The sequence below is a fragment of the Ambystoma mexicanum genome, chromosome 1p, assembly GCF_040938575.1.
Source record: "Ambystoma mexicanum isolate Mex_15411 chromosome 1p, UKY_AmexF1_1, whole genome shotgun sequence".
Lineage (NCBI taxonomy): Eukaryota > Metazoa > Chordata > Amphibia > Caudata > Ambystomatidae > Ambystoma > Ambystoma mexicanum.
In genome coordinates this window covers 957,822,758-957,894,846 of record NC_090921.1, presented here as the reverse complement: position 1 = coordinate 957,894,846, position 72,089 = coordinate 957,822,758, and the positions used below count along the sequence as shown (strand labels likewise).

Here is a 72,089-nt window from a genome sequence, read left to right as displayed (position 1 = left end):
TTCCCCATGGCGCTCAGGTAGTGGCACCCACACATGTGAGGTACTGCTTTCGTCGGGACACGTGTGTATGAACGTGGGAAGGTAGGCCTTGTGTTTTGGCTGCGTGTTTCGGTGGGTGAGCCAAGTGAAATGTGCGGCAATTGGATTTATTGTTGCCACATTTCGGACTTTGCCGGGCTTTCTTGGTAATAAATTCTGGGCCGATTTGCGCAAGTCAGACCTCTGTGGATTCCCACGGGTGTCCTCCTTTTGGAAATGCATTGGGTTCTCTGTTTTTTTTGGTGGCTTGGTCACTCTAGGCCCAAATCTGTATGGTGTGCCCTTGTGAAAACATCATGAAATTCAGCTGTCGGAAAAGACTTGGGGTTAGCCATGTTTTAGGCTTTCCCGTTGGCACCCAGGTAGGTTACCCCACAGATGTGAGGTACCGTTTTCGTCAGGACACATGTGGGAATGCGGGAAGGTAGGCCATGTGTTGTTGGTGGCGTGTTTCGGTGGGTGAGCTGAGTGAAATGTGCGTAAATTGGGTTTTTTTCACCACATTTTGAACTTTGCCAGGCTTTCTGGGTAATACATTCTGGGCCGATTTGTACAAGTCAGACCTCTGCAGATTCCCACGGATGTCCTCTTTTCGGAAATGCATGGGGTTCCCTGTTTTCCTTGGTGGCTTGGACACCCTAGGCCCATATCTGTATGGTGTGCCCTTCTGAAAAAATCGTGAAATTCAGCTGTTGGAAAAGACTTGGGGTTAGCCGTGTTATAGGCTTTCCCGTTGGCGCCCGGGTTGGTGCGCCCACACATGTGAGGTACCGTTTTTGTCGGGACACGTGTGGGAACGCGGCAAGGTAGCCCATGTGTGGCGGCGTGTTTCGGTGGGTGAGCCGAGTGAAATGTGCGGCAATTGGATTTTTTTTGCCACATTTCAGACTTTGCCGGGCTTTCTGGGTAATAAATTCTGGGCCGATTTGCACGAGTCAGACCTCTGCGGATTCCCATAGGTGTCCTCTTTTTGGAAATACATGGGGTACCCTGTTTTCCTTGGTGGCTTGGACACCCTAGGCCCATATCTGTATGGTGCACCCTTTAGAAAAAATCCTGGAATTTAGCTGTCGGAAAAGACTTGGGGTTAGCCATGTTTTAGGCTTTCCCCATGGCGCCCAGGTAGTTGCACCCACACATGTGAGGTACCGTTTTTGTTGGGACGCATGTGGGAACACGGGAAGGTAGGCCATGTGTTGTTGGCTGCGTCTTTCAGTGGGTGAGCCGAGTGAAATGTGTGGAAATTGTTTTTTTTGCCACATTTCAGACTTTGCCGGGCTTTCTGGGTAATACATTCTGGGCCGATTTGCACAAGTCAGACCTCTGCGGATTCCCATGGGTGTCCTCTTTTCATAAATGCATGGGATTCCCTGTTTTCCTTGGTGGCTTGGACACCCTAGGCCCATATCTGTATGGTGTGCCCTTATGAAAAAATCATGAAATTCAGCGGTCAGAAAAGACTTGGGGTTACCCGTGTTTTAGGCTTTCCCCTTGGTGCCCAGGTAGGTGCACCCACACATGTGAGGTACCGTTTTCATCGGGACGCATGTGGGAACGTGGAAAGGTAGGCCATTTGTTGTTGGCAGCGTGTTTCAGTGAGTGAGCTGAGTGAAATGTGCGGAAATTGGTTTTTTTGTGCCACATTTCGGACTTTCCCAGGCTTTCTGGGTAATACATTCTGGGCCGATTTGCGCAAGTCAGGCCTCTCTGGATTCCCGCAGGTATCCTCTTTTGGGAAATGCATGGGGTTCCCTGTTTTCCTTGGTGGCTTGGTCACCCTAGGCCCATATCTCTATGGTGTGCCCTTCTGAAAAAATCATGAAATTCAGCTGTCGGAAGAGACTTGGAGTTAGCTGTGTTTTAGGCTTTCCCCTTGGCTCCCAGGTAGGTGCACCCACACATGTGAGGTACTGTTTTTGTCGGGACACATGTGGAAACGCAGGAAGGTAGGCCATGTGTTGTTGGCATTGTGTTTCGGTGGGTGAGCTGAGTGAAATGTGCGGAAATTGGGGGTTTTTCACCCCATTTCGGACTTGCCAGGCTTTCTGGGTAATAAATTCAGGGCCAATTTGCACAAGTCAGACCTCTGTGGATTCCCACGGCTGTCCTCTTTTCAGAAATGCATGGGGTTCCCTGTTTTTCTTGGTGGCTTGGACACCCTATGCCCATATCTGTATGGTGTGCCCTTCTGAAAAAATCATGAAAATCAGCTGTCAGAAAAGACTTGGGGTTAGCCGTGTTTTAGGCTTTCCCCTTGGCGCCCATGTAGGTGCACCCACACATGTGAGGTACCTTTTTCATCAGGACACATGTGGGAATACGGGAAAGTAGGCCATGTGTTGTTGGCTGCGTTTTCCTGGGGTGAGCCGAGTGAAATGTGCAGACATTGTTTTTTCACCACATTTCAGACTTTGCCAGGCTTTCTGGGTAATAAATTCTGGGCAGATTTGCACATGTCAGACCTCTGTGGTTTCCCACGGGTGTCCTCCTTTCGGAAATGCATGGGGTTCCCTGTTTTCCTTGGTGGCTTGGTCACCCTAGGCCCATATCTGTATGGTGTGCCCTGGTGAAAAAATCATGAAATTCAGCTGTCGGAAAGTACTTGGGGTTAGCCGTGTTTCAGGCTTTCTCCTTGGCGCCCAGGTAGGTGCACCCACACATCTGAGGTACCGTTTTCATCGGGACACATGTGGCAACACGGGAAGGTATGACATTTTTTGTGTTTGTGTGGTTTTCATAACATTTCAACACATTTGCTGGTGCCCTTTGTCACACAAACCTTTTATTTCCCAAATGTGCCCTACATTTAGTCGCTGCTTTAAGCACCATACACTTTTGTAACCTGCACAAGTCATCTACCCTTGAAAAGGTCCACTTGTGCTCTTTCAAAGAATGTATGCTTGCCATTCCTCACCACATTGGTTTTCCTGGTTTACACATGCTAACTACGTCTGTTCAGGCCTTAAGCATAAAACACCTGTGTACCATGGCTCAGTGTTTGGCTTGTGGTATTGCTTGTTTTTGTGAAACACTACAAAAAATGTGTGATTTCCTAACTGCAAGAGTCGGGGGAATGTATCAGAGCATTGTTTTTCTCAAAATTCATAGAAGCCATTGCCGTACCAAGCCAACCATGTCCACCATATACCTTTTTCTCTGTCATTTTCCAGCTTTTTCCCCAAACTATGGAATTTTCCCCAAACTAGTGGTTGCCTGAGCTGCGCAAATCACCCCTTCCTAAACTTGAAATTTTGTCTACTTTTCAGAAATGTATACCTTTCTGTTCTCCAATTTGGCTTTCCTACCCTTTTCTTCCATTCCGTCCACGCATGTCCAATTGGCAAAAATGGCGAAAATCACCTACATCTCACAAAACGGTCGATAACCACATCAAAATATTATTTTTTTGTTTCCACTCAATCTGTTCTTGAAATTCAGGAAATTGGGGAATTCAGCACAGCAAACCATTTGTTCCTAGCTCTTACAAGGAAAAAAGCACAGGCTTATTTGTACATCATTTTATTTGCATTTTTTGAAAAAACCTATCATTTCCCCTTTTTGGTTATTTTCTCTCACCGCCCTATAGCAACGTAGGATTCCTGGGTGGCGTTACGACCGCCTACATGTGGGAAAAAAAGGGGCCAAATTTAGCTGAGATATCTCATGTAACAAAAATGTTACAAGGCATTGAATGGCAACATACCAAAATCACCAGAAAAGGCCTTGGCACTGGGGGGAAAATCCCATGGTACTTAAAAGGGTTAATGTAGTTGCTTTTCTGAAAACCATTGTTGCATTTTCTTCGATGTGCTTCTTGATACTTGTATCAGTTTTCAAAATATTCCAGTGCTTTTTGAGGATGTTCTTAATTATCCTACCATCACTACTATAAACTGTTATGTAGTTAACTCTTGACATCGGGTCCTGTTTTCTTGGCTTGTCTTTCAATAGATATTCCCTTGTTACATTTTGTGATTTGGAGTATGCTTGATTTAGATGTCTCGGTTGGTATCCTCGTAGTAGAAATGTCATCTTTAGTTGTTGTGCGTGCTGTTCAAATTTTTCTGGTGAGCTACAGTTTCTTTTCACTCTTAAGAGCTCTCCATAGGGGCTATTTTTTATTGTATGTGTGGGATGGTTACTATCCGCATTTAGTATTCTGTTAACTGCAGTTTTCTTAGTGAAGAGGTTAGTTTGAATCTTGCCTTCTTCTACATACAGTTCCAGATCTAAAAATTCTATAGATGTCTGGCTTTTGTTTAATGTCAGCTGATATTGTACTCATTTTGGTTCAAGAAGTTGGCGTACTCCATGAGGTCTGTTACGTTGCCATCACAGATCATGAGCACTTCATCTATATATCTCCCCCAGTACACAATTTTGTTGTGCTCTGTAAATGATTTATGTGCCCAAGCATGGTTTAGCTCAAAGTGCCCCATAAATAAATTTGCATAGGATGGCACGAATTTCGCGCCCATCGGCGTTCCTTGTATTTGTTTGTAAATGATTGAGTCAAATGTGTAGATATTATTTTCTAATATTTTCTAATACGAATTTTAACATCTTCAAGATCATTTAGTTTTGTTATATATATGAGATAGATCTTGTCTTCAGGAAAAATTCTGTACATTCGATACACTTAGTGTGTTTGATACTCATATTGAGTGAGACTACTTCCAAGAAGTAGTTATCCTGCCAAGGGATTTCATCTAGTTGTTGAATTACATTTTCTGTGTCCTTTAAGTATGAAGCTAGGCCTGTTGTTAGGGGTTGCAAGTGTTTATCTATGTACTGTGAGATCCTCGCTGTGAGGGACCCTTTCCCATTGATAATTTGTCTACATTTGGGAAACAGGTCATACTCTTTATTGACTTTTGGAAGGAAATATATTATGGACATTATTAGTGTTATTGAGCCCATATATGCCACTCTTCTTCATTCAACAAACTATTGTCCAGCCATTCTTGACTCATCCTTTTCCACTGTGTCTGTAAATCCTGTAATGGATTCTTCTCCGGTATTTGGTACCAATCTTTATGGCTGAGATGTTTGAGGCCTTCGTTCACATAGTCCATTTTCGGAAACTCATCAAGCTTCACATCCTTTTTGGGTACCACCAACGAAGGCCTGTTGATGTATACCAAGGAGCATATTCCTCCCCACTTTGGTGGCAGCTTCTCATATGCCTTTGATCCGCATGCCGAGTAATTCATCAGTACTGCCATTCCTGTGCTCATTGCTGTAAGAGGTTCAATAGTCTTGCACCCTACGTTTTTACCAACTTCAACATCACCATTGTTCTGATAGCACAGGGCTGGTGTCTTCAGGGCAATTACTGGCATCGGTCCAGCTTCATTCTCCACCCATGTCAGCAACTTTTCGCTCGCATCCCATTATTTCAGACACTTGTCATTGTCTTCTTGCACCTTGTTCACTGGCGATTGTGCTAATGTTAGTGCCTTTATTCCCACCACTGATTAAGTCCCCCTGCATGGTGATTGCGTGTGCGAACGTGCGCATTGATGGTATCAGAATTCGATCGTAATACAAGCTGCTCAGCCCGGAAACAGCAGTAGATTGGGCTGCATTGTGGGCAGGCCCTGACATATCTCGAGCTCGCGAATTAACCACACACACAGCTGAGGCATTAACCTAAAGTAGAACCTGAACTGTATTGGGGTACTGAGACTGTGGAGCAAGGCTACGCACAACGTAGTGTGAAATAAGCACTCGAAGTGAGCAGGCGACCTGGCATGTATGCGCCGCCAAACACCAGCAGCCTTAACGGAGATTGGGGCTTGCACAATGTACATGATGCCAAAGATGACACGTTGCCAAGACAAAGGGAACGTGGGGTGGGAGTGCGGGCCCCTGACACGCGCAATTAAAACACTGTGGGAGAAACATGGGAGGACACAGCCCATTCCAAGCTTGATCTTGCGGACCTCCCTGTAGGGTGGCCTACTGAGGACTCCTGGTCACTAAACTGTAATATACTGGAATTCACAAAAGCTAATACATGGTGCGAAGTGAGACCACAAGATGTCGGTGAAGAGGCTGAAAGCCAGGAGTAAGCAACCCACCATGGACACTTTTGCCAAGATGCAGCAGTCCCCTCCGACCTCAGTACAAAAAACAGGGGAAGCATCAGGGGATGACGCCCCTGGAGGAGAGAACCAACAAGTCCTAGCGGCCATAACGTACCTAAGCAATAAGTGTGGCACGGCAATGGCAGATCTACGGACAGCCCTGGAGAACAAAATAGATGCCGTGGGAATTGAAGTCACTCTCCTGCGACAGGATGTCCGGGCGCTGGCGGAAAGAACTAGCGGCCTGGAAAGCGCAGTGAAGACTAACACGGACGTAAGCACGAACAATGCAGAAGAGGTCTGCGTGCTCAAACAACAAGTCACCAACCTGGAAAACAGGGTGGAGGAGGCAGAAGGACGGGCGAGACGGAACAACATCCGTGTTGTTGGCCTGCCAGAAGGCAAAGACGGCCAAGACCCCACAGACTATATTGAGAACATGATCCTGCAAGAAGTGGGAGCGGACAAACTCTCTCAGGGGTTCACGGTAGAACGAGCACACCATGCCCTAATGAGGAAACCAAGACCTGGAGCTCCTCTGCAGCCGATAATTGTGAAAATCTTGAATTATAGAGATAGGGAAAAGATCCTGGAGTATTTTCGCAAGGGCGGAACGATAGAAAGAGCATCCTCTAAGATCACGGCATACCCTGACTATACTATGCTTGTGCAAAGACAGAGATATAGTTATGTGGCGGTCAAGAGGAGATGGCGTGCAGCGGGCATCAGGTACATGCTATTGTACCCAGCGAAGTTGAAAGTTCTGCACAAAGGCAGAGCGTTGTTTTTTGACACCCCGGAGGACACAGCATCGTGGTTGGACTTATAGGGCTGCCCGGCGCCAGATGGGGAACAGGATGGCCAAGAGCACGATAAGTGAAGATATTGGCCCTCATTACAAGTCAGGTGTTAAGGGTTTAACGGCGCCGTCGGCACCGTTAACCCTTAACGCCTGATTCATACTTTAACGCCTGCTTTTTGCAGGCGTTAAAGTCCAAGGCGCTAAGCGACCTTGGTGCTAATTACGGCACCGTAATTTACGGTGCCATAATTAGCGCCTTCCCCATCCCCATTATGCCCTATGGGGCAAAAATGGGAATCGGGAACGGCAAATGGTGAATGGGGAATTACCGCCCCACTCACCTTGGAATGGGGCGGTAATTCCGCCATCCACCATGGCGGAATCCAGCATGGACCATGGTGCTAATAGCACCATGGTCCACCACCTGACTTGTAATGAGGGCCATTGTATCATGTACATTGCAAAGATGGGACGGCGGGCATCTACCATAGAGTCTTGAGTACTTCATAGATGAGGCGCAGCCTTTGAACCTTATGGCTTTGGTGGACTATAATGTGCTATATAATTGCATACATAAATATGAGAGCATTAGGCGTAGCAACCTTAATCAAATAGGAGCAGCAAGATCGCGGTTACCTACCCCGGGAATTCGTTTGTAGTAGCAGTAGGTTAGCCGATAGGGCGGCCTCACCCTGCAGAGCTTTGAGTACAGGCGGAAGCCAGAAAGAGCTAGATGCGGGGATGCCTTAGATCCAGGGATGGAGCTGGGCAACAGTTGAGGGGAGTGATGTGGGGAATGGGACAGGAGGTGGGAGGGGGAGGGAAGGGGAGTTTGTTGTTAAAGGGAGTTTAAGTTGGGGTATGAGCCTCATAGTTATGGGGAGTTTAAGTTCAAGCATGAGCCTTTGCGGAAGAACTAGAGTCAGGAATCTGTTTTGTGTGGATGGGAGGGCTGATTGGAAGGGGGAGGGGGAACTATTCACAAGCCATGGGGGATTTTAGGATAATAACGTGGAATGTTAGAGGACTTAACAGTTATTTGAAGCGGAACAAGGTCATGCTGTATTTGAAGAGGCAGAAGATAGATGTCACTCTGCACAGGAAACGCATCTGACGTGAGAGAAAGTGGAGTCAGTGGGGAGAAAATGGAGAGGGTTTGTGGCGGGTTCGTCATACTCTGCCTACGCTAGGGGAGTGCTTGTCTGGGTGGCGCCGCATGTTCCATTTAAGCTAATTGAGGAAGTGGCGGAGGCGGACGGGAGGATGGTCATAGTGAGAGGGCTGATAGAGAACAAAGAAGTATGCATTGTGAATACGTATGCCCCTAACCAAAACACGACGGCATACTTCAGAACGTTGTGCGCCGAACTTAGAGCGTGTGTGGGTAGTGCGGTGATCTGGGGCGGGGATTTTAATTGTGTAATGAATTCTAAGGTAGACAGGTTAGATGATAGGATTGACAGGCCCACCCCAGCGGCTAAAGCATTGCAGAAGCTACTAGCTGATTTTGGCTTGGTAGACGTGTGGAGAGCAAAACACCCTGATGAGAGACAATACTCGCACTACTCGGCTCCGCACCAGCTGCATACGAGGCTTGATTATGTCTTTGCAACTCCGGATGTAGTCACAGAGAGTATTTATATAGAATATAAAGTGAGAGTCCTCTCGGATCACTCGCCCCTGGTCCTCGGATGGCAATATTGCCCCCCGAGGGCGCGAATACCGACATGGCGCCTCCAGGCAGAAGCGCTCAGAGATCCAGTCTTTAGAGAGGACATAAGAGACGAGATTGTTTCCTACTTTGAGGTGAATACTGGTAGTGTGAAGTCTGCGGGTACTTTATGGGAAGCCTTTAAGGTGGTGATGCGTGGGGTTGCTATAGCTAAGTCAAAGGGATTGCAGGGTGGAGTTCTAGCTGATCTGCAAAAAGCTGAGATGAGCTGGAAAGAGTATTAGAAAGGGGCGGTGCTGATACGGAATTAGTACTCAAATTACAGCAGCAGTGTGCGGAATACTGGGATAGGCATTGTAATATCAGCTATAGAAAGTACAAGAGCGAAACCTGTCATGATGCCTACCCCCGGACTTTTAATCCAAGGTATTTAGGCCCTTACTCGATCAAAGCTATAATGAACTCAGTGGCAGTCAAGCTAGATCTACCAGCTAACATGCGGACTCACCCCGTTTTTCACGTGTCACTTTTGAAACCAGTGCAACCAGGAACCAGACTAATAAAGCCACCAGAACCAATCCAGATAGATGGGGAGCCTGAATTCGAGGTGAAGAACATTTTGGATTCTAAGATCTCAAAACCAAAACTTTTCTATCTAATTGATTGGAAGGGGTACGGGCCTCAGGAAAGGTCTTGGGAACCCAGCGACCACGTACATGCACCTCGGCTAGTAAAAAGGTTCCATCGGAAATTCCCAAACAAACCAAAACCTCCAGAGGGAACGACCTTGGGAGGGGCTTTGGGGGGGAGTGCTGTCATGATGCCTACCCCCGGAGCACCAGGCCAGGCCCAGCACCCCCGGGAGCAGGCATCATGCCCCCGGGTAAAAGCCCAGCGGCCCCTTATAGGGGCTCTTTGGACTCTGTCCTGGCGCCTTTGGCGCCAGGCTCATGTTGGACATCAGTCCTGGCACCATAGGCGCCAGGCTCATAAAGGAAAGTGTTTGGTGCACTTACCTGATGCAGACCATGCTGCATGAAGACCCAAGCCAAATGAGGCTTAGGAGGGACTATTTTACTGAAGGGACTATTTTGTTACTTGGGTGGGGCTGTGGAAGAATACTTACCTGGGACTTCTTCCAAGGCTATTTAAGCCACGCCCGGACACCCACACGTGCTTCGCATTGTTCTGCATCCCAGCAGCTGACCGCTCACCATGTCTGCTCCTGCACTTGGACTCCAGCCACGCCCGCCTCGAACCTGGAACACCTATAAGGAAAGAAGAGAAGAGAAAGGTGAAAACCAAGAACTTATTCAAACTTCTTACCTGCATCCGGAATCTTCACGCCAGCATTCTGGAAGAAAGACTTCCATTTAAAAGCATTGCGTTGCTCGCTGCAGCGCCGCGCTTCACTCACCTGTCCTCGAGACATCTCCCGGCTCCATCGCGGCTGTCAGCACCGGTCGCCACATCTCTGCACCTAGGGGAGAGAAGAAGAGACAAAAGGTGAGCAGAGGGAACACAGGAGGAAAGCCGAATTTTCAGCCATAATACTTACCGGCTTTTCTTAGTGAACCATTCCACATTTCGGGTCGGCGCCGCTTCGTTGGCAGGTACCGCACCCCAGCCCCTATGGGGAAAGGACAAAAGACATTACTGGGGAATTATAAAGACATTTAGAGGGGTCGCCCTCATCACTAACTCACCTGATTTTACCATCGGCAATTTAACCCCTCAACGCATCGCCTTCGTTCTGCATCTGAAATAAAGGACAGATCACAGGTTAGGAAGACAACATAAAAAGAGGCTCACACTTGAACTTTTGAATCTTCATACTTACGGCGTATCGCTCCGAAAAGTCAAGTGGATTTTGCCAGCGCGATTCTGAAAACCAGTGAAGTAACTGGACGAACGCGCGCCCCTGCACCAGAAGCAGGATGGAGAGTTCATCCTTCCAAACCATAAGGTGAGCTTAAACCGGGGGTTTTGGAGGAAGTCAGAGAAGACTGAAGGGGGAAAGGGGGGGGCAAGCACACTATTCTACAGAGAGTTAATCCCCTTTCTCATCTGCAGAAGGATATTCCTACGGGCCAGACAAGCAAGATTTGGGGGTCCTGTTCAATCGGTGGTCCGAGTTCTGCGCATCACGCTTGAAGAGGCTACAGCAATCCAGACTAGACCAGCGCCTCCGTGGGAGCCAGGTGAGCGTTACAGAACGCGAAGCCTTCCTACAAATTCCCACCCAGGCGCTATGGAAACTTCTGAGACTGACCAGTTGGCCCAACTACTGGGGGAATTACAGGCCGAAGTACACGCCGCTCGTCAAGAGACTAATGCTTTCAGGAGAGAAGTGATTGTAACAAAGGAAAGAGCTGATGACCTGGCTAGGCAGCTTTTGCAAGGTCAAGCTGGACAAACTCCTTTACCCGGTTCCGGGGGGAACCCCGCTCCTGTGCTTTCCAGTAACCCGGTGCAGATTAATCTACCTGGAAACATGCCGCTGGCCCCACCCGAACACTTTGCTGGGGACCCCAAACAATTCGCTGTATTCATGAATCAGTGTCGTTTGCATTTCCTATGCAGACCTGGGTCCTTCCCTAATGACCAGACCAAGGTAGCCTTTGTATTGTCATATCTCAGCGGCAGTGCTGCCGATTGGTCTGTTCCACTGGTAACTCAAGATGACCCGATTCTTCGTGATTTTCAAGGATTTCAAGCAAGCATGGAAAGGTTATTTGCTCGTCACTCCCAGGGGCAGGCTCTTGATGACGAACTTCTATCTCTGCTACAGGGCATTCAAGACCTCCTATCCTACATTGCAACCTTTAATAGACTAATTGTGGAAACTGGGTGGCCAGAGGATAAAAGTATCACGTTATTTTATCGAGGTCTACGCGGAGAACTTAAAGATGTCCTGGCCCAAGTTGTAAATCCGCCCCAAGAATGCTCAGAATATATAGACTTAGTGGTCCAATTGGATCACAGACGGCAAAACAGAAAAGCAGATCGGTCCAAGTTTGATACCCGGGTGTTGGTCAAGACCCACGCTAACCTCAAGGGGGCTGAAGCCTCTGAGCCAATGCAAATCGGAGGGGTTAAAGGACCTCTAATTCAAAAGGAACGTGAAAGAAGACGGCAGATGCAATTATGTCTTTATTGTGGGTCCTCTGGACACTTTCTACGAGATTGCCCGGCAAAGCCGCCCAAGAAGGTGGTAGGAGCCGCTGATAAAATCCATGAAAACTCTGTATCGGGAAACAACCACGCCCGACAAGCGTAGGGGTCCGCTTGCCGAGCTTGAAAACGAACTCTCAGACCTCGCATTTCATTGTGCCAATGGTCCTCGTAGATCCGGAACAGCCTAAGCGGTTGCATGCAATAAAGGCATACATCGATAGTGGGGCTATAGGAAACTATGTGGATCGTGAATTGGTCTCCAGGATTAACCTCCCTCTGCGTCCTAAAACCAGCAAAGATGTCATCACCACAGTTGATGGAACTGAAATTGCCTCTGGACCGGTAACACATTCCACAGCTGAGGTGACACTGTAGGTCCGGACGGCCATCGGGAGGCAGTTGTGTTTGATGTAACCAAGGCTCCACAGTTTCAGGTTATTCTCGGAATCCCTTGGTTAGAGACACATAATCCTCAAATTGATTGGCGAGCGAAGAGAATAACCTTCCCGAGTGTGCACAAACCTGCTACCCAGAAAATCTGAAGATCAGTCTAGCATCAGTAACCTCTGTCTCCATGCAACTACCTCCGGAATACCAAGACTTTCAGGACGCCTTCCAAAAGGAACAGGCCAACACGTTACCTCCTCACAGATCGTACGATTGCCAAATCGATCTGGTGCCCGGTGCACAACCCCCTTGTAGCAGGATTTATGCCCTTACTGAACCGGAGAATCTGCATTTGAGACAATATTTAGATCAATACCTAGCCAATGGTTTCATTCGCCCGTCAAAGTCTCCGGCATCCTCGGCTTTGTTCTTCATGCCAAAAAAAGAAGGCGACCTTAGAACTTGTATCGATTACCGCGCATTGAACCAGATAACTGTTAAAAATCGTTACCCTCTGCCTTTGATCCCTGAACTCCTTGACCAGGTGAAGGACGCTTGCGTATACACCAAGTTAGATCTCCGGGGGGCTTATCATCTGGTACGAGTAAAAGAAGGCGGCGAATGGAAAACGGCCTTCCGTACAAAATATGGACTATTCGAATACCAGGTGATGCCTTTCGGGTTGTGCAACGCGCCTGCTGCCTTCCAATTCTTCATGAACGATGTCCTTCATGAACTCATCGATGTCTGTGTTGTCGTGTATATCGATGACATTCTGGTGTACTCCTCTTCGGAATCAGATCACAGAAAACATGTCAGGGCCGTCCTAGAGAAATTGCGCCAGCACAAACTGTTTGCAAAGCTGGAAAAATGTGTTTTCCATACCAGCGAGGTTGAGTTTCTTGGATTCATCCTGACACCTAAAGGAGTCCGAATGGACTCACGGAAAGTGGATGCCATCCTCAAATGGCCATCACCTAGTTCGGTGAAAGGTGTCCAAAGCATGCTTGGTTTTGCCAATTTTTATCGCAGGTTTATCCCGGAATTTTCACGGGTGGTGCAACCCATCACTGCACTCTTGCGGAAAAATAAAAGTTTTGAATGGACCGAGGAAGCTGAACAGGCCTTTCAGGAATTGAAAGCTAAATTTACGTCTGCACCTATTTTGAAACACCCGCATCCCGATCTCCCATATATAGTCGAAACCGACGCATCCAGCTTAGCCATGGGAGCTGTCCTGTCTCAGAGAGACCCCGAAACCAACCAACTGCACCACGTAGCATTTTGGTCCAGAAAGTTCTCGCCGCCGGAGATAAATTATGCAATCCCCGATAAGGAATTATTAGCCATTAAGTCCGCCTTTAAGGCTTGGCGGCATTATCTTCTTGGCGCCAGGCATACCATCACCGTGATCACTGATCCCGGAAATTTATAATATTTAAAAACTGCCAAGTCTCAGTATTCACGACAGCTCCGATGGGCTTTGTTCTTTGCTGAGTTCGATTTTGTAATCACTTACCGTCCCGGCTGTAAGAATGGCAAAGCGGATGCGCTATCTCGAATTGGAATGGGAGAAATGGACACAAACTCAGAACCTGTGCCGATAATTCCCGAACAAAGAATTTTGGGGATAACCACTTTACAAACCCTTGAAGACATTCAAGCACGGGTAAAACAATTCCTGGACTCTTCAGCCTTGCAGGATTGGATCAAAAGGGGCTCTTACTTTTCAGTCAACGATGGCTTACCTTACTTCCAAGGACGCTTATTTTTGCCAGAAAAGGAATTGCAAGAACTGGTTATTTCCCGTCATCATGATACCCTGATGGAAGGACATCCTGGCATTGCCAAAACAGAGGAAAAAATTAAACGACAATTCTGGTGGCCTTCCTGGCGAAAGGATATTAAATCTTTTGTGATGTCCTGTGGAGTTTGCGCCCAAAATAAAGGTCAAAAAACAAAACCCGCCGGTCTTCTTCAACCCTTAGACATTCCACCAGCACCTTGGCACACCTTGTCACTAGATTTTATCACAGACCTGCCCTCTTGTAATGGATACAATACTATTCTGGTTGTGGTGGATTTACTTTCCAAGATGGCCCATTTTATTCCGTTGAAAGGATTACCTTCAGCTTTTGTTCTTGCCAAGGAATTCCTCGAAAATATCATCCGTTTGCATCGATTCCCGTCCATATTAGTCTCCGATCGGGGAAGCCAGTTTATTTCTCAACTGGCACAAATCGACGTAAGACTCCACCCACAGACCGATGATCAGACGGAGAGAACGAACCAGACCCTTGAACAATATCTACGATGTATGTTGCACCAATCGGAGGGTAATTGGAAGGATATTTTATGGGTGGCTGAATATGCATACAATAACTCGATACACTCTGGAACTGGTCAGAGCCCCTTTATACCCTATATGGACATCACCCTCGTACTTCAGACTTGGACTCACCTTTGAGCCTTGAAATGCCCGCAGTGGACCATTTGCATTCTACGATTACTCACGCCTTTAAGGATTCAACTGCAAACTTACAACATGCGAAAGGGAAATACAAAAAGAATGCGGATCTGCATCGAAGAGAGGCGCCTCCATACCAAATAGGGGATCAAGTATGGTTGGCTACCAAACACTTATCGCTCAAGGGACCTCGGACTTTTAATCCAAGGTATTTAGGCCCTTACTCGATCAAAGCTATAATGAACTCAGTGGCAGTCAAGCTAGATCTACCAGCTAACATGCGGACTCACCCCGTTTTTCACGTGTCACTTTTGAAACCAGTGCAACCAGGAACCAGACTAATAAAGCCACCAGAACCAATCCAGATAGATGGGGAGCCTGAATTCGAGGTGAAGAACATTTTGGATTCTAAGATCTCAAAACCAAAACTTTTCTATCTAATTGATTGGAAGGGGTACGGGCCTCAGGAAAGGTCTTGGGAACCCAGCGACCACGTACATGCACCTCGGCTAGTAAAAAGGTTCCATCGGAAATTCCCAAACAAACCAAAACCTCCAGAGGGAACGACCTTGGGAGGGGCTTTGGGGGGGAGTGCTGTCATGATGCCTACCCCCGGAGCACCAGGCCAGGCCCAGCACCCCCGGGAGCAGGCATCATGCCCCCGGGTAAAAGCCCAGCGGCCCCTTATAGGGGCTCTTTGGACTCTGTCCTGGCGCCTTTGGCGCCAGGCTCGTGTTGGACATCAGTCCTGGCGCCATAGGCATCAGGCTCATAAACGAAAGTGTTTGGTGCACTTACCTGATGCAGACCATGCTGCATACTCACCTGATGCAGACCATGCTGCATGAAGACCCAAGCCAAATGAGGCTTAGGAGGGACTATTTTACTGAAGGGACTATTTTGTTACTTGGGTGGGGCTGTGGAAGAATACTTACCTGCGACTTCTTCCAAGGCTATTTAAGCCACGCCCACACCCACACGTGCTTCGCGTTGTTCTGCATCCCAGCAGCTGAACGCTCACCGTGTCTGCTCCTGCACCTGGACTCCAGCCACGCCCGCCTCGAACCTGGAACACCTATAAGGAAAGAAGAGAAGAGAAAGGTGAAAACCAAGAACTTATTCAAACTTCTTACCTGCATCCGGAATCTTCACGCCAGCATTCTTGAAGAAAGACTTCCATTTAAAAGCATTGCGTTGCTCGCTGCAGCGCCGCGCTTCACTCACCTGTCCTCGAGACATCTCCCGGCTCCATCGCGGCTGTCAGCACCGGTCGCCACATCTCTGCACCTAGGGGAGAGAAGAAGAGACAAAAGGTGAGCAGAGGGAACACAGGAGGAAAGCCGAATTTTCAGCCATAATACTTACCGGCTTTTCTTAGTGAACCATTCAACATTTTGCGTCGGCGCCGCTTCGTTGGCAGGTACTGCACCCCGGCCCCTATGAGGAAAGGACAAAAGACATTACTGGGGAATTATAAAGACATTTAGAGGGGTCGCCCTCATCACTAACTCACCTGATTTTTCCATCGGCAATTTAACCCCTCAACGCATCGCCTTCGTTCTGCACCTGAAATAAAGGACAGATCACAGGAAGACAACATAAAAAGAGGCTCACACTTGAACTTTTGAATCTTCATACTTACGGCGTATCGCTCCTAAAAGTCAAGTGGATTTTGCCAGCGCCATTCTGAAAACCAGTGAAGTAACTGGACGAACGCGCGCCCCTGCACCAGAAGCAGGATGGAGAGTTCATCCTTCCAAACCATAAGGTGAGCTTAAACCGGGGGTTTTGGAGGAAGTCAGAGAAGACTGAAGGGGGAAAAGGGGGAGCAAGCACACTATTCTGCAGACAGTTAATCCCCTTTCTCATCTGCAGAAGGATATTCCTACGGGCCAGACAAGCAAGATTTGGGGGTCCTGTTCAATCGGTAGTCCGAGTTCTGCGCATCACGCTTGAAGAGGCCACAGCAACCCAGACTAGACCAGCGCCTCCATGGGAGCCAGGTGAGCGTTACAAAACCCCTAGATCCCCGATTCTGATTGTAACCAAAGAAGATGGTGAGACAGTAGATACCCAAGAAGGTGTTAATAGGGAATTTGCGGAATATTACAAGGTGCTGTATGAGGATGGAGAGGGAGGCAGCCAAGAGGAGATAAATGATACACTAGAGGATATAGGCCTGCCCAAGATAAGTGACGAAGAGAGGGAAGAGCTGGATGCACCGATTACTTTGGAGGAACTGAAAGAGGTTGTGATGCAGTTACCCACTAGCAAAACTCCAGGAGCAGACGGGTTCCCTAGTGAATTTTATAAAGTGTATGGGGAGGAAGTGCTCCCCCCATGCTAAAAATGCTTAATGAGGCGTTTGAGGTGGGACGGTTGCCGGAATCGCTCAGGGAAGCGATCATAATACCGCTCTCCAAGCCCAATAAACCAGGACACAGTTGTGGCTCCTAAAGGCCCTTGTCGATGCTGAACCAGGACAGTAAGATACTGACAGCTGTCCTGGCAAACAGAATGCGGAGAGTAATTGGCAAATTAATTCACCCAGATCAAACGGGCTATGTCCCGAGCAGGAACATAACTCACAACCATAGGAGACTCCATCGAGTGGTCGAGTGGGGGTGCAGCAGTGAAGGCGAAATGGCGATTGCGTCATTAGACGCAGTTAAAGCGTTTGACTCAGTTAAGTGGCCATGGTTGTTCGCGGCCCTACGAGGATATGGAGCAGGGCCATGTTATATAATATATATGGGCTAAGATGCTATACAGTGAGCCGTTGGCCAGAGTCCGAACAGGTTCAGTGATATCTGAGAGATGGCAGTTTAGCAAAGGTACCAGGCAGGGGTGCCCCTGGTCCCCGATGCTTTACATTTTAGCCCTGGAGCCCTTAGCAACATACCTCAGGCAACAATATGAGCCGATAGGTATTGAGGTAGGAGGGGAACGACACTTAATATCCTTGTATGCAGATGATTTGTTACTATATCTGAAATACCCGGAAGAAAAACTCCAATATGTTTTGGAGGTGTTGGAGAGGTATGCCAGGCTGTCCGGCATAGCAGTGAACCCCCAGAAATCTAGCATATTCCTGCTGGGTGGCTATGTAGGACTCCCTGTGGGAAGGTTGCCGGTGCTACAGATACCGTGGGCAGTGAGCTCCTTCCGCTACCTTGGGATAGACGTGTATCACACGGCAGAGGAGGAACATAAGTGTAATACCGAAATAGCCATTGGGAAAATTGGGAAATGCATGAGGTTTTGGGAGGAGTTGCCGTTAGCAATGATGGGATGAAGTGCCATGCTTAAGATGGTGGTTCTACCTGGGCTTTTACATTATTTTAGCAATATTCCATATATGATACCTAAGAAGTTTTTTGTTAAGCTGAACAGTATGTGCAGGGACTTCTTGTGGCATGGCACCCGAAATAGAGTGGCATTATGGAAGTTGCAGAACTTCTACGAAAAAGGTGGTATTAAACTGCCTAATTTTGAGGCTTACTATGTAGCGGCTCAACTGCAAAATGTGGCTAAGTGGCTCTCTGATGAAGAGACCCCTGAACATAGGTTGTTTGGGCGGCACTGTACTCCCTTTTACTTGCGGGAAATGATCTGGTTGGTTGGGTCAGAAATGAAAGAGCGCCCTGGAATGATGCTGTTGGGGTGGAATATGTGGCGTCGAGCTTGCCGGATGATGGGGGACCCTTTTCCATGTGCCCCGCAGATACTGTTGGTTGCACTGGCTAAGGGAGATAAGCAGCTGAGAGTAATTATTAGGACATACTGGGAATCAGTGGGACTGGTTACGTTGGGGGACATTTGGCAAGATGGGACTATTATGGATTTTGAAGGACATGGGGCACTAGAGGGATTACATATAGGCCAATATGTTACAGATCATGGAATAGTGCAGAAGATTCGAAGTATGTGGCCTGAAACTATTTTGACAGAGGGACCGGATGCTACTGTTCGGGCAATATATGATATATCGGAGGGTGGGCATGAGATCTCTAGATTGTATGAGATGTTAATGACTAAGGTTGGGAAGGAATTGGTACATTTGAGATTGGAATGGGAAACTGAGATGGGAGTCCCGATGGAAGATGGGATATGGGAACGTGCTTTGGGATATCACAAGAAGGTGTCAAGGAATGCCAGGTTCAAACAAATACAGCTATATATAATGCACAGGGCATACATGTCCCCTCTGAGGATATCAAAGTTCCCAGGCGTTGGGCGCCAGGCGTGTCCTAAGTGCAGCACAGAGAACGCCGACATGATACACATGTTTTGGTCATGCCCGGTAATTGAATGCTTCTGGGGCGAAGTGGCACAAAAGCTAGCGGGGAAGGGGGTCACGCTCGTAATAGACACGGCCAGGGCCTGCTTGCTGGGAGGGTATCCCAGATCGAGAAAACTTAAACATGTTGGGAAATTGAAAGATTTGGCATATGTACTTGCAAAACGAAGGATTGCTATGGGATGGAAGAAGTGCCATAAGCCGCAAGTAGAGGTCTGGTGGAAAGACCTACAGAAATGGGCGGAGGCTGAAACAATGGTGTGGCAAGACACTAGTAACACGAGTGGGGATGAAGAAATGGGATTCCTCATGGCATGGAAATTACTGATAGCTGAAATGTTTGGAGTGGTATCGGATCCAACAGGATCCGAGGGCAGCGAAACCCTACCACACGGAGCAGATATTGAATGCGAAGAACAAGCAGGCTCATAAAGGGGGGTGGGACTGGGAGAGCAGTGTCTAAATTTGAATGTGCTTAATTGAATTGTTATAAATTGCACTGCATGTTTGGTTTGTATTGTTGTTTGGTTTGAATAAAATAATTAAAAATTAAAAAAAAAAAATCTTTTGAACCCTACAATTAACGTACCATTGCAAACCAGCTTATAGGCTGACCCTGTTTTAGAGACCTGACAGCATCTCTATGAGGCGCCCATCTTCTGCACTACTTTATTGACCTATTATCTGAATAATCATGGTGCCCATATTACCAATATTGTCCCAGCAAAAACCTATCAGGCCCCAGATATCATTGCAGACATCTTTGCATTCGGATGAGCTGCTAACATTACCTACCAGTATCTTCATGAGGCATTCATGTTCTACATCCCTTTATTGCCTACCACCTGAGCAACCAAAGTACCCAAAAATTCAACTATTGTCCGAATACTCACCCACTAGGCCCCAGATATCGTGTCAACCACTCATGTTGTGCCAGCATTAATTTCCTAAATTGCTAATATTCCCAGATACACCCTTTCCCCCCTTTTTTAATTCTTTTTACCTTCTTTCTTTGCCATCATTAATTGCCAACACCTTTAGAAAACGTTTAGATTCAATTTGCAACACTTTGTCAGAGACCTGCAGTAGTGATATTACATGCCACGGCTATTCCTCCGCATGTTCCTTGCAAACATTATTTGCCAACAGAAACCCACGCACTGCCTTCCTTTATTACCAGCTCCTTTAGCAACTGTGGCAGCCATCAATTTGCTCAGCAACCAGTCTAAAGGCTACACTAACCATTTGAGCCACTTTTACCAGCACAACCAAGAGGCACTTGTCTTCACCTTCTGACTATCAGCACCCTTAGCTACCATGTTAAATAAATGTATCTATTTTACCATAGGCGATAAATTGCTGCCTTTCTGTTTTCGTGCTTCGGATAGAAAGACGCCTTGGTACCCAAAGCTCCTCTGTGTCTAACCCTCTCAGAATCAGCAAAGGACTTGGGTTGCCATGGGCAACATGACGGCCTATCCCAGCCGCATGTGCGCCGCATAGAGACACTACTCTCCTACGCGTGCGCATTGGATAAAACAAACAGCTCAGGAAACTTTGGAATCCCGAACCACGAGGTTGCTAAGGACGCTGCATACGCCATTCAAAGACGTACAACACCGAACGACTGACTGGCCCCCTTCAATTCAGGTAGGCAGACCTCATGGCACTACTAACCACCGGACCCCATAAGTTTGGCTCTGCATTCCATGCTGTCTCATTTACATGACGAATCACTATGAGAGCATAACACAGCTATTTTTCATGTGTTTATATTGTGGCACATAGCTGCATTTTAGAAAGAGCCCTCCACTAATTTAGTTCATTTACTTGTTCCCCCTATAGGGAGACCTTGTCTTGGCTCAAGAAGAAGGACATTCCACCAACCAATCAAAACGTGTGCGAATGCCACACTTCGTGTGCTAGAGTAGTCCCCTTTAAGAATTTTTGATTCATCTCTTGACGTAGACTGATGGTTAGGTCGCCCTACTGCCTGCCATTTTTTGACCTTATAGAAGTCTCGAGAACAGAGTGTGATTTAGCACTTTCTAGAACAAACAAAGCTCTTAATTTCAATGTTCTGTATGTCATCTTTTGTTAAAAAACAGCTATGTGTATTAAGCACCCGTACACCAATCTGTTGTTTGTATTTATATGTTGATGTACTATTATATGCACTGTTCATGAGTAATTAATCTACCATGACAAAAGAGAGAAAGAGTTGATTAGAAAATACAAAAAATATTCTTTCAAAAAATGTGTTCAAAAGAAAAAATACGATTCACTAGCCAAATAATAAATGTTGTGTGAGCTCAAAAAAAAAAAAAAAATTATTCCCACCACTTCATCTTGCCATCCATCGTTAGTGTGCACTCGTTCATACACTAATATCTGTGGTCTTTCCCAGCATCCAGGCTCTCCTCCTATCTCCTTTACTTTTGTCAATGGACATGGTAATTCCTTCAGTGTGATAGTCTTTGTCTCTCCTTTCTCTGGTCCGTCAGTTACGTACTGCAATCCTTCATTTAGCTGCCAGTAATTGTTCATCATGTCTAATGTATTTATGTAATTATCTTCATATGGGAAGGTCCCTTTGGACATCCACCTCAATGTTACTGTCTTCCCTTGGAATCTTCCTTGCGTTTGCACCATCGCAAGATTCATCAGGCACTGTGCACTTGCTGCAGGTATTTCAGTTGCTGTGAACATTCTAGAAGCACTCATTGTGTAGAGGATTAAAGAGCAGACATAACAGCTTTCCCGTGGTTTTGTTACCTACTTTGGTCATATGCTTATAGCACATGTTGTTGGATACTCGTGCCGTGTCAGTGAGATACATGTCAACTCCCTTCATGTCTGTGTCAACACTGCGCTTATCCCTCCTTACCTTATCAGCAGTGTCTTCTCTTCCACCTGACCTTTTCTCCTGCTTGGGTTGGGGAAATGTTAGTAGAGGGTACATTGATAGTGCTAATAGCCACATGCAATTGCCAAAATACAATTCCCATTAAGCCACTGGGAATTAATAAACACACCATGATAATAATGTTATTTATTCTTTCTTTCATATCCACTTACGCTGCTTGATCCTTGCAGCCTGGTGATAAAGTCTCCCGCCTGAAATTCGCGAAGGCATTAGCATATTAGTATTGTTCAGTACCCTCAAGCTCCATGAACAAAATAGTCGCTGATAGCAAAGGCAAATGCCTCCTCCTAGACCTTCCTTACTGAGGGGTCTCTCAATGTGGCCAACACTGGGGATTCACCCTTTTGAAGTTGCGGGTATGTTTGGGCCAAATATTCTACAAAGACAAGATAGTATACAGCAGGGGATCAGGCTCTGAATCGTCTGGGTCTCCTTATATAGTGCACAAACTGGTAAGAAAACGTTTCAGGGTGATGAATGGGAGGTAACATCAGGACAACACCCTATACAATTCTTACAACATTCGCATTAACCTACTTGTGCGAAAGGAAAAATAAGAAACAGTGTTTCAATCATCAATGTGTGCAATGTTTCAGGGGTCACTTCTGTTGCTTGGGATCGTTGGACCATAGGGTGGCTTTGTCTCCCTAACTCGGTGAGGTCTGCATGCACTTGTAGTTCATCAAGATCCTGAACATTGACCCTGTCAGTCACAGAAACTCTGTTGCCAGGTGAAGCCACTGCTTTGTAAGGCTTGAAGTCCTGAAGAGGATTCCAACCAGATTTTCCGAGTCTCTCTCTTTGTCCGCTACGGCTTCAACCACATGAGGGCTGGTGAACCGAGGCGCATTCCAGCGCTGAATGACATTTTTTAGGAGGACAATGTTCCCCACATTCACTAAATGTTTTGTTCACTGTTTGTTGTTGTGTCATCACATCATCACAGTCAATCTCTTTGTTGTCTTCAGGCCCTCCCTCGATCCGCTGTATCTGGCGAGATATAAAAGAAGCGCTTGAAACCAGAGAAGTAATATACTCAAACATTTCCTATCCTAACACATCTGCACTGTTCTCACAATCTTTCAATGCCCTTGTGGGAGGAGCCAGGGGAAGATGCATGTGCCGTCCGGTCACCATCTCGTGGGATGTTAAATGGTGGTCAGACCCTGGCTCATTGTGTAATTCAAACAAGGCCAATGGCAAACATGAAGCAGTTTTTCTTGGTGCTCTGCTGAGTTTTGGCTATGCACTCCTTTAGGAGTCCATTCAGGCATTCACACACCCCATGTTCTTGCAAGTGGTACTCACAGGCGAATTTTTGCTTGATGCCTAGCAAGGATGTGATGTGCTGAAACAGTTCATTGGCGAAGTGAGGGCCGTTGTCGGACTGCTTGTCCTCACACATGACCCATCTTGGGAAAAATTCCCTGACCAGAAATGTAACTGCCCTCAGGGCGTCAGCATGTGAACAGGGCCCAGCCTCTATCCACCTTGAGAATGGGCAGACAACCACTATCATGTAGCATTATCCTTGACAAACTTGGATCATATCCACGTAGTACACGTGGAGATGCAGAAATGGGCCCAAACGTCTTGGTATGGCTCCTCTCAAAACTCTCAAAGTATGTCCTGCTGTAAACCTTTGGCAGGTCAAGCAATTGCTAATGAAATCAGCAATATGTTCATTCAAATTTGGCCAAAACCACGTTTCTCCAATATGTGTAGCAATGACCTCCTTCCCTGTGTGTGTTGGATAATACAATTGTGCTAATGCCGTCTTCAGCAATGCCAGTGGCATGACCACATTCCCTCAGTTGTTCTGTCACCATAGGGCATCTGTTGGAGACATGGAGCATCCTCTCTTTATCCATAACTCCTTTTCCTCCTGGGGTGCAGCTCCCTGCAAATCCATAATCTGTGTCTCTGGTAGTGTATTGTAACCTTCCCTCATCACCATGTTCCTCACCCCTCCATGGGCCTTTGGTCTCTCCTCCAGTTCCCATATTTTCCAAAATATGCTCTGCATTTTGCCTCATGATCTGCTGCTTCATTCCCTCTTGAGTTAGGGTCTTCCCCTTTTGTGTGGGCCTGACACTTCACCAGTGCCACCTGTTTTGGATATGCAATTACTTCAATCAATTTGCCTAATAGTTGTGCATGCTGCACTGGTGTCCCATCTGCTCTCCTGAACCCCCTTCTGAGCCATCGCGCCAGTCCTGAATGTACTGTTGATGTCACGTATGCTGAGTCAGAATAAATAGTCACATACTTCTCTAGGCTGTGTTGCAGTGCTAATATGAGAGCCACTAGTTGTACTGCCTGTGCTGAATAATGGGATGGTAGCCATGCGCTCACAACCACCTCATTTGTCCCATCCTCTTTCAGTCTTACCACTGCAGTCCCATTACATCTGACTCCATCTTTTTGATCAATTGTCAGTGAACCATCAATGTACAACACGTCTCCCCACTGAAGTTCGTCCTCCTCCACCTTGCGTGTCTCACTGAACATCTCTATTTTCTTTGAGCAGTCATGTGCATAGTCTCCTGCCTTGAGAACATCTACCAAAAATAGTGCTGGGTTTACAATCTTACTATCTTCAGTCCTACATTAGATAGTATCACTTCATACCTTGAGGCTCTCTATGTAGTCAGTGTGCTCTTTGGCTTATGCAGTATTGCAAAGAGGGTGTGCTCAACGTAAAGAGTGGTGGTGCACCCCATTGTCACTGCTGATGACCTTTCCACTGTGAAGGCTGCAGCTGCCAATGATTGTTTGCATGGATAATGTCCTCTAATCACTGGGTCGAGTTTTGCACTGTAATAAGCAATTGGCTTATGGCCCATGCTTGTCTTCTGAGTCAGATCCACCTTCATCACTACACCGTCAGTGTGTGAAAACAAGAATAACTCCTTTTTGTAGTCTGGGTTCCCTAACACTGGAGCTGTACTTATAGCTTCCTTCAGTTCCTCAAAGGCCTCTGTTGTGTCTGTGGTCCATGTCTGTGTCTTTTTTCCCTTCTGTGTCTCTTTCAGAGCACTCAGTATTGGCCTTGTGTATGTGCTGTAGTCAAAGACCCATGCTCTCCAATACTGTTGCATTTCCCTCACTGTCATGGGCTGTGTTGTGATGCGTATTGTCTCTGCTCTCTTTGGGGCAATGTGTTAGCCGTCCTTAGAGATCATCTGTCCGATGTAGAGCACCTCATTCTGACAATACTGTAATTTGGCCTTTTCCACCTTGTACCCTTTGTCAGCTAACACTGTCAACATGTGCACTGAGTCCTCTCTGCACTGGTCTTCTGTCTCGCTGTCATGGGCGCTAGCATAGCTAGCACTTCCAAGTCACCTTCATATTCAATTCATGGCAAGAGGGGAAAACAGATAGGAGCACTGTGGGTGAGAGCATGGCAAGCAAGGATAGGGTTAATATCCATTTCATCCACTGGTACTTCCTACTCTCATAGAATAACATAAGACTTCCTGTTTCCACTAGTATGGATCCTTTTTGTGCCAACCTGGAACTAAGTTGAACACTCTAGTCTTCAGGCGTGGCTTGCTATAAAAGCCACGCCCAATGAGCAACCCATGCTTCGTGTGCTTTCTGTAGTTTTGAGCACACGCTTAACTGGTTCCTGAAACTTCTACAGCTTTCTTCAGCCCTTGTGACCGGCAAATCAGTCTTCTTCACTGCAATCACCTCTCCTGAAAAGAGAAGAACAGAGACCTAAACTGACAAGCGGTTTTCTACTCACATTTTTTCAGCGCCCCTCCAGAGTTTTCATTACTCCTTTTCTACTTGCGGACCGACAAGTCACTCTCGCTCATCTTCTCTGCAAGCTCATCCGGATTTTACGTCCCCGTGTGACTCCGGCAACCTGCAAAGAGGAAAAACAAAGGAAAAGCAGGTTAGGACTTAAAGACACTTTGTTGGCAAAGACCTTCATAGACAATATGTACCTGGACTCTTTCACACGCGCTAGCCCAGTGAAGCAACTGGGATTTCAAGGACATATAGCACTTACCTTATTCCGAAAAGGACTCCTTATGTGCACATTTACTATTCCCGCAGTACGAAGGTTCCAGAGAGGTAACTGGCCTTGGGACACTCTTTGGGAGCTCCAGAACTCCACTATCCAAAACAAACGGTGGAGTTTACATCGCCGAACCAGCACAGCAACCAGCATAACCAGCACCAAGTCAGCGCAACAGCCTGCTGGTCCCGCACTGTAGCACCCCTGCAGAGGCAGGACGGAGAGCCCACCATCCCAAACTAAGAGGTGAGCCCCCAGACACTATATTGCAGCGCACAGAGGGCAGAGGGGGTTCCCTGGGTTTGGGTAGCACGACTCACTAACCCGTCATTCTCCTTCCAGGATAAACTCCCAGTATTCCAGGTGAGAAGAGGGCAGGGCCAAGGTCGGCAAACTCCATCGCTCCTGCGGAGATTCAGGTGAGCGTGACACTCGCTGCAAATCAAAATGTTGTCTACATATTGCAAAACTGTGCTTTCCGTCTGTATGTTGCTTAGATCCATCTGGATCACTAAGTTAAAGAGGGATGGTGACTTGCAGTACCCTTGTGGCAAACAAGTATGTTTCCAAGTCTGGTTTTGGTACATAAAGCTGGTCAGATCTTGTGAGTCCGGGTGTAGTGGCACTGAAAATAATGCGTTCTTTAAAACAATGACAGTGAAACAGGTGGCTTCCGCTGGAATGCCACACAAAATTGTCGCTGGGTTTGCTGCTACTGGATACTCTGCTTCTACAATGTGGTTAAGAGGTCTTAAATCCTGTATAAAATGCCATGACCCCCTGTTGACCTTGTGCATGGGGTACACTGCCATGTTGCATGGAGATTATAATGGTACCATAATGCCTCTCTCAATGAGGGTGTTGATTGACTCTTAAATGCCCTCATCTGCTTCCTTGGTTAGGGGATACTGTTTTACTCTTGGCAATATTGCTCCTTCTTTCAGTTTAATCATCACTCCTCCTATGCTCTTTATGCACCCTACGTCATAAGGACTTGCAGTCCATAAGCTGTCCGGTACCCTGGCCATGTCCTCCTCCCAAAATGAGGGCGGCGACTCCAGCGCCATCACCATTCTCTGTGGCACCTCTCGGTAATGAATCTGTAACCAAAATGTTACACGCATTTCGAACACCATCTCCAATTTCAGTCTCTCTTCTCCAAATAATTCATCATCTGTCACTGTTGTCAGCCTGCACCCTTCTGCAACTGCAATCATTGCTTGCCATGCCCTCCCAGTGTCATCCATTGCATGCACTGCAATCCAATCCTCTCTTGCCAATACCACCTCTATGTCTATGGACACTATTGTTCCTTCTGGCTCATCCAATGGTGTCTCTCGCCTGAACAAATGCTCATTTGGTACTCGCCACACTTTCCCTGTGATGCCTGGCATCCATGCAATGTTGATGTCCATCCCATATTGAAAGATCTCTGGGTCCACTGGCACCCCCCCTCTGTACTGTGTGTCCGCAATATGCCTGGACGATCTGTTTTACATTCAACATGTGTATGCCTGGTTTTGAGCACACTATGCCTTTGTCTGTGAATGAGATAGTCATGTTTAGTCTGCTCATGATGTCTTGTCCGAATATTTTGACAGGTGTCTGTCGAGAGTAAAGCAAAGGTAATGATAAGTAGGGATCTCCTATAGATAGTCAGATGTTATCAGTAAAAGGAACAACTTCTCGAGCCCCAGGGAATCCTTGAGTGTTCATGGCATCGCCTGACAACGCAAATGTCCCTTCCCCGATGCATGACCTAGTCGCCCCAGTGTCAACAAGAAAGGAAAATGTTTTGTCACCTATCGCCACCCCATTCGAGGTTCCCCCGTAGGGTTGGGTGTGATCGACAGGATGGGACACATCAAGTCCGTCTGTGGGCTGTCCTATTGGGGGTATATAGATAATTTGTTTCCTGTAAAGGGGATGTTCCCCACCATGGTTACTCCTCCCAGTCGTCAAACTGGTACTGTCGCCACTGTGTCCATGTGTTCTGATGTGTCATCATCCTTTATTTGTGCGAGCTGTTGTGTGTTCCCCCTGATCTGTCGTGCTTATAAATACTGTTGTAGTGGTGCTGCCATTTGTGGTACCTGCATCTGTACCTGTGAATGTGCTGGTGCTTGTGTTTGTGCTTGTGGCATCTGCTGATATGTGCCTTGCATCTGCCCTTGTTGCTGTTGACCCTGTGCGTAATAATCTTCTTGTACCCCTTTATAATGGGGCTGCCCCTGCTCTCCCCAATTCTGTTGTGTCCCTCTAAATCGACATGCTCTCAAAATGTGTCCTAGCTGCCCGCAGGTCCAGCACTGTGGTGGTTCCCTCCCTTGTCCTCAGAGACCCCCCGAGAAAAAGTCTGCTGTTTTTTTTGCATCTGCTACCCGTATCCCCAAAACCTCCTGGAAATCCCCCTTGGTTGTGATGCATCTGTGGCTGAAGCTATGCCCACTTTGGAATTCTCCCCTACTTCAAAATCCCTGCTGTGGCCAGCCCCGCCCCATGTACTCTCCTCCCATCGGTGGTGCAAACGGTTGTGGTTCTCTCAAAAAATCGTAACGCCTACACACGCTAAAGGACGCACCATAGATTGGATCTCTGACCACAATTGCAACATAGCAATCACAGCCAACACCAGCCTCCCGTGGACAGATCATAATCTCATTCTCTTCGATATCCCCAGCACCAAGAGCAGTAGAGTGCCCACCAAAGCTACGGCTACCCTAGCTAGAAGTTCCAAAAAACTCACAGCAGCCAACATCAGCGCACTACTTAACGTGCCCTGTCTAAAGCCCCTTTTCCCATCAGACCCTAATATACTCGCGGAAATATTCAAAGATTCCATCACAAGGGCAGTGAACACTGTCGCCCCCCTAGAAAGCAAAAAAGAGAAAAAATCCTTCCACTCCAACTCGTGGTTCTCAGAGGATCTCCAATCAATGCGCACAGACAAACGCCAAGCGCTCAAAAATTGGCAACGCAATCCCTGCGACAACACAAAAGATATATTCAAATCCATAGCCAAAAAATACAAAGAGGCCATCTTCCTAGCTAAATCCGAAGCATACAACCAACGCATCACTGCAGCAAACTCTCAAACTAAAGAGCTATTCTGCATCTTTAAAGAACTAACCATACCTCCCACATGCCCAGACGAGATCGTCAAGGATGAGGCTTGGTGTACAGGCATACAAACAGCCATGCTAGAAAAAATAAACCTCCTCCAAAAAAGATATCACACCATTACAACTCCTTACCCAAGCAAAGCTCACTCACACCCATGAAACCTAATGTCAAAGCCAACAACATACCCAAGTTCACCTTCACCGAAATCTCCAATACTGAGGTCATCAACATCCTTAAACATCTCAAACCATCACTATGTAAGGGTGACGTATGCCCCCCAAAAATTATCAAAGAATGTGCGGAGCAGCTCGCACCCATCCTCACCGCATTCATCAACGCATCATTTAGGTCAGGAATAGTCCCAGACACCCTCAAAGAGGCCTGGGTGCGCCCCCTCCTAAAAAAACCTACACTTGACCCCACGAACCCCAACAACTATCGACCCATAACCACAGTCCCATTCCTTCTAAAATTACTTGACAAGGCCGCCCATATACAGATCCAACACTACCTGGAATCGAACGCAATCTTAGGTAAAAGGCAATCTGGATTCCGTAAAGGACATGGAACTGAAACCGCCCTTCTAGATTTAAAAAACGAAATCACCAACATTCTCGACATAGGCAAGCCCGCTCTCCTCCTCCTCCTCGACCTATCAGCAGCATTTGACCTGGTAGATCACAGCACACTGACCAACCATCTAACACATGCATCACACTTCTCTAAAGACGCTGCCTCATGGGTAACCTCATTCCTACAAAACAGAGCTATGAAAGTCTTCTCCAACACAGCTCATGCAGCGCCTTCCATCATCCACTGCGGGGTCCCACAAGGCTCGTGCATGACCCCAATGCTATACAATCTCTTCACCAAGCCCCTATTCGACAAGCTAGACGCTATGGGGATCACCTACACAAATTACGCTGACGACACGCAGATACTCTTGCCCATGACGGGTAACTATCATCAAGACTCCACCGCCCTTCAACTAATCTACTCCACCATACAAGCCTGGATGGCCACCAACGGCCTCTGCTTGAACAGGGACAAAACTGAAATCCTCATCTTAGGACAGAAGCCCACTCTTGCCAACCTCAACCCACTATACACTAACTTTAACATAGACAACTGCATTATCCCAGTCCTATCATCAGTCAAAACATTAGGAGTCCACATAGATGCCACCCTATCTATGGATAAACAAGTAAGCGCAATAGTCTCAGCCTCGGCATTAAGTACCAAACTCATCAACGCAATAAAACCGTTCTTAACTAAAGATAACTGCCTGCCCATAGCAAGAGCCACCATTGGAGCCAAGCTGGATTACTGAAACGCGCTCCTAGCCGGCACATCCAAGAACAACATATCAAAGCTCCAAACCACCCAAAATAATGCTCTCAGAGCAGCGCTCAGCATACCAAAAAGAGAGCACATCACTCTAGCTAGGAAAGCGGTCCATTGGCTCCCAGTCAAGGATAGGATTGCTTTCAAAATCTTAACCATAACGCATAAATGCATCAACCATACAGCACCTTCCTACCTATCCGACACCCTGTCTAGATCCCAGTCCATTAGACCTACCAGATCTACATACACCAACCGTCTCATCATACCACGCATCAATAGATCCAAGGCAGGAGGTATAGGCTTCCCCTACCTGGCACCAAAGCTTTGGAACACACTGCCCACTAACCTCAGAGCAGAAACATCCCTCCCCTCTTTCAGGAAACAACTCAAAACTGCTCTCTTCAACTAACATGCGCACCTGCACACCCTCTTGCTCTCTATTTACATGTACCTTAACCATAACCATTGCCCAATGTAACCAAGGGCACACCTGTATGTAACCAAGTACAAGAAACACTGTAACCACAACTGTATGTAACCAAGTATAAGAAACACTGTAACCAGCGCCACGATGCCTTCGGTCTGATGTGCGCTTAACAAATGCGAATAAATAAATAAAAAATAAATACTGCTGCTGTTGTGTTGGTGCTTGTAGGGTGGGGCTGGTTATAACTCGTTTGGCCTCATCTGCCTTCCTCTCTTCCACCTTTTGCTTAACCTTCTCCTGCCACAATCTACAATGGTACACTATTGTGAGCTGTATTTCTGGCCATCCCTTCGTTTCCATCCCCACCAATTTTTTCATACTCTTTTGTATTGGCTCTGGTAGTCCTTGCACTAACATGTGATAGAATATTGCTATCATTTTGTCCCAAGTCTCTCGATTTTCGAGGTGCCAAAGCTCTTGAATATCCTGAATGTACTGAACAGGATCTTCGTCTTCCCTCATTTTGCGTGACGTACTCGCCCCAATGTCTGATGTGTCTGGGTATTGTGTTCATAATGCAGCCATACTGCTGCCCTGCAGTTTACAAATAGCAACCCATCATGTGCCATGTTGTGTGTCGTCACCCTTGGGAACCCCGCCTCTTCCATATGTCATCAGCTGCATCTCCTAGTATCTGTCAGATCAGTGAACCTTGATAGGGTAAAGCGCCTGGTGACCAAAGAGGAGCTGTTGAACCCGCGTAGTGCAGTAGTTTGTTTCTTCCCACCAATGTAACACTCAGGTGTGTATAAAAACAGTCTGAGCATTCAATTGGTTGAAAGATGTTTGAAGAAGGAACCGGACACTCTAGAACCACCAATGACTGCAACTTCCTTCAAGGTGCTTGACGACTGCACAGGACAAGCTGGAACCCCACTGCTGTCAGTAGGGTAATGTGCATAACATGTCGAACATGAAAAATGACAGTAGATTGGAACTAATCAGCCTCTGGAATGATACAAGAGCTTACGTAAGACAAGGATAAACAAAAAAGCGAACAACTGGGAAAAGAACAAGAGGTGAGATTTCTTACTTGTATATCCACACGAAGAGATTCAAACGAAGAAAGCGTGATGTTGTTGATATAGACGGATCCAAAGGGAAAGTCCAAGAAGAACGTAGTCTCACACGTGCTGTGGAGTTTCTTGGGTCCAACACAAATCCCTATCCCCGCCGGCACGCGTACGCCTAGACTGTTATGCGAGTTCCCAAGTGTGCTGTAGGCAGTCTCTAGTCCAGCACCAGTTTCCTATTCGCACCGGCACGCGTACGCCTAGGGTGAAAAAATCCTTCTTCGAGACGAGAGTAGACAATCCAAACAATGAATCTGTGAGCGGTCCGGGTCAAAATCCAAGTAAGCAGGCAAGGTAAAACAGGAGACGTGAATCTGAGCCAAAAAGGAAGTCCGAGTCGTAGCAACAGGTCGAGGCAGAAGTACCGTGGGCAAGACAAGCGCAAATCCAATAAACAGGCAAAGATGTCGAGAAGGAGCAAGAACCAGGATAACGAAAACGCCACTGTTGTGTTCCGAGGAAAACGATCAGAAGCACCGAAGCAGCAAATGGGGCGGCTCTAAATTTGCGTGGCCACAATGCAGGAGTCACGTGAACGGGAAACAGGAGAAACACGTGACTGCAGACGTACTAGCGGCCAGCGTCGCCATGGCAACCCCCAATGCCTTTGAAACAAGCCTTTAAGGGAACAGAAGTGTATAGTGTTGTTCCTAGCTATTTTGACCCTCGAAAGTCTGTCGGGTAAGCGAGAAAGCCCACTAGGATTCTGTGTTCTGACAGTATCGATACTAATAGTCCCTTTATGTCACCCACTGCAAACTGTGGCCAGCTGTCAGTTTTTCCAACTCATAAATCCATTTCCATGCTCCTGCGCTCAATGATGGTAACCTGCAGTTCACATTCTCCTTGTCTGTGTGCTTCCAAGGCACATACTGATGCCTCACCCCTTCTCTCTCTTATAAAGGCATCTGTGAATATGCTGCCCTTTCTTCCGGTGTCCTTCAGTACAGTCTAATTTGTCAAGGCCCTCTCTTGTCCTCAATGTCTGTGCATATCTCTGCTGGTTCTAATCTGGGTACTTGTTTGCTTTCATCATAAGCTCTAGACAATTGTTCTCTCGAACAAGCTATCACTGTCTCCTCCCTCCTATGCCCTGGGAGATCCCTTAGTCTATTAACGTATGTGTTGGGTGTGGTGCACCTGTTGTTCGTTTGCTGTGCTAGCTCTTCTGCATTGGCCCGTCCTTCTCCTTGTCTGTCGGCCCTACATTCCCACGATGCCCACTATCTGTCCCTGTGACCGGTGCTGCACCCCCCTCTCGTCCCCACTGTGTTTGTCGGCATTGTCGAATCCTGTGTCCCTGTTGCTACAGAAGTCATCTGCAAAACTTAGTCTCCTTGATGTCAAGTCTGTTAGGTTTCCTGCTGAGATTGATGTCTACTAAATCATATTTGCTGCCTCCTGCCCAGGCCCCTAGGCCTGCTCCACTGCATCCTGCCACTCTCCTGCCTCGTGAATATTTGCTGTCTGACTCTATTTGCCTGTCCTCCTCCGTGTCCTATGTGCAAATCTGTCAACACACTATAGGTAAATCAAATATCGCGCACACACAAAAATAGTCCGTTATTCCCAAACCCACACAAAACCCAACAGCGGTCTTTGTGCTCTCCGGGCAGAGTATACCAATATTCTCTTGTGATCGAACTGCACCAATTGCGTCACCAAACGTGTGAAACGCCTCTCTCCAGGAGACTTAACCAGTCAATTCACCTTTCGCAATCTAGGCTAGCTCCCTTGCTAACCCTCACGGAAATACCAACATCTATGACCCAAGCTAAAATTCCCAGCCCACAGGAATACTTTCTTTACAGAACTTTTCTCATCCAAGCCTTGAAGTCAAATTGGCGAAACGCCTCTCCCCAGGAGACTTAACCAGTCAATTCACCTTTCGCAATCTAGGCTAGCTCCCTTGCTAACCCTCACGGAAATACCAACATCTATGACCCAAGCTAAAATTCCCAGCCCACAGGAATACTTTCTTTACAGAACTTTTCTCATCCAAGCCTTGAAGTCAAATTGGCGAATTGCAAAAGTGAATTGCAAAGTGTATTGCTGTCTCGCTGGGTCTTGCCGGGTTGCCAGAAGTTTGCGCCGGACGAATCCATCTGTCCCGCTGCATCGTGCTGGCCACGCCCTGTTGGCCTCATTGGACTGTTTTCATTGGTCTACTGGATCCGCCCATCCCGCAAGCTTTGCATCTGTGTTTAAAAACCCTGCGCATGCGCGAATGCGCGCGCAAATTGCAAAAGTGAATTGCAAAATGTATTGCTGTCTCGCTGGGTCTTGCCGGGTTGCCAGATGTTTTCGCCGGACAAATCCATCTGTCCCGCTGCATCGTGCTGGCCACGCCCTGTTGGCCTCATTGGACTGTTTTCATTGGGTAGGAGCAGTACCTATTTCGACTTTGGTCGCACTTCGAGGTCATTTATTGATTGTGGATTGTGTTAGTGACTTCCCCTTTTTTCTTTTTCTCTTGTGTTTTCCTTTTTTCTGTGTAGTCTACTGGATCCGCCCATCCCGCGAGCTTTGCATCTGTGTTTAAAAACCCTGCGCATTCGCGAATGCGCGAGCGAATTGCAAAAGTGAATTGCAAAGTGTATTGCTGTCTCGCTGGGTCTTGCCGGGTTGCCAGAAGTTTTCGCCGGACAAATCCATCTGTCCTGCTGCATCATGCTGGCCACGCCCTGTTGGCCTCATTGGACTGTTTTCATTGGGTAGGAGCAGTACCTACTTGGACTTTGGTCGCACTTCGAGGTCATTTATTGATTGTGGATTGTGTTAGTGACTTCCCCTTTTTTCTATTTCTTTTGTGTTTTCCTTTTTTCTATGTAGTCTACTGGATCCGCCCATCCCGCGAGCTTTGCATCTGTGTTTAAAAACCCTGCGCATGCGCGAATGCGCGCGCGAATTACAAAAGTGAATTGCTGTCTCGCTGTCTAGCGGGAAAGCGGGTTTGGGTTATATAGTAAGTTTATCCTTCTTTTGTTTGTGGGTTTTCCTTTGTTTACTTTTCATTATCAATATCCTCATGTCACGCCAAATCAACTCGCTGAAATCTGGTATGCCTGAGTCAGCGGTTAATATACACAATTTAGTGCCCCCTCTAACTACTAAGGTTTTATTTAGCAAGAAGCCCAAAGAACATAAAGAGAGGAAACAAGCGTCCTCACTTAATGTGGATATTCGGTCCTTTTGCACTTCAGAGGTTGCTGGCTCAGGAAAAAATACATTGCAGTCCCCATTAGCAGAGATTAACCTGCCGCTAACATTAATTACTCCGGCGACAGATCTGGCACCAGATCATCATGTTAATGTGGTAGAGGCGGCCGCTGTTTGTACAGCTGTGGCTGAAGTTCCTTTGCCAATAGATCTGGTTTCAAAAGATCCTGTGAACAACTCAGTAACATCACCAATTCACATAGAGAAGGATTTGCCTGATCGCATTACCTGTACTGCACGTGCTCAGTTGCCTCTACCAGGATTAGAGGTGGCCAACGCTACGATCGCCTTAGCGTATTCTGCAGGCGAAATAGGTACCACACAAACAACCATTCCCACCGTGGTTGATTCGAATGTTCAGCCTCCGAATGATCCCCCCCCTGTGCCTCTATGCTCCGTTGCAGCCCAGCGGACACTACGCACCGAATACACTGAATTAACAACGGTGGGCGAGTTTGGAGATGATACATTGGCGTCTATTTTGGCGTCTAGCCCCCATGAACCTGGATCACATGATGTTTTGTACATTTGTTCAAACATGGGTGATTTGATTCAACTAACTGATAACTCGCACATCCATACAAATGAGTGTATAGATCAGGAGCATAAGTCAAACTCTTTGCCATCAGTAGAGTTTAAAAATCCTGACCTATATAAATCTCTGGTACTATTTGATAAATCTCCATCATCAATTTCCAATACATCTTTTGTGGCTCCTACACCTAGACGCACCAGATTTTCAGAACCAGAACTTAGTCAGCCATATTTTATTTGTGATAGTCAGATGCCATACAAAGAAAATAGATTTTCTTTTCCTGAGGCACTGGCATTAAATAATACGCTGAGTGCTCTTTTATCTCTGGCTAAATTGTATGAATCACTCGATGAAAAGATGCGTTCCCAAAATAGTGAACTGCACATGTTACATATGCTTCTGAGAAAAGAACAGAAGGCACGCATTATGCCATCTCGGCCTAGTATCCACAAGATGATCAATCAATCCATACAGACAAATCTATGTCTAGAGTCAGATACGTTGTCACTAAATTTGATATCTAAAAAACCAGTTTCCAATACCACCTTAGATGCTAGACTTCGATATCCATCGGGCAATTCGTCTGAGACCTTAATGGATGGTCAAATTACTTTGCCCCCTCCGCAAGAAGCTTCTACTCAATCGGCTCCGCAAGAAGCCTCTACTCAATCAGCTCCTGTTATGACAATTGGGATAACTCCAAAAGTCCTGGGTGTAACATTTGCTCCAATATTTGGTAACTCTAAAATTCCATCTGTGGCTAGTTTTGGCCACTCCTTAGTGGAACCAAAACCAAAAAAGTCTCAATTATCTCGCACTACAAACACTAAGATAAAAGCGAAGAAAGTCATCAGGTTAGCAGCATCGACTAGGAAAAAACGAAAATTATGTGAAGACACTGAAACTCAGTCCAGTAGACAAGAAGCTTTAAATTATCAACCATTGGATGATCTGCTGGAAGTTGTAACATCTTCATCTATTAACCAGTTACATCACAGCACTCAGTCTCCAAGAGCGGTATCCTTGATTCAATCTGTTACTACTGAAGGTCCTCAATCATTAGCTGGCAATAAAGGGATGCCGGACGTAGACCTAGGTAGTGCTCGCATTAATCCCTCCGCAGTGGTTGATAACTCGTTAATTACAACTACCGCTATTATTCAGGATGTACGAGCTGAACTAAGAGCCTCATTTGACAAACAGATTAAAGCTAGTGAGGCTCTTGTACAGCGTTATATTACTCCACCTATTAAGAGTAAGATCAAAAAAACGAATTCCATCGACTTGCAGGAGGGGGGAAAAAACACAGACACTGAATTCTGATGAGCTACTACCAGATCTACGAGAGGAGATTCGTGCCTCCTTTGAAAGATATGCTAGAGAAAATGAAACCAGCAAGCTAGTCAATCAGGGTTTACTAAATGCATCTGAACTAAATAGCCAGATTCTTCAAAGGGGGCCACCTAACGTTGAACCTTTGTTAAAGGGACCCATGAAATTACAGAACATATCCTTACATGAACCCACAGAGGTAGGACTTAGGGGTTCCATATCCTCCACTTCAAGACAACAGAGTGAGCTTACCTCAAGATCATCCAGGCATACTTGTAATGCTAAATTTAAAAATCATTATCGCCTTCTCATAAGATGTCGTGGTCACCCTTTTCCTACATATGATTTGAATCGAGCTAGCATATTGAATATTTGTGCTGACATTCCCTCTCTTGAAGATATCACATCAGCTGTTATTAGTTTGGTAGAATTTACCAACGACCGAGATCTAACAGAAGCACCTTTATTTGTGCAGTCAAGAGTGGTATTAAACACATTGTGGCTGGTTCAAACTGCCTTTTACAACTTGGGTTTTACAGTGACACAAGATTTGCTTCATGACGATCAGGCACAAGTAAATATTGATCATTCCAAAAGTCGTACATATGGTGAAAAGATAGCCTCTAAGACAACAGGGGCGGGACCTATCCGTAATGTTTGGTCCCATGACAGTGAATATGTGGGATCATAACTATCTCGGAAGACAGATTCAGTTAGCCTTCTTTCTTGGAACACAAGAGGTCATAAACACTTTCTTAATAATGAAAACAAGGACCTCTCACAGTTTGATATATTAGTGTTTCAGGAAACATGGCTTCGTAATACTCCAACATGGGATAAATACAATATTCTTGTGGTACCAGCCGTGGAGCCAGTTAAGGGTCGTCCTATGGCGGGGCTACTTATGGCTTTCCGCAAGGATAAGAATATTGAAATTATTTGGCATAGGTCACCATCACCATGGTCAATATGTAAAACTTCACGTTGGCAGAAGTTTTTGTGCCTTGGTGAATATTTACTGGGGAAAAAACATCTATCTTCAAATGAATTCTTTGATACTCTCAGGAGGATTCTTGACCAACTTACATTGGATGTTACTATAACCAACACATTCATAATGGGGGATTTGAACTTGCATCTTTTAGCTCCCAAACGTTGGAGCCCCCTATCTGATGAATGTCGTTGGTTAACTCTAATGGCTGACCGTAACTTTTTAATGGTCAATGGTTCAATAAACGGAGATGTTCCCCCCAAACCCACTTGGCACAATTCTAACAGCTTCGCAACGTTGGATTATATCTTTGTAAATGCCAAATGCCTGAACAACATATCCATATTTTCCATTAAACCAACTTTTTTGAGTGACCGTAGATGGTTACAATTGACATATGAGTGGTCTAAAACAGAGAAACTTCCTTTAAATATGAATGTGGCTGTTTTACGGATTAACAATGGTGGTAATCGATTACATTGGTCCCAGAGGAAGTTGCACCAGTTTAGAGATGCATTGTCGGCACAATATGCTGATGATGCTGAATGTCTTAGCGGTTGTTATGTACACGTTATTCAGCGATTTGCAACCCAGAGGTCTCGTTTTAAAGGTTTTACTCAACTACATCAACATGTCTTCGACTTAGAAGTAAAACGCAAGAAAAGTGACCTAAGAAGCCATATTAAGGAATTGTTAAACAGACCTCCTGCCATCCCTGGAGCTAATCAAGATCAGATTAAACAACTAAAAAGGGCGTATAAAAACTGGATTAAAAACCAGCGTGCCACACAATACCAACATGATGGGGAGGCTATGTTGAATCAAATCATCCTCAAATCATCAGCACGCATATGGGCTCTATTAAACAATACTGGGTTGAAAAATCAACACTCATTACAGGTGAATTCCATCTCTCACGAATCTTGTAATGACTTTTATGGTACTATATATACCTCACCCTTTCCTGATCTTGATTTAACATGGGATGGCAGTGTGGCTAATCATACTGTCAATTTTGATCGTGAAGATATATTATTTCTCATATCCAAACTGAGTGTATCTAGAGCGGCTGGACCAGATGGGCTACATAATGTCATGATAAAACAGCACAAACATCTTTGGTCAGACATTCTCTTTTGTATGTTCAACCATATTATGTTCACAGGTTTGGTGCCCGCGAACTGGCAAACATCAATTATCCTTCCGATTTTCAAGAAAGGAGACAGGACCGATCCAGCATCGTATAGACCTATTGCATTGCTGGACTGCCCTGGAAACATTTTTGCCCGCTTGATTTTGGGTGAATTCAACCGCTGGTTAGATCAACTTTGCCTTCGAGACTCCTTTCAAACAGGTTTTGTCCGCGGACTAGGTACTACTATTAATTTAATTACTCTGAAAGCCATCATTCACCTGAATACTCAACGCAATCAAGCAATATATATGGCCTTTGCCGATTTGAAGGCAGCCTTTGACCTTGTTCCAAGGGAATTATTATTCAAGAAACTGATGGATCTAGGGTGCCCGTGGAACATACTTAAATGGATAATCCAGTTACACTCAAATACATCCATTTCAATTCGTCTGAATAATGAAGGCCTGCTGTCTGATCCCATACAAACCACAAGGGGATTGAAACAAGGATGCCTATTGGCGTCAGCCTTGTTTAATTTTTTCCCATTTGGATTTTGGCTCATGTATTGAGGGTTTGGTTGTTGATCCACCCAAATTACAAGGCGTAGCCATTCAGTGGCTCTTGTACGCCGATGATATGGTGTTAATGTCCAAGACGCCTACCGGCCTATGTAATATGCTAAGTGCTTTAGACACATATGCTAAACGAAATTGCATTAGTATTAATACAAAAAAAACTCAGGTAATGCAATTCGGCGGCAATAAAGGTCGGAGAGCTTGTCGTTGGCAACTACAAGGCATTAACCTACGTCTTGTAAAATCCTACATCTATTTGGGAATCTGTGTCTCTAGTAAACTGTCGGATATAACACAAGAACATCACTTACAATCGAAATTCCAGAATGCATTATCTCAACTCTGATTAATCTGGGCAAAGTATTGTAAGTTTACCATTAAACCAATGGTTATATATTACAAGCAAAAATGTGTGCCTACCATCCTACATGGATCTGAAGCTGAGATATGCTTATCATACAAATACTGAGCCAATTATGAAAGTACGTTTTGGAAAAGAGCGCTTATGCTCCCTAATTCTGAGTCTATTTCTATCATTAGACATGAATTGGGACTTATATCATTTTATGCTGCATTTAAATGGAAATTGTGCCTCTTTTATAGAAAGTGCATCATGAAAGAGAGTACCAATGGATTACTTAATATTATATCTAGTTACCTATTTTCAGCTGAGGAGCACTTTCCAAAGAAACGGCGTACTAGTGTTAAAAAAATATTGACAGGAGCGGATGTCTCTGAAGTCTTGCTTATTGAAAATCCCAACAAAGCGAAAAGTAAACTATGGGAATCAGATTGGATCAAAACCCGCGAAGTGTGTATGAAAATAATTAAATTTGGGTTGAATCCTTTTGCTTTAAAAGTACAAGGACATATGGAAAACTATTTAAGTCAATCACCATACCGTAGGCATCGTACTGACTTCTTGCATTTTAGATTGAATATCTGGCCCACCAGAGAAATTGTTAAGATGGAAGAAGACATCTGCTCAAACATGTCGATTTTGTCATCAACAGGTAGAAACAATGAGACATCTAGTGGTTGAATGCGTTACTCTTTTACCATCTAGAATAATCTTTTTTAAACATTTGATCAATAAACCTGTAGTCATGCATGATGAATTATGGACAATAGTATTCCAAGGCCATTCAAAACAAAAAAGGTATGCGCTTGTGAATTTTCTAAACGCCCTAGAAATTAAATTGCCAGAGACGGTTGTTGCCTAAACGGTTGAGTTGTGATGTACATATGTATCTTATGTTGAAGTATGATCCTTGTTCTAATTGTGCAAATTAATATGTAATATATTGATACTGTTCTTAATAATTGTATCATTTTCTTTTTTTCTTATGTATGTAATAATGATTCTAAAATTGGATGTTTAATTTATATTTTTAAACTTTGTAATGATGTTTACTTCTTTTTGTTGAAAGGTCAGGTTTTACTGATCAAAACAACAATAAATAAAAAAAAAATAATAAAAAAAAAGAAGTCAATAGTCTAGGTTATTGACCAGAACCTTTTACCTAGAAGACCGAATGTGCCCTAAACATAGAAAAGGGACTTCTACCCATGCTCCTGTCCTTACTCACTACAACAGTACTAACAATACTATGACACTTCTAAACAATACTTTAACAATACTCGACAATACTAAAAAATACTCCACAATACTCAACACCTGTCGTGATCTCTGCTTCCAAAAGGTCAGGGTTTTCCCAACTCCCTTGGAAGCAGATCCATAACCCAGGTTCCGAGTGCCAACCAGTCCCAATTGGGACCTTTTGGACCCAGTCCTGGCGCCAGTGGCACCAGGCTCATAAATATGCCCAGTCCCAGCGCTGGAAGCGCCGGGCTCATAATGCTTGGGTGGGCTTACCTGCAGCAGACCATGCTGCTTACTTGCCTGCCAGTTGAGCCTCTGATCCTCTTCTGTTTGGAACTACTTTTCCTGTTGGGTGGGGCAGGAGCCACTCCCTAGATTCATAACACTGGAACTCTTCTGGAAAGCAGGAACTCTTTTCTTACCTAGGCGTGGCTGTGGAAGGAGACACCTAAGCACTACAGGAGGCTATTTAAACCACACCCGATGGATGAATCTTGCTTTGCGTTATTCTGCATCCTCTGCAGCAGAACGCTCATCGTGTCTTCTGCATCTGATCCTGGGCCTAAGGAAAAAGGCTTACCATCCTGAATCCAGTCTTCAGCAACACCTATAAAGACAAGAAAGAACAGGTTAGCATTACGGTCTTCAGTGACAGCTCTTCACTTACCTGGTCCATCGGCTGTCACCAACGCCTTGCGCTGCATTCCGGCATCTGAAAGACAAAGGCTTACCTACTCTTCGTGCGCTCCGGAGGCCTTCGGCGCTGCATCCCGCATCTGAAAGACAAAACAAGGTGCGTTTAAAGACATTGGGGAACTTTAATACTCACGTGCCATTACTCCTTTCCACATCTAACCCAGTGGGTATTCTGGCACCCTGCAGCCGCTCCGAACTTGTACCTGCAAAATAAAAAGACAGTTAGAGCACATCGTGAAGCAGGCAACAAGCGCTTACTTACGTGCTTCCAGGCGCTTCTATTCATCACACGGGCTCCATCTTCAACTCACTTCAGCCCGTCATCCGCCATGGCCGGAACCCTGCAAAACAAGAAACATCATTACTAAAGACTTTAAAGACATTAGAATTACTCGAAACTTACCGTTCGTGCAGTAAACGACGGACAGCAGTCCTCTGAAGTCAAGAGGCCTGCTCCCCTTATCCAGTGAAGAAACTGGTTACAGCACCCTGCCCCGAGGCAGATGGAGAGCACGGCGTTCACTTATCTAAGGTGAGAGCGTTAACCTTTGGGGTTCTACAGGAGAAGAGAAAGGGAAGAAGAGAGAGACATTCAATAACCCAGTTCCTTAATCCCATATATTCTATCTGCAGACATCTTACCCTTCCAGTCAGACATACAGTGCACAGAGGTCCAGCCCAAAGAGCCAGCCGTGTGTTACACATCACCTTTGAAGATACGGTATACGCCCAGTCAAGACCGGCGCCTCTACTGGAATCAGGTGAGCGTTACAGAACGCAAAGCCTACCACAAAACTCCCGTCCAGGCGCTATGGAAACCTCGGATACCGACCAGCTAGCCCAGTTACTTGGGGAACTAAGGGCAGAAGTGCATGCAGCCCGTCAGGAAACGAACGCTCTAAGAAGGGAACTGATTATTTCCAAGGAGCGAACAGATGATCTCGCTAGACAATTGCTACAGTCACAAGCCGGACAGACTCCGTTACCCGCATCTGGGGGAAATCTTCCTTCTACATCCTCTATGAATCCAGTGCAGATCAACCTACCTGGGAATGTACCTCTGGCTCCGCCCGAACGATTTTCTGGTGACCCAAAGAGGTTTGCAGTATTTATCAATCAGTGCCGGTTGCATTTCTTATGCCGGCCAGCAGCCTTTCCAACTGATCAAGCTAAAGTAGCTTTCGTGCTTTCGTACCTTAGTGGCAATGCGGCAGACTGGTCGATCCCTCTAGTAAATCAAGATGATCCGGTCCTCCATGATTTTCAAGCTTTTCAGCTCAGTATGGAAAAACTGTTCGCAAGACATTCACAGGGGCAGGCCTTGGACAATGAGCTTCTTTCGTTGCGACAAGGTAATCAAGACCTTTTGGCTTATATTGCGTCTTTCAACAGACTGATAGTGGAAACTCAATGGCCTGAGGACAAAAGGATTACGCTGTTTTATAGAGGTCTACGTGGAGAGCTCAAAGATGTGTTAGCCCAAGTAGTGAATCCCCCACAAGATTGTTCGGACTATATAGACTTAGTCGTTCAAATAGATCACAGACTGCAGAACAGGAAGGCCGATCGTTCCAAGTTTGATGCTCGAGTATTTTCCAAACCGCCAACTCCTTCCAAAGGAGTAGACTCCGGGGAACCCATGCAAATAGGGGGTCTGAAAGGTCCTCTAACACAAAAGGAGCGGGAAAGGAGAAAACAGTTGCAATTATGCCTCTATTGCGGAAACTCAGGGCACTTTCTTCGAGACTGTCCGATGAAACCTGCCAAGAAGGCAGTAGGAGCTGCAGTTACCAAAGTTACAAACTCTGAGCAGGGAAACAACCTCGCCTGACAAGAATAGAGGTCCTCTTGCCAAGCGTGAAAACCAGTTCCGTGACCTCGCATTTCGTGATACCTATGGTCCTCATTAGCCCTGATAATCCGGATCGATTACATGCAATTGAAGCTTACGTCGACAGCGGTGCCATCGGCAATTATGTGGATCATGAAATGGTTTTGAGGATGAATCTAACTCTTTGTCCCAAGGCTGTAAAGGTCGTCATTACTACGGTGGATGGTACGGAGATAGCCTCCGGGCCAGTAACGCATACCACTCAAGAGGTGACGCTAGTAAGTCAAGATGGACACCATGAGAAGATCGTGTTCGATGTGATCAAGGCCCCTCAGTTTCAGATTATTCTAGGAATACCTTGGTTAGAGAAACACAATCCTCTGATCGATTGGCGAGCAAGAACGGTCCAGTTTCCAGAATGTGTCTCTACTTGTCACCCTCCACCTGGTGTTGCACTGGCAGCAATTTCTTCAGAGACCTCCCGAATACCTAGAATACCAAGATGTTTTCCGGAAGGATCAGGCTAACGCTCTACCTCCTCATAGGTCTTATGACTGCCAGATAGACCTGATACCTGGATCTACTCCTCCTTGTAGTAGAATTTATGCCCTCACCGAGCCTGAGAACCTTCACCTTCGACAATACCTGGATCAATACCTGGCAAATGGGTTTATTCGTCCTTCCAAGTCCCCTGCTTCTTCAGCTTTGTTCTTCGTTCCAAAAAAGGAAGGAGACCTTAGAACTTGTATAGATTACCGCTCCCTGAACCAGATCACCGTTAAGAATAGATATCCATTACCTTTGATCCCTGAACTCCTGGACCAAGTCAGAAAAGCATGCATATATACAAAGCTGGATCTTAGAGGAGCTTACCACTTGGTACGAGTAAAAGAGGGCGATGAATGGAAGACGGCCTTCCGCACCAAGTATGGACTATTTGAATATCAGGTCATGCCCTTCGGACTTTGCAATGCCCCGGCCGCCTTTCAATATTTTATGAACGATGTCCTCAGAGAGCTCATAGATGTGTGTGTTGTTGTTTACATTGACGACATCCTCGTTTATTCTTCATCGGAATCTGAACATCGGAAACACGTGAAAATGGTCCTCGAAAGATTGCGTCAACACAAACTTTTCGCTAAGTTGGAAAAATGTGTTTTCAACGTGACTGAAGTTGAATTCTTGGGATTCATATTATCACCTGGCGGAGTGCGTATGGATTCAAAGAAGGTCGATGCAGTTCTCAAATGGCCATCACCATCCTCCGTAAAAGGTGTGCAAAGCATGTTAGGCTTCGCTAACTTTTACCGCAGGTTTATCCCCGAATTCTCTCGAATAGTCCAGCCCATCACTGCCTTGTTAAAGAAAAACAAACGTTTTGAATGGTCTACCGAGGCGGAACAAGCTTTCCAGGATTTGAAGACTAAATTTATCTCTGCACCAATCTTAAAACCCCCTCGCCCCGAACTCCCCTACATCGTGGAAACTGATGCTTCAAGCCTTGCCATGGGGGCAGTTCTATCACAAAAGGACCCGGTAACCAATCAGTTGCATCCCGTGGCATTTTGGTCCCGCAAATTCTCGCCTCCTGAAATCAATTACACGATTACTGACAAGGAACTTCTGGCTATCAAGTCTGCCTTTAAGGCTTGGCGGCATTATCTGCTGGGGGCCCGACACACCGTTACTGTGATTACGGATCACCGAAACCTGCAATATTTGAAAACCGCAAAAGCCCAATCCTCTAGACAACTCCGTTGGGCATTATTCTTTGCTGAGTTTGACTTCATAATTACCTATCGACCTGGTACAAAGAACGGTAAAGCTGATGCCCTTTCTCGGATGGGAGTGGAAGAACACTTGATCAACCCTAAACCTGTACCAATCATTCCCGAACAAAGAATTCTGGGTGTAATCGCTACAGAATCCATAGAGGAAGTTAAGGATAAAGCCAGGCAACTTGTAACTCCAGCAGACATACAGAATTGGCATCTGCAGGGAAAGGACTTTGCAGTAAAGGACAACTTATTGTATTTCCAAGAACGATTATACCTACCCAGCACAGATTTACAGAAAAAAGTAATCTCTTGTTATCACGATTCTTTAATGGAAGGACATCCCGGTATGGCCAAGACCTCAGAAAAGATCAAGCGCTACTTCTGGTGGCCGTCTTGGAAAAAAGATATCAGAGACTTTATAATGTCCTGTGGAGTATGCGCCCAAAACAAGAGTCAAAAGGAAAGACCAGCAGGCCTCTTACGCCCTATTGACATCCCACCTCGCCCTTGCATACGCTTTCTATGGACTTCATCACCGATCTACCTCCATGCTCCGGATACAATACGATTCTAGTAATCGTGGACTTATTCTCCAAGATGGCGCATTTAATTCCGCTCAAAGGCTTGCCAACAGCAGCAACTCTGGCCCGAGAGTTTCTCGAAAACATCGTCCGACTGCACGGTTTTCCTTCGGTTCTAATTTCGGATCGAGGTAGTCAATTTATTTCTCATTTTTGGCGAAGTTGCTGTCGGTCGGCTCAAATTGATGTGAGACTATCGACCAGTCACCACCCTCAGACCGACGGACAAACCGAGAGGACCAATCAAACTCTGGAACAGTATTTACGCTGCATGCTGCAACAAACTGAAAAAACTTGGAAAGACATCCTTTGGATAGCCGAATATGCCTACAATAACTCTGTCCATTCGGGAACTGGGAAAACCCCGTTTTTTCTTTTGTACGGCAGTCACCCTCGAACCTCGGAGTTGGATCCCCTCCAAGATCTTGAAACACCAGCAGTAGACTACCTGCATTCTACAATCACCCAAGCCTTTAAGGAAGCTGTTTCTCACCTTCAAAGGGCTAAAGAACAATACAAGAAAGGAGCAGATCAACATCGGAAGGAAGCCCCTCAATATCAAGTAGGGGATCAAGTCTGGTAATCCACCAAATATCTACCTCTAAAAGGGCCAAGCACATTCAACCCAAGATACCTTGGTCCCTATTCCATCACTACCATAGTAAACCCAGTAGCGGTCAAGTTGGACTTGCCCCCGCACATGAAGATACATCCGGTCTTCCACGTCTCTCTATTAAAACCCGTGCAACCTCAAACCCGACTAACTAAATCTCCAAAACCTATCCTAGTTGATGGAGAACTCGAGTTTGAAGTCAAAAGCATTCTGGACTCCAAGATCTCCAAATCTAAACTATTTTACCTAATTGACTGGAAAGGCTACGGCCCCCAAGAGAGATCCTGGGAACCTGCTGAATATGTCCACGCTCCTCGCCTAATCAAAAGATTTCACCGAACATTTCCTGACAAGCCAAAACCCCCGGAGAAGCCCGGTTTGGGAGGGGCCTTGAGGCGGGGTACTGTCATGATCTCTGCTTCCAAAAGGTCAGGGTTTTCCCAACTCCCTTGGAAGCAGATCCATAACCCAGGTTCCGAGTGCCAACCAGTCCCAATTGGGACCTTTTGGACCCAGTCCTGGCGCCAGTGGCACCAGGCTCATAAATATGCCCAGTCCCAGCGCTGGAAGCGCCGGGCTCATAATGCTTGGGTGGACTTACCTGCAGCAGACCATGCTGCTTACTTGCCTGCCAGTTGAGCCTCTGATCCTCTTCTGTTTGGAACTACTTTTCCTGTTGGGTGGGGCAGGAGCCACTCCCTAGATTCATAACACTGGAACTCTTCTGGAAAGCAGGAACTCTTTTCTTACCTAGGCGTGGCTGTGGAAGGAGACACCCAAGCACTACAGGAGGCTATTTAAACCACACCCGATGGATGAATCTTGCTTTGCGTTATTCTGCATCCTCTGCAGCAGAACGCTCATCGTGTCTTCTGCATCTGATCCTGGGCCTAAGGAAAAAGGCTTACCATCCTGAATCCAGTCTTCAGCAACACCTATAAAGACAAGAAAGAACAGGTTAGCATTACGGTCTTCAGTGACAGCTCTTCACTTACCTGGTCCATCGGCTGTCACCAACGCCTCGCGCTGCATTCTGGCATCTGAAAGACAAAGGCTTACCTACTCTTCGTGCGCTCCGGAGGCCTTCGGCGCTGCATCCCGCATCTGAAAGACAAAACAAGGTGCGTTTAAAGACATTGGGGAACTTTAATACTCACGTGCCATTACTCCTTTCCACATCTAACCCAGTGGGTATTCTGGCACCCTGCAGCCGCTCCGAACTTGTACCTGCAAAATAAAAAGACAGTTAGAGCGCATCGTGAAGCAGGCAACAAGCGCTTACTTACGTGCTTCCAGGCGCTTCTATTCATCACACGGGCTCCATCTTCAACTCACTTCAGCCCGTCATCCGCCATCGCCGGAACCCTGCAAAACAAGAAACATCATTACTAAAGACTTTAAAGACATTAGAATTACTCGAAACTTACCGTTCGTGCAGTAAACGACGGACAGCAGTCCTCTGAAGTCAAGAGGCCTGCTCCCCTTATCCAATGAAGAAACTGGTTACAGCACCCTGCCCCGAGGCAGATGGAGAGCACGGCGTTCACTTACCTAAGGTGAGAGCGTTAACCTTTGGGGTTCTACAGGAGAAGAGAAAGGGAAGAAGAGAGAGACATTCAATAACCCAGTTCCTTAATCCCATATTTTCTATCTGCAGACATCTTACCCTTCCAGTCAGACATACAGTGCACAGAGGTCCAGCCCAAAGAGCCAGCCGTGTGTTACACATCACCTTTGAAGATACGGTATACGCCCAGTCAAGACCGGCGCCTCTACGGGAATCAGGTGAGCGTTACAACACCCTCCCTCACACCCACAATTGCTGTCAGTCTGGATCAATACTTACATTCTGTGTTGCACTGGTACTGCTTGGCTGCCGGCTCCCTGTCAAGGCACTCGCCTCCCCATCCCGGTCTGCTTGGACAACTCACTGATCTCGGGCAGGATGATTTCCAAATGGCTCCTGACTACCTTTAAACGGGCACACATTTTCCTGTCTTTCTTGAAAATATGAGAGGGTCCCGCAGCCTCTCAGGTTCGGCGGCGAAGAAGTCGACTTAGTGGCGGGCTGATGCAGCAAACCATCCTCTGGCTACCAAATTGTTGGGGACAAACTCCCGGGTAGATTTGAGGGTTATTAGGAGTTTGCGGACTCACGGAAGGCCCAAAACCTTTCCCCAAAAGGAACATAGACCCAGCCAAACAGCAAGTTCAAACTGTGGTTTATCACAGCCAAAACCAGCAGGGATCAGTACAAGGATCGAACAAATCCAACAACATCTCAACATCTCCTGGCCCGCAGGCCAGTTTTGTATCCTAATTCCATCATAATGACATCAGAACCTGGGCTCTACTCCAGAAAACCTATCGCCATCTGGGATTGGCTGTCAGGAGCCTAATAACCTATATAGTCCCATACATGAGTTACTCTACTGGCCATCGCATGTCAGGTGGATGACCTTTTCCTTCCCCGAATTACTATCTCTAAACAATGTTGCAGTGTGAGGGTCTTACCATTAGTTCTTGCCCGTTGCTACCCACCCCTAGGATACTGAACTGTGGTTGGCTAGACCTGACGTCCCCAGGCCTGGGATCCGAAATGTTTCTCAGGTCTCAGTGTTCCTTCTGAAGGTAATAAGAACGACTACGTGTCTGCATTGTAACTTGTGTGTACCACCATAGTCTATGGGAGTGCCCGTTCACATCATGCAACACTTATCTTATGTTGTAACATCTTAGTTGCAAGCCTCTGTCTGGTGGCGTGAGATCGCTCCTCTTTCCCAGTGCTGGTTTTGATTCATCATCTGAGTCGGCCGGGTCACGTGTTCGGAGACCACAATTTGGAGCTTCTGCAGCTCTGAATTATGAGTAATTATGAGTAATTATTTGCATTTACTGCAGCTGGTGTTACTGTCATTCAGGGAATGTATTGTCACTTGTATCTGGTGGCCTTGGCAATGGGCCCTGTCTCACACCATCACTCTCTGTTCAGCCAAATTTCAGCTCAGCTCTTACTGAGAGGCTTGTGGCCTGCTGTGTTTTTCCTAAGCCATAGCATGACTTCTACATGTTTGTGCTGTTCTATATTCTCCATATGTTAGTCACATGTGGTTCTGCCATGTCCCATGGGTGCTCCTAGAGTTCCATAAGGTTATTTGCATACAAACATCTGCAAGCTTTACTCAGGATCTCTTGCTTCTTGCGGTTTCTGTGTTGCTGCGTTCAAGCTAATGACAAAATAATAAAGCAATGACTGTATGTATATGTATTTCTCCTCTAACATATAGAACTGCATGCTCGTGTTCTTCGTGTATTCTAGTGTGTGTTTGTGTCCCGATGTGCGGGTGGCACGTGTGCTTCCTGTCTAGCGCTGCTATGTCGTGGTGTCTCTAACGACGTCAGTAGCGTGGCTTCTTGGCGTTTTAATCAATACTGTCAATTGAAGTCTTGTAAATTACAGCCTGAGGATCTCCGTCCACTCTGGGTAAGGTTTGTACCACTCCTAGTCTGTAGGGCTGACTGAGTGGGTGCCTCTCAACATACTGATCGAACATTGGAGCACTAGGAATTGTTCGAAATAATATGTGTGATCACGGTATCTCCTGTTCTTCTTCCGTGTCATGTACCTTATAGGAGGAGGGGGTGAATTTGCCTATTCCTCTTCATTAGATACAGTTTCTCATGGTCTTCAAACTATAAGGACCTCTGTTATATGGACTAATATAATTGGTTGGCACCTTTATGCCATGTCTGGTACATTCAGTTCATTTAGCAGCACATAAACCCAGACCTAGGTGCAAGGAGATGGGGCATGACACTACCTCCCCACCCAATTAGCCCAGCATCTCTCATCACCCATGCCTTCTGCCATGACGATTGTCTTCATACTTGGCCTTGCAAAAGTATCCTTGTCTTTGAGAATGCACAGGAGTGAGAGCACTCACTATCGAGACTAGGACTTCAAGTTTGAACTCTATTTTCCTCCTTGCTCACGTGACAGGAGACCACAATTTGGTCAATTTAGCAGGTTTTAAATGCTCTAAATGAAATAAACTTGGCACTCTTGGTGTTCTTTCTTGCCACTTTAAGAAGGGATGATTCATCCTTTGCACGTTCGCTCATTTCTTCAATAGATAGTTGACCTTGGCTGCTTCAGTCTTGACTCCAGGCCAGACAACCTCATCTTGCAGCTCCACAATTCTGCTTATTCTTGCTGCGACACATTTTTCCCTTCCCACTTGATGGGTCCTGGCCCACTAAATTCATGAGACCCGTGTCCACCTTCTCTACAATGGCGGTTTTGCCTGAGTCTATTCACTACGTATAGCCAGCTTCTATGATGACTTAATCTTCGTTGCATGTCAGCATCTGTATATTTATTGAAAGGTTGATTTTCTGCAGCACTTTGTGCACAAATAATCTTCTTCTTTGCATTTAAAAGTTCACTTGATTCTTTACTTCGTCATTAGTTTCTTTAGGATCTATACATCCTCTTCAGTCAGTATCTCAGCACATCATAGATACTTTATATGACGTCACTAACTTCTTTTCTTTGCTTCTCATATTCCTTCAGGGTGTTCCTTCATTAGGTTGTCATCACTTCAGGGATACATTCGGTAAGGTTGTATCAATGGGTATCTTCTTTCAAACACACTCGGCCTCATGTCTCCAACATATAGGAGGAAGGGGGCAGGATCTCCTGCAGAGCTATACAGCTGCTCCTCTACATTTCCCCCTCTGGTTGATTTCTCAACCACCTCCTTAAGTGTTTCTACATCCCGGTGTTTTCTCTTGAAGAAGTGTTTCTTAGGTGTCCATATCTTCATCACCCCTCTCAGGGTGCCTGCTGATTTGACATGGTCATCTACACTCAAGGTCATGTAGTTACATTGTCCATTTGGGGTACAATACATCCATCATCCCATGTACTGTTCATGATTCTTTGGATACAGAAACTTTGTTCCCTCATGCGCCACAATGCTAGTCTTTATGTATTTTCTGACAGCATCATCAGTCAGCTCCTTGGCGTTTGGTTAATTTTTGACATTATTTATGTCCTTCATTCCTACTACCTTCTTTGCCATTTTCTTGCATAATCACCATCCTGACTATACAGAATAGAAACATTACTAGCACCAGTATTACTCCAAGAACCTTCAATAGATTCACCAGCCACTGAGGAATCCATGAAAACGAGGAGGTAAACCAACCGTCATTTTCAATGTCCTCTGTCTCTTCTTCCATCTTGGTATGCAGTTCTGTCAACATCGATATAGCCTCTGCCAAGGTCCCATTCTGGTCATCATGAGAAGGTTTAAATGTGCAACACGATGGCCCGATTTTGGCGCAAACTCCTCCTTCCATCACTGTGATCATATCAAGGCCATATCTATTCTGGAGGGTCATCAATCGTATCACTCTTCTTAAATGGCGTTGAATCCCTTTATGGTAGCATTCATTGTCTGCAGAAGCTCCCATCTGGTGATTTGCAACCATTTGGTGTTTGCCACTGTTTGAATTCCAGGCATAAATATAGCTTTCATTATCATAGCAGTCTTACTGAACAACTTGTGCTCTTCAGGAATAGTTTCATATGCTGTTATTGACTTGGCTGAGAAATAATTTTCTATTTTCGTCCGTCGGAGTTCAAGTGATCGTCTTTTTCTCAAATGGTCATCCACTTTTGGAAATTCATCAATGTTTAGGTCATTCTGAGGAATCACTAATGCTGGAACATGGATGAGCACCAGGGAACACACTCTGCCCCAATTCCTGGGCAACTTCATTTAGGCTCTAGATCCACAAGCCCAATATCAATCCATAAGGACAGCTGTCCCTTTTTTCATTCCAGGCACGTCATTTGTGGTTTTGCATTCCTTGTTATATCCCACATGGTTCTTTCCATGGCTTCAGACACATTAGTGTCTCATTAACCAATGGAATTACAACTACTGGGCCTGATTCGTCTTCTACCCATGTCAGTAACTTGAAGTGCTTGGCCCATGACTTTAAGCATCCATGATTCACTCTGTGCACTTCTTGTACGTATTTTGTTTTCAGCAGATAAGATGCACAGGACATCACCACTTCTTCCCATCCCTTCTTGGCATGTACTCGCCCATAGAACAATAGCTGTGTTTGTTCCGAACATCCCTGCAATCCTGCTGTTTCCGTCACATCAGAACAGTCATTCTCTTCATTTTATCAACGATCACCTCATCCTGTCCTGCAGCAGGATACACAAACATTTTGTCTGTCCATCCAGGCTCCTTCTCCATTCGTATGGTCTTGATATAGTCATCCTGGTATGGAAAGGACCGTCTTGATCTCCATCGCAAGCTCATCCAGCTTCCTTGGAACTGTCCTTGAGTAGTACATGCTGCAAGATGGCTGAGGCATTTTGCATCGTATGCTGATGCCTCCTTCAAAATGAAAGTCCTTACAGTATTCATGGCATAGGGGATGAGAGAGCAGACAAAGCAACTCTCATCAGATGCTCTTTCCCCCACGTTTTTCATGTGTTGATACCACATGTTATTCTCCAAGTGAGCTGAACTATCTAGATAGGTATTTATCCCTTCATTATTTTCCTCTGCATCTCTTTCATGTCTCCTAACATACCCATAGAGATCAAGGAAATTGTCATCATTCATACTCATAGTGGGGAGAATCATAGGAACTCTTTCTTCGATAGAACCATTAAAATAATAGAGACAGTGAAAAACAAGGAACAAAAAGATAATGAGAACAATCATGCAAATATATATTATGCATAGAAATCTGGACAACCATTTCTCGTGCCATCCCACTGCTTGCTGAACTTGTGATCTCTCTATAATTGTGTTGTCTTCTTCGTTAATCATTTTTAATACAGTCAAATGAGTTTCCTTTACATTTGCAACTGTACAATTTGTTTAATTATAGCAATGAGGAGTCTTCTTATCACCAGACCGTTTTTAGGATCCTGTAAAAAAGTGTGAATATTAACATCTCTTTGAACAAGAGCAGGGTAAGATTGAAGTATGAACACAAAAACAGCAACCACAAGCCGATGAACATAACTATTGGCAGGTATCATGTATTTTATCACTTAAAACAGATATTCTCCACAAAATGAATCTGGATGTTGATCTCTCTTCCAGTTTCTGATCAAGAACTGATATTTAGGCATAATTCTGATGCATTATTCACTGATTCAATATATTTCTAAAAGTTAATTTCAACCTCTGGAATTTCTCTGCAAGTCCTTGCACTCCTACTATAATATATAAGGAGTGTCTATTGAATTCCAATCCAAATAAAGTATGTGTATTATCACATGTTGCTTTATCGTCCTTCTTCTTAGTCATCAATCGGGTCTGCACACGTGGAAATTCTACTTCTTGTCTTGCTTCTGGATCAGCAACGGTGGGAGGGAGGGTCTCGCCTTTATAAATCTTCACGTCGTTCAGATGCAACCAAGCTCGTCTTCCTGAAGCCTTAACAGCAGAAGGGAAACTTCCTCAACAAGGAATGGGCCATTAAATCAATGCTCATGCCACGTCCGGGTGAAGTTTTTATCAGAATCAGGTCCCTAACATATAACTTAGGTGGTGGTAATAGTTAACTCTGATTGGTCACTAAATTATCCTATTCTGTGTTCCTAGACATTCGCCCTGATGTTTGCCTTGATCTGAAATTAAGGAAATACTGGTCGTCATACATGTCAAATAATCATGCATCACCTAGAGGTTTGGCTACACTCTGGGCTTTTCTCCTAATACGGACAGAGGTGTAAGGGGTGATCTCATTTGACGCCCTGTTACTAGCTTGTGCGGGGTAAGTTGCTGGTCCGAACCTGGCTGATTCCGAAGCGCATATAAGGCCAGGGGTAGAAAATACAGCCATCCTTTTTCAAAGTCAATTTAATCTTGGCAATGTTCTCTTTGAGGAGGCCGTTGAGTCTCTCACATATCCCATTCACTTGTGGGTAATACACAGAAGAAAACTTGTGCTTTATACATAATAAAATCCCTATTTGTTCAAATAGCTCATTGACAAAATGTGACCCATTATCGGATCTTAACCCCTTAAGTGCCAAGGACGAGGTATCTCAGGCTGCTGCAGTGAATATAAAAGGTGAGTCTCCACCTTTCTCCTCCTTGATCTCCGGCTGTATTCTCCCCTTTCCAACGACACCTTTTGTGAAAGCATTGCTGGGCGCGGATCAGTGCAGAGCACTCAATCAGCGCCCAGCAATGCCCTCTAGACACCAGGGATGTCTTTGAATGTGGGGAAGAGTGGGGGCTGCTTACAGTAAGCAGCCTTCCCCCCCTCAGTCCCAAAGCATGGGGGCACATATGTGCTGAATCCTGTGGGCAGATGGCTGATCATCTGACCCCAGGGAAGGGGCCAAATTAAAAAAAAAAAAGAAATCAACTGGGATGGAGCGTGGGGGTAGGGGGGGCTAGACACCAGTGATTTTTGTTGCCCCTCTGAAAGGGTGGTGGCCCTGCCACTCCCACACCAAGTGGAAAGGGGGCCACCCCTTGTAGCCCTCCCTGGGGGCAGATTTATGGCTCCAGGCAGGAGTACATGAGGTGACCCCCATCCAATTGGAGGGGGGCACCAGCAATAAGTGTGCAGGCCCCCAAAGGATGGGGCCTGCAGGTTAGGGCCCCCCCTCGGGGCAGATGGCTGATCACCTGTCCCCAGGGAAGGGGGCAAAATGAAAAAAGGGAATGTTGGGTGGGAGTGAGGGGACACTACCCACCAGGGATTTATTTTACGGAAAAGGGGGATGGCCCTCTCCCCCTCACCCCAAGGGGAAATGGGCGCACCTCTTGTAGCCCTCCCTGGGGGAAGATATCTGCTCCTAGGAAGGGGCATCTGACCCCATGGAGGGCTGCATGAGATGCCCCCCTCTTATCTGCCCCCAGGTAGGAGGGCTGAATGAGATGCCCCCTGCATTTGGTGTGGGGGGAGAGGGTCACCCCCATTACATTAGAAAATTACCTGGCGGTTTAGGGTGCCCCTCAGCCCACCCTAAAGTGTAGTGTATAATTTTCCATTTTTTCTTTGTTTACGAAAATTGCCTTGGCGCAGAGGGGCACATTGGTGTGCCAATCTGGCCCCAGGGTGCCCAAACCTTACTGCCCCACCCACTGGGGGGGCCTGTCCCACAATTTTACGTGGCCCTCTCCCCCCTCATCCCAAATGGATGGTGGGGGCACCTCATGCAGGCCTCCCTGGGCCTCCTACAAACGGCTGTGTGAGGTATACCCTCTTTTTGGGGTGGGAGGGAAGAGGGCCACCCAAGATTGTGGGACAGGCCCCCCAGTGTGTGGGGCAGTAAGGTTTGGGCACCCTGCGGCCAGATTGGCACACCAATGTGCCCCTCTGTGCCAAGGGAAGTTGGGTTATCAAAGGAAAAAAGTGAAAATGGTGGACCGCATTTTAGGGGGGCTGTGGGGCACCCCAAACCGAATGGAAATTTTCTAATGGGATGCGGTGGTGACCCCATCCCCCCCACCCATAATGGAATGGGGCCATGTCATGTAGCCCTGCCTGGGGGCAGATATTTGCTCCTAGGAAGGGACACCTGACCCCAGGGAGGAGTGAAGGACAGCCCTCCCCATATCTGCCCCCAGGGAGGGATGCATGAGATGTGCTGCTCCCTCCAATTGGGATTCGGGTGTAGAGGTGCCCCCCACTTCACATTACACAATTCCCAGGCAGTGTAGGGTGCTCCTCAGCCCCCCTAAAGTGCAACTTGCCATTTTCTAATTTTTTCTTTGTTTACCAAACTTGCCTTGGTGCAGAGGGGCACACTGGTATGCCCATCTGGCCCAGGGTGCCCAAACCTTACTGCCCCACCCCACTGGGGGGCCGGTGCCACACATACATTTTTGGTGGCCCTCTCCACCCCACCCCAAATGGAGGGCGGTGTACCTCACGCAGGCATTTGTAGGAGGCCCAGGGAGGCCTGCATGAGGGAAATATCACTGAGGGTTTACTATTTTACATTTTACAATTTTAATTGTTGGATTAGAAATCATTATCTCGTAAGCTGAAGCTCTTTGGGATGTTAATGTGCCCTTGGGTTTCTCTGGAAGGGCAAATAGAGCATGCTCCACGTAAAGGGTTATAGAACAGCCCATGGCAATACTTGTGGACTTCTCAATTGCAAACGCGGCAGCTGACAAAGATTGTTCGCAAGGGAGTGTCCTCTGATAGCTGGGTCTTAAATCCCACTGTTATCTGCCAAAGGTTTATACTCCAAGGTTATTCTTTGTGTAAGTACTGCTGCCATGAATGTCCCATCTGTGTGTGAAAACATATAAAATTCCTCGCCATAATTGGAAATCTCTAAAACAGAGGCTGTGCAAATTGCTTTTTTCAACTCCTCAAAACCTTCCTCCATTTCTTCGGCCATTCTGTTTTTGCCTTAGCAACTTGTGCTTTCTTTAATGCTTGCAGAAGTGGCTTTATGTACGTGCTGTAATCAAACACCCAGGCTGTAATATAATTGCATAAACCCAGAATATGTTGTCTCACTGTATTCGGTTTTGGTTTTTTCATAATTGTCTCAGCTCTTTCAGGTGTCACTTTCTTTCCTTCATGTGAAATTAACTGACCTATCTGCAACACTTCCCCCTGACAATACTGTAATTTTTCCTTGTCCACATTATATCCTTTGTCTGCTAAAACAGTCATCAATTGGACAGAATTTTTGCCTTCACTCATACTGTGTTTTACTGCAAATCAATAGGATATCTACGTGTTGTATCACCGTACTCTTAAGATCAATATTGCCTAGATCCATCTGTAAAACTCTGTTAAAGATTGATGGGGAAGCACAGTACCTTTGAGGCAAACAAGTATGTTTGAGTCTTTTTTGACAAAACGTAAAGGAAGTAAAGTCTTGTGAGTCCTTGTGCAACGGGATCGAGAAAAACGCATTTTTCTAATCGATCACCGTAAGGTACTGAGCTTCTACTGGGATACTGCACAATATTGTCACCAGATTAGGAACTAAAGGAAACTCAGCATCTACAATCTGGTTAAGAGGTCTCAAATCCTGGATAAATCTCCACGTCCCTCCTTTAGATTTTTTAATCAGATACACTGCAGTATTCTGATTGCACCACAATCCCCTGACCGTGCTGAAATAGTCTAAAATATATCCTCATCGGCTTCTCGAGACATGGGGTAATGTTTTGCTCGGGGTAAAATCCCTTTCAATAAACCTACGTCATAGGGGCCTGTGGTCCATAGGGCACTCAGCACCTTTTCAAGATCCTACTGAAAAAATTCTGCTTGTTGCCACATTATCGCCATTCTCTGTGGGACTTCCCTTTTTTCTATCCTTATCCAATATGTAATGTTCATGAGGAACACCACTTTGTCATTACTTTGGTATTCCCTGAACATATCATCATTGGTTATGTCAGTCAGTCTGTACCCCTCCTCAAAGGCTGTCACTGTTCTCCATGGTCTACACTCATCATCTGTTCCTTCGAGCATTGCCATTTTTCTTCATACTACAACTGCTTCCAACTCTATGGGAATATTCTCTCCACCTTCCTCATCCATAGGTATGTGTGGTTTAAATAAAAACTCATTAGCTATCCTCACAATCTTTCCTACCAGACCAGGTAGGCATGTCAGCAAAATGCTTACTCCATAAAGAAAAATCACAGGATCTACTGGAACGCCTCAAAGAGCCATTTGCCCTGTGAATGCCAGTATGAACTTTCCCACATTTAAATAGTGTATTCCTGGAGTGGAGCACACTATTCCTTGATCAGTAAATGAAATCATCATATTAAGGGCCTGATTCATGGAATGTTTTCCTATGGGATTACGCCATTACAAAACACTTCCATGAAACAGGCCCTGAGTTTTGTCATTAGATTGCTTCCTAAAATGTTAACTGGTGTCTCTCATGAATACAATAATGGGACGGACATGTCACATTCTCCTATGGAGACCGGTAATGTATCAGTAAAATGAACTAGACTCGTAGCTCCAGAGAACCCTTGTGCATTCATGGCAATACCTGACATTGGATACTTTCCCTCCCTTATACGTGAACAAGTTGTCCCAGTGTCTACATGAAAAGAAAAAGATTTGCTTCCTATCGTCACATCAACCCTTGGTTCCTCTTGGGGGTCTGGTGTCACAGATAGTACTGAACACCGCAAGTCACCCTGTGAGCTGTCCTATTGCGGATGCAAGCTCATCCCCATCCTTGTGAAAGGATGTCCTCCTACCACAGTGACACAACCTGTTCTAGGTGTTAGTGCTTGCCCTGTATTTGCATATTGCTGTGTCTGCATAGGGGCCTGTTGTGACTGCCCCTGGGGTGGATACATTTGCACTTGTCCCTGCTGTAGCACCTGCTGTACTTGCGATGCTCTAGCCTAATAAGATGTGTGCTATTGGGCAAAGCCCTCTCTGGTCTGTGTGCTGTATGGTGGTGGATAAGCTGTACCCCCTCTGGAGAACTGGCCATTTTGTACATTCTCTCAGCTCTCGCATACGCGCGCAATATGTCCTGTCATTACACAATTCCAACATACTGGAGGAGACCTTCTGGTAAACTTGCCTTGGTTATATCCTCCCTGCGCACTCTGGTTCTTGTTCTGTGTGTTTTGAAACCCACCTTGGTGATACTGAAATCTGCCTCCTTTTCCCCTATAACCCATACCTCTGCCTCATGTCGTAAACCCACACCCACTTTGGCCCATCGTGTGCAAATTATTTGCCTGCAATGTCCCTATTGCTTCCTGCATTCCCAATCCTTCTCCACTTGTCAACACTGCCCATTCTATGGCAAATTTTGAAATGTTTTCTTTACTAACTTGGCTTCCTCAACTTTTCTATTTTCATCTTTCTTCTTGTTTTTCTCTTGTAATAACCGACAATGGTGTACTATTGTCAACTGTATCAGCCCATGGCTTTGCTTCCATCCCCACTTGTTTTTTCATCTGCCTCTGTACTGGTTCAGGAAACCCCTGACATAAAATATGGTAAAATAATGCCAGTCTTTTCCCATAGCTCGTAAGTTTCAAGCTGCCATTTCTCCTGAATATCCTGAATGTAAGCAATAGGGTCTTCATCTTCTTTCATTTTTCGTGTCATAATTGCACCCAGATCCGATGCCTCAGTATATTGTACCATGAGAGCCCTCCAAACATCTGCCCTGCAATTATTAAATGGCGCTCCAACATGCGCTGGCTTTTGTGCAGTCACACTTGAATATCCCTCTCCTCCATATGTCATCAGCCCTTTCAGAAAGTATGGCTGCCAGGAGACCTTTTATGTCCCCTCTGGCCAGCATATTTCCTCCTGTCATTTTCTCTAATTCGTATATCCATTTCCCAGCCCCCGAAGTCAAACTAGGGAGCTTGCATTTTAAAGTATCCTTGTCCATCTGTGGCCAATGGAATGTATTGCAGTCTTGTTACCCCTTCTCTAATAAGGGGAACTGTGTGAACCCCATCCCATAGTCAGATCCCACTATTTGTCTATCCATGGCAGGGATAATCGTCCCTGTCTGTCTCCTTGCTGGCAATTGACTTAACCTGCTTACATATGGTGGAGACTTTCCCTTCTCACTTCACAATCGTCTTTGGGGAAACTCGGGTATGATATGGGATCTGGTGTTCTTTCTTTAGGATGTGCCAGATCGGACCATCACACCTCCTCATCCATTTGCGGGCTCCCTCCTTCTGCCCTAAGATTGAACTCTATTCCTTCGTCTGATATTGCTAAACCCCAGCTGGTGTGACTATCCTCTCCTTCTTGGTATAAATCTAATCTAATTAAGGACAATGCTCTGCGTACAACACTAAACAAATTTCCCTCCACAATTCATGATTGAGATACTGGGGATCGATCATCGTTCTCTCGAGTTCCATGCTCGCTATCTCGTCTTAATTGCTGGTAGGCCTTATCGATCCTTTCTCCAATGGTTTCCATATCATACCTTTCCTCATCTAGCATTGCTCTAGGTGCTTCAAGCGTCTTCTCCTTTATTGGGAGACCATCTATCTCTCTCTATCATTGTATTTCTGGGCTCAGCCTAATGTGTTCTTTTCAAATAAGACTGGTATCCGAACCTCGCTAACTTCTGTTTTGTTCTATTTCTTCATCTACTTCCCTTTGCTTTCTCGCATCTCTTCTAACTCTTTCTTTCTCCTGCCTTCGTTCTTCCCTCCTTGCCATCTTTCCTCTTCTTCCCTTTGTCTCTGTAATCTTTTATCTCAACCTTTGTGCTTCTTCCCATTCTCTCTTTCTTTCCTTTCTGTCCCTTTCTTGTATAGCTCTTTGTTTATTATCGTACTTTCTTTGTTCTTCTGCCCGTTTTTTGTCTTTCTCTTGCTCCTCCTGATATATCTGTTCTCATTGATTCCTACTTTTCCTTCTCTCCTCATCATCCTTTAATCGCCTCTCTCATTCCTTATCCTTCCTTTCTTGTTTGTCCTTATCTTCTCTTTGCCTAACTTCCTCGATAATATTACCATCTATCTTGAGTAATATCTGGCCTCCCATCCATTCGTTTTGTACGAGTGCTTCCTCGTCAGCCTTATCTTTTTCTCCTTTTCATCTCTTGATTTCTCTGTCTATATCTGTCAACAAATTCAACCGTTCGTGTCTTTCTTCCTTATCTTGTAAAATTTACAAATATCTTCCTTTCTTTTATTCTCTTCTGGACTATCGGCACTACTGTAAGCAGGGGGTTCATATATCGGATTACTATACCCTGTCGCTACTTTCAGTTCCTTTAAAGGATAAACTCCTATTTCTTCCGTAGCAACACTCTTTACTTTAGACAAGGTAAGGGGATGCTGAGGGCTCAATGCCTTCTCCCTTATGCTGATTAAGCATCCACTCCTCAGGTGGCGGATCTTCTTTTTCCTCTTGGTACATCTTCCAAAGTTCTAAAATTGCTAATCTTTTCTCGAATTTCTTCCCTGTGTACACGGCGTGCAAGTATGTGGTCAGGTTTTGCAATATAGCTTTTGACAATGATCCACCTTGTGGCCATGGCATGAACATTTTATCTGCAGTGCCCTTTACCAATTCTGCACTGTACTGTTTGAGCTCCGGCGCATGTTTTTGCAGTTTCTTGCATAGGTGCATGAGATGAGTATCCCCCATAATGACAAGCCTCAATTGACTGTCAATACTTACCAGATCATTAAATAAACCTTTTGCCTTTATTAAATCACCACTTCTAACGTTTAAAAACAACAAATATGAGCAAGCACCATCAATCGCTGCTCAATCCACTTCTTTCAATGACCTATCTATTCTTTTGATTGGCACCAATCATCTTGAAAACTTTATCTTTAGTCACTGTTAATTTTCAACTCTTCATAATTCTATCCTCCTCGATAATTTACTTAACAAACAACATTTAGACTAGTCAAACATTACACATTATAAAACATTGTGATCACCTCTTCTCTTGCCTTTACTTTACCCTGTGCAAGGTTTGAGACATCATCTTACACGGTCCTGGCCTGTGCGTTTTTCTCTATTTCTACTCCTGTTAGAGTTTGAAATGTCTCCTTCTAATTCCCTTGAATTAGGACTCCTATGCGGTCTCTCTTATCTCCACAATATTTCCCGTTCCTCAAAATGATCACAATCCCGTCCCTTTATATTGCCATTCCCCTTAGTCTACTTACCATTCGTTAATCAACTCAAGACCTTCGGTATCAACTCCTCTTTCAATCCGACCACTTTTCCTTCCATCCGCAGAGCGCCTGTGGAAACCGAGCACGGATTTCTTCAAAGGGGGACCTACCCACCGTCTCGGTTCTTCTTGCAAGTTTATTTCTATTCGACCGCTCTACAAAGGAAACTGTGCATTCTTCCAGCTAATGGCGGAGGATGCCTGATCGTCTGAAACTCTGGGGCAGAACTAGTTTGGATCTTTAAAACATCTGCACCACTACCAAGTGAGTTTAGGGCCCTTTAGGAACATTCATATGTAATGGATGGGATCATACAGAATAATTCTGAGTCCAAATAACCAAACCAACTCAGGAATATAGCAAAGTACTCTTTTATTAACAATTATCTAAAACAGGGAGTTTACAACGAACATCAATGGACGTATGCTCAGGTTCTCTCAGTGATCTTTTCACAAACAATAGCTTTTATATCAAAAATATGTCAGAGGTGATATCATACTACATGGCAAATAATAAAAAACCTATCTAGGGTCGGGAATGGCTAAGTGGAACCTCTAAGTATACATTCTATGGGAACTACTAGGATTGTGATTGGCTGTCCACTATCAGGTGGACAACATGTGCTTACCTCTAAAACAAGTAATCTTCAGAAACATTAGATACACAGTTTCTCATTGGTTTTAAAACTATAAGGCCCTTCAATACATGTACTACTACAATTGTTTGGCACGCTTGTGCCATGTCTGGGACATTCGGTTTGTTTAGCAGCACTTAAGCCCAGACCCAGGTGCATGGAAATGGGGTATGATACTACCTCCCACCCAATTAGCTCGGCATCTCTCATCGCCCATGCCTTCTGCCATGAAGATTGTCTTTGAATTTGGCCTTATAAAAGTATCCTTGTCTTTAGAATACATGGGAGTGAGAGCACTCACTATCAGTGTTCAGGAACTCCAAGTTCGAACTCTATTTCCATCCTTGGCCCACGTGACAGGAGACCACGATTTGGTCCATTTTGCAGGGTTTAAATGCTCTAAATGAATACAACTTGGCACTCTTGGTGTTCTTTCTTTGCACCTTAACGGGATGATTCATCCTCCGCATGTTCGCTCCTTTGCAGAATAGATAGCGCACCTTGGCTGCTTCAGTCTTGACTCCAGGCCAGACAACCTCAACATGCAGCTCCATGATTCTGCTTATTCTTGCTGCGACACAGTTTTTGCCCTTCCCTCTTCATGGGTCTTGGATTACTAAATTCATGAGACCGATGTCCAGCTTCTGTACAATGGCGAGTTCGCCCGCATTCCATTTACTACGTATATCCAGCTTCTATGATGACTTAGTCTACCTTGCAGTGCAGCGTCTGTACAATTATTGAACGGTTGATTTTCTGTAGCACTTCCTGCACGTGTAATTTTCTTCTTTGTTTTTAAAAGTTCACTTGACTCTTTACTTCCTTATTAGTTTCTGTAGGATCCATACATCCTCTTCAGCCAGTATCTCGGAACGTCATATATGTCTCTTGTGATGTCACTAGCTTCTTTCTTTGCTCTTTTTCATATTCCTTCAGGGAGTTCCTCCCTTAGGTTGTCATCACTTCAGGGATACATTTGGTACAGTTGTCTTAATGGGTATCTTCTTTCGAACACACGCTGCTGTTGGCTCAATGGCAGATGTCAAACACGGCATGGTCTCATGCTTCCAACATATGGGAGGGAGGGGGGCGTGGTCTCCTGCAGAGGTATACAGTTGCTCATCTACATGACAATCAGGCAAAGAGAGGCAGGGAGAAAAGGAAGGACCCTAGGCAATACACAGAGTTTGAAGTGAACAGCCTGACCCACCGCACTCAACTGGGGGAGAAGAGAGAGAGACGAAGAGAGTATGACCCCCAGGTTTTTGACAAGTGAGTGGCTAGGGAGTGGCTCAAGCTTCAGGGGCCAGAAAGCATCAGACAGTTATATTTGAGCTGCCATATATTACCTTGTTCAGTTGTTGCATGTACATGTTTGAGGGACAGAAACCTTTTGTTAGTGTGTGTCCTTTAGTTTATTTTCATAGGCAGGGAACTTATCATCAGGGTAGGGATAATGAGGCGTTTATCCAACATTTTTAGTTAATAAAATGGAATCTTTTGAAAAATGTTCACAAAGTTGTCCGCCTCACATTTATGACCCCTTGCAGTTCCTTCTTTTGTTCAAGAAACAGTGCTTTCTTGGGGCTTCCTGTAGATTTGCAACTGCCTGGTATACTCCCCTGCAAGGACTTCTCAAGCACTTAGAGCTGCCTGGTTTACTCGCCTGCTAGGGCTTCTTGTTTTCATAGGTAAAAGTTCCTCTTTTACTTTCACAATTGCATGTATCTTCTTTGGTTTTGTATATCTGGTTGTTTCAACCTTCACTCTGGGGTTCCCCATATCTGCATTCCATGCACTCATATATGGCGCGGGCTTGTATTTGCAAGATGCCATTTTGGTTTGCTTTATTTCTGTGGTTCTAAAGTTTACAAACTGTGTTTGGCACAGTCGCTGAAATCCCCCGGGGTCCCTACTTTGCTTGTGTTGACTCTCTGGTTCTGTGTGGTATCTTTGGTGCCTTTGGCGCTTATGCAGCAAAGCTTTCCCACTTAATTTCCACTCTGGACTGCTTGCGCATCATTCCAGTTCCTCTTGCGGCTTTGCTGCAGCATGCCTGCCTTTTCTTCAGGTCCCGGTAGGTGAAACGCTGCTTTCTCTAGTTGGCAAATGACCAAGAATCTTCGCTCGGTTCCTGGCATGTCTGCAGCAGGTCCTGTTCACGCAACGTTCCTCTGGCTCCTTGCTGGCGAGCTCCTTGGCGCCATCAGACCAGTCCGTGTTTCCAGGGTCCACATGGTCCACAGAGTGGTACGATCACTTCTCCCAAACAGCAGCTTTCTGGAGGTTGTTTTCGATCTTTAAATGTCCTGTGCAAACAACTAGTACACTCATTGAGCTAGAGACTCCTTCTGCTCTGCATCGTTTCTTTCTTCCACCTCATCCCAGTACTTGAGTGTGTGTGGAAAATGGAGTCCATTTATGTTAACTGATGTAGATTACTTGGGAAATCACTTTCAATGGTTCCAAAGGATGAGCCACTTCTGTATGGAGGGGAATCAGAACTGTAAAAGGTAGTTTTGGAGCTTTTACTTTTTAGATCGGGGATGGAAGTTTAGACTAAAGGGTTTTTGGAAAGGTTTGTTGGAAAGGTTTTCTCTATTTTCCCTACAGGAGGGTATAGATGCACGGCAGTAGTCCATGAGGGTATTGGCTATAAAGGGGTTTTCTTCATGGGCAAATGGGGTATACCATTTACCATCCAATGAAGCCACGAAATCTCCCCATGGGTGTCTCCTTGAATGTGATCCTCCCTCATACAGCCGCCCTGAGGGTCAGGATCAGGCAGCATCTGCCGCCCTTTGGCCATATCGGAGGAGGTTTCCTCCGGGGAATCTGTGATGACTCCATTGGATTCATCACATACCCTTCCCATTAAGACCAGCTTCCCACATAAGGGTTACCAACTTGATGTTGCTTAGCAGCCCCCCCTTTTTCAGGGAGGCATTCTCTGCCCTTGGATTCCCACTTCCAAATAGGGCCTTCTGAAGTAAAACCATCTTCTTTCCAAGATTCAAAAGGGGAGGGTGTCTCATTGAAAAATGTTTGTATGGTCTGAAAGCTGGGAACGTCAGTTTCTTGTTTCTTCCGGTAACACCAGAAAAACAGTAGTATTAATCTCTGTGGACTCCACTTGAACTCGGATGGTAACTGGGGTGTTATGATATATCTGCTCCTATCCATGAACACAGGAAATGTTTATTGGAGTTCCCCTTCTAAGGTCTCTGGTTGATATCAAGTCAGACCTTAGGGCTATCTATTTAGTCCATGAATCGATGAGGGCTTTAACCGGTACCCGGTTTACTATAGTGGAGGTTTGGGTTTTAAATGGGGTACTTGTACAAAAGAAATTGCTTGCAGACTCAATATCTTCTTCAGGGAAGTCATTTTCCTTCCAATCTTTTACCACCATATAACCAATCTACATGGGTTCTTCTTTCTTATTAAAAGGACACTGTCGAGAAAAATGTCCAGATTGCCCACAAAAGAAGCATACTATGGAGATGGTTCTTGGGGTTCGTCCTTCTCTTGGTTTCACCTCCCCCTTTTCTCTGGTTATCATAGGCTTTCTTTCTCCCCTTGCTAGGTCTTTCACTATGGGTTCAAAGGAACTGTCTTGGTTGCTATCCTTGGTAGGCAAAGGGGGATATGAAAATCATCTGTGTTGTTTTCTGGGTTCTTCACTTCTATGATGGGTATTTAAATGTTTATTGGCTTCATATAATAAAGTAGGAGAACTGATGTTTGTAAATACGGGGGTAATGAGTTTGCAAACTGTTCTATGGTAAGTATCTCCAGTACTTCTGGTAATGATTTTTTTCCCAACCATAGATTTATAGTGTTTTGTACTCTGGTCCCTAGTTCCACAAGGGTTTCATCTGGGTTCAGACTAATAGTTCTACATTTTTGTTTAGAGAAATTGTCTTTTTGACCCACTCTCTTTAGCAATCCTTCTTGTATTGCATCAAACGTGGCTGTCACCAAAGGATTTAATAGCTGAAAGGAGTTTTGCTATTCTCCTTTTAAGAAGGGGGCCAGGTAACAGGTGTTCAGCTCAACTTCCCTATGAAACTGATGTGCCAATCTTTCAAAGTTGAGAACAGAAATTCTCCATATCTTCCCCTTCCTTACATGGCTGTAATATCCCATGTGGCAATATAGATCTCTGATGAGAGGCAACAATTCTGTCTAGTCCGGCTTGAAACCGCACTTCAGCCTGAAAGATTCTTCAGCACTATGCCAACAAGTCTTGGTCTAACAGTTCTTCATATCTTTCTTGACCCGCAACAATCCTGTTAGTTACAAAGCTACTTAGCCTTGTACTTCCTTCTTCCAAAGGTTCCTTCTTTTGTTCAACAAACAGAGTCATTTTTTGGGACTACCTGTAGATATGGAACTGTATGGTATACTCCCCTGCCAGGACTTCATATGCACTTGTGACTGCCTTGTTTACTCTCCTGCCAGGACTTCTCGTGCACTTGTACCTGCCTGGTTTAATCACCTGGCAGGACTTCTTATAGTCACAGTGAACAGTTGCTCTTTTACTTCCACAATTGCATATGCCTTCTTTAGTTTTGCATATCTGGTTGTTTCAACCTTCGCTCTGGGGTTCCCTTATATCTGCATTCCATACACTCATATAAAGTCTCTGTTTACAAATTGTGTTTGGCACGGTCACTGAAATGCCCGGGGACCACACTTTGCTTGGGTTGACTCATCGGCTCTGTGTCGCGTCTTCAGTCCTGTTCGCACTTACATGGCTAAGCTTTGCCGCCTGCTTTCCACTCTGGACTGTTTGCACATCATTCCTCTAGAGGAGCAAGTAGACGCATTCTCTCTAGTCAAAGCCCTCTCACTCCTACCCTATTGGAGTAACAGACGAGGAGCTAAAATTGGGAACCCATGTACATGTCCATACCACGTCGATTGTATGAAAAACAATATGCACTCACGCAGCCATTCAGAAGATACCCTCATGTTGAAACAGTGGAGAAAACCTACCAAGAAGGATGTCCCTTGATGAGTTGTCGAAAAGCAGCCATGAATAAAATGGTGCACGACATGGATGTACATTAAACAAAGTCTTATAACAGCAAAAGAATGTCCGAAAGAAGAAATATGACCCTTTGCTGAAAACGTTATGAAAATACTTAAGAATAATGATGTATCTGAAACAGTAGGAGAATCATGCACTCCATGATGCAGTATTTGCTAATGCAAAGAAGAATGAAGTGACCCCCTGGTCAGTAACTAAATACGCTGAAACGCAAGGTAGAAAGAATGCATAGAAGCTTGCCTAGGAGAGCTATATATTCAACGTTCAGGACTACCATCAGAGCAAGATGGACGATGGCTCATGTCAATCAACCCAGTTACCTCAAAAACACGAACCCAGGATATTAAACATGGAGAGGCAATGCAGAAGCTGTTTTCCTTGCAAAATAGGGGAGTACATTGACTTTGAACCAAGTATGCTATTTTGAGAGATGAAGAAAAAACAGAAAGGAGTCTACGAGCAGACCATACACAGGAGCATATTTTGTAAAGATTAGGAGGAACATGACCATTTCCTGATGCCAATATTGGTTGATTAAAAGGCATACATTCAAAATGGGATAGAGTCAGCAAGTCTCTTAATGACAAAAGGAGAACTGCACCCAGCTAAGTTGAATCAAATAGGATTAAAAGCACCATCGATATAGACAGGTTCATGGTCTTGCAACATGTGATGACAAGCTCGCAAAGAAGGGCTATTCATTAGACCTGGAGCTAAGATAGCTGTGTACCTCAACTCCCTCGGATGTCCAGAGACTGTGCAGACTGGCAAGGTCAACTTTCAAAGAGAAGACACTGGCATTAGGACTCCTGATGAAAGAGGGAGGCCTAATTGGGAAACAAAGGAAGAGCTGACGTATCTCCAACCAGCTGGGTTTCGTTTCTATGGAGGTGCTGCTAACAAGCTGAATTTCCAAGGTTGGATTTGGGTTGCCATCCAATTCGAATAGCCTGCCAAGTGCTTTTTCATACAATGTTGCAGAATATTAGTCCTCTGCCATATTTTCTACTGTGACAATTGCCGTATGCCATGTCATTAGAAGCAGCTCAGGGTGTGTCTCACAGAAAAGAGACCACCAATGAGGGACTAAAACACACATTTTCTATATGTAGAGATGATCCCCTAATCCAATCCCACCCCTATATAGGTTTTTGAAATGTGCCACATAGGATAACATCATAAATGACGCATCTAGCATTATATAAACTATGCATGACTGAAAAATCAGTGTGATCCTGCATGAGTCGAGGTGATGAGTGTATATTCACCTTACTTTATTTCTTGAGAATAAAGCAGTATTTTAGCATCTTCTTTGAGTCTGTGCAGGTTATTGAGTCCAAAGTATTTTCATGGTAATTCAATCTAGCACAACAAATGGTTCATGGCGCTAAAGCACATTACGGTTCCGCTTGCGGCTTCACTTCGATATAACTGCCTTCGCTCTGGTCCCTGTAGGTGAAATGTTGCTTTCTCTGGTTGCCGAACACCCAGGACTCTTCTCTCAGTTCCTGGCATGTCTGCCGCAAGTCCTGCTCACGCAACGTTCCTCTGCCTCCTTGCTGGCTAGCACCTTGGCACCGCCACACTGGTCTGTATTTCCAGGTTCCAAACACCTCACAGAAAGGTACAATGACTTCTCAGAAACAGCAGCTTACTAGAGTTTGTTTTTGAAACAACTAGCACGTTCATTGAGCTTGAGGCTCCTTCTGCTCTGTATCATTCCTTTCTTCCTCTTTGAAGTTTGGACTAAAGGGTTTTGGCAAAAGGTTTCTCGATATTCCCTAAAGGGGGTTATAGATGCATGGCAGTAGGACAGGGTATCAAGGGGTTTTCTTCATGAGCAAATGGGAGATACAATGTTTCATCCAATGATACCATGACATCTTCTCAGATGCTGCGTCTCCTCCAATGTGATCCTCTGTCATATAGCTGCCCCCAGGGTCAGGATTGGATACTAGCTGCCATTCCCTGGTCACATGGGAGGAGATTACGATCAGGGTGTATAAGGGTACCAGATCCCCTACCCCCTCAATCTGGACACAGATAACATAATAGGCTGATCAATGGTTCCAGTATTGCAAAAATTAGAATTGTGGCGCTACCATTTTTAGGTGAAAGGTGACTGTGGGGCAACATATATTTTTTTGGGCAGAATGACCCAGGAAGTGAATGGTGCCTTGGGTATTACACGCACACCATGAATATGTAAAAATATATTATGGAGACTGGATTGAAAATGAGTTATGCTCAAAAGTAATTTAACTCACCATTTAGTAGGGAGGCTGAAAAGACTGAGAATATTTCTAAAATGGATTCCAAATACAAAAATGTGTTGTGGGACCAGGTGTCAAAAAGCCTGTATCATGCTGATGGTGAATATTCTTTGACAGCAGTTCACTGTAAGATAAAGTATGTCTAGGATGGTATATTTAGAAATGTTGGCAGAGAAAGCAGACATGATTGATAGTAAATCAGATAAAGGCAAGGAAAGTTACCAATTAGTACAGATCAGCTGCGTTAGTTGGCAGGCAATTAAATGAGCTCATGGAGTTTTTCACGATATGAGCTACCAAGTGAGCTTGGCAGCACCTCGAGAAGTAGATATGCACTGGTTCTTGCCAGGATTTATAAGATGTGTAATTGTGTTCAGCTGGGTCTAAAATAAGCTTATCAGTGTATGTGTCAGTGAACCAATCCTTGCCAAAGTGAGCTAATACGGCCTTTATGAGTGACAGATAAGCCACCCAATCAGAGACAAGAAGGGGTTTATTTTTGGGTAAGTGGACCAATAAGATATGAAACCTGAATGTGCATTAAAGTATTGTGTCATTGAAAAAGGCCTATATAAGCAAGCTGATTGAGGAGCTCTGTGTGCCTTTCAGTGTATCTATGTGAAATTGTATTAAAGATGACTGTGAACCTATACCCGGGTGTTTGTTTCTTTGTTCCAGTACCAGTGTCAAAGTCTACAGTTGTCAGAAGCTGATGAGGTGCAGAGGGACTTCCTTTACACATGGTGACCACTTTGAAGGGATCCTAAATATCTTTCAGGGACAAGAACCCAGGCTTATGCTAACAGAGATGGGGAGAGGCCCAGGAGAAGTGACAGGGTAAGTGAATCTGCAGTGTGCCCCCATTTTGTCAGGGGGAAGACACCCTGTGGATGTCAGCACGGCACGCTTTGACATCTGTGGATTATGGTATTTATTGTAAGGGGACCGAGGCAAAGGAAAAAAATAACATGGTATGTATAAAAGGAAAAGTAACAGGATAGTTTTAAAAAAGTTAGAGAAGATTAAACAAATGATGAAGTGGTGTTTTTATGAGCACCACATACTGGATAAAAATATAGAGGGGAAATCCCTCAACGAATGATAAAAATGCGGCAGCACTTAGCATAATTTCAGAAGATTGCAGAGAGTGTCAAGTGTCCTGTGAGCCATAGGCCCTTATGACATGGGTCTATTAAAAGGAATAGGGGAACCAAATAAAAATAAAAATACACACATGTGAAGATTGTAAAAAAGAAAAAGAAATAAGAGGATTGTAATTAGACTAATTAATGTAAGGTAATCATCAATAAATAAGGATAAAAGCGCAGCAGTAAGAAGTTCAAAACTAAAAGAGTGGCAGCGATTTAGAGTATGAAATAAATAAATAACAAAATAAAAAAATGAATGGACATTAAAGCAGCAAAAACACAAGTTGATAGAAGGTATAAATAAAGAAACAAAGAGTAACATTATGAGACAATGGTGATAAAGGAAGGTCTGGATAAGATATCCAGATTTGCAAACAATAAGCACAATGGATGGTTCTGGTTATTATTAATTAGTGTAGTGTATTTTGATGAAAATGAAAATATGATTTATGAAAGGCGAAAGGGGTATGGATGGCCA

General features: G+C 45.3%; 1 long non-coding RNA gene across 1 annotated transcript; it reads left to right on the top strand.

Annotated features, from left to right (window-relative positions):
* The first annotated feature begins 20,499 nt into the window (after nucleotides 1–20,499).
* Nucleotides 20,500–71,300, top strand: LOC138582313 (uncharacterized). The gene is made up of 2 exons (XR_011305003.1): nucleotides 20,500–20,583; nucleotides 71,142–71,300. It is a non-coding gene; the product is annotated as an uncharacterized lncRNA (long non-coding RNA).
* The last annotated feature ends 789 nt before the right edge of the window (nucleotides 71,301–72,089 follow it).